At 45.5% G+C, this 63,126-nt stretch overlaps 2 long non-coding RNA genes across 2 annotated transcripts; both read left to right on the top strand.

Moving 5' to 3' along the window:
• The first annotated feature begins 11,800 nt into the window (after positions 1-11,800).
• LOC122376305 lies at positions 11,801-18,997 on the top strand. Its single transcript, XR_006255592.1, has 3 exons — positions 11,801-11,898; positions 14,898-15,051; positions 18,511-18,997. It is a non-coding gene; the product is annotated as an uncharacterized LOC122376305 (long non-coding RNA).
• A 5,737-nt stretch (positions 18,998-24,734) lies between these two features.
• LOC122376304 lies at positions 24,735-33,378 on the top strand. Its single transcript, XR_006255591.1, has 3 exons — positions 24,735-25,025; positions 32,581-32,773; positions 33,141-33,378. It is a non-coding gene; the product is annotated as an uncharacterized LOC122376304 (long non-coding RNA).
• Positions 33,379-63,126: the final 29,748 nt, after the last annotated feature.

Below are 63,126 nucleotides of genomic sequence, written 5' to 3'. Positions count from 1 at the left end.
GAGAGAGAGAGAGAGAGAGAGAGAGAGAGAGAGAGAGAGAGAGAGAGAGAGAGAGAGAGTGTGTGTGTGTGTGGGGGTGTGGGTGTGTGTGTAACGATAAATAGGGTATGGATGCGTCAGAAAGACATTTAACATAGTTAGTTCCTATGCTCCTCAGCCCCTCAGCTTATTTCTTGCATTACTTTCAGTAGAGGTACCGCATGGAAATATGTACTCTTCACATCGACCTGACCTGAATCGTCCTAAAATGTCACGTCTTGTTCATGTGATCATCCAATAAGTAAACAGACGTCCCATTTAACAAAACCCTTCGCTGCATGGTTGAATATCAAATATCGTTGGCTGACTTAATTGACACATTGACAGTCCCCAGACACCTCGCTACATTATATGCAGTATGCATAACATGCATCATTCTGGGTCGGCGTCCTCGCGTGGCGCCCTCTCACCAACTACGTCGCAAAAGCCTGCTCCGGCCCGGTGGCCAGCGTTCGGCCGCACCCGGCGGCGTCCAGTTCTGGGTAGCCGTTGAGGCAGTGAGGAGTGAACGCCGACCCAATGGACGGCGCTGACTGCCGAAAAAGCGCTCACGAAACGAAAATGACGGATTCTAACATATGGAGGATATGAAGAAAAATGGACGGCGCACTGCGGAGCGGTGAGAAAACAAAATGGACCAAATTGAATGGTGACGGGGAAGGTGATATGAATACAAACAAACGGAAAAAACTTTTCTAGGGTGCAAAAATATGCCAATTTGTAGAACATTACCTAATAAAAACAATCCTGGGTAGACACTTGTTCTGCTGGTGATAACTGATCAGGCGTTATTATTATCATGTCACTTGCTGAGCCTTTTAACAACTTGCTCTATATCTTGCTGGTCAATCATATATTACATGAAAAGGATGGATTTTAATTTTTGACACGAAAAATGTTCAAGTATTTTTTTTTCCAGTCGGCGGATATGACTGATTTTGAACACTACCGTCATGATGAAATAAGTTAAGTAGTGTTTATATTCGTGCACGTTTTAGTTATGACATATGTTTGGTTTCAATGTTTGTCTTGTTAATTTGCCGTCAGCGGTCACCCCCCAGGGCTGTGTAGTGTGTAGTGTGAAAGTGGTCCCAACGAAAAAAAAAAAACGAGGTGTCACTATGTAATCAATTTACAGCGGAGGTCCTATTGAGTAAGCATGGAAGATAATAAGACTTCTTATGATTTTCTTTTAAAGCAGACAGGAAAGGTTAATCTTTTACATGCCCTTTACACGCTTGGCGTAAGTTAGGCAAATAAAAGTTAACTCAGACTTTTCAATCAAAGATATATGACTTATGCATAACTAAATAGAAATATTTACAAAGGGTTCGAATGGAGGCTACATAATATGCCACGGAGTAGCCCTATTGATTACTTTTGATGAAGGAATGTGAAAGTATTGCTACTCACGTCAACGCAATGGTGTTCAGGTCATGCATATGGAACTCGGTAGCTCTGTATTTTTCCACCTCCCTTATCTGTTTACGGTTACTTAAAACTTCGTCAACTGAGTGAGACGTTATTCGCGCCTTGTGAAATGCTACCCATGGCGACCCAGGGAGGGGTTTGAGGCAAATACCTCCTGCTGCGCCAAAATCGATGAATTTAACTTTTTCTAAAAAAGAAAGAAAAATTCACAACTGTGGATAAAGGTTTTCCCAACGCTGAGCAGCAGTGGGAATCAAAGTCCTAAAGTTTTTTTTTCAATTTGGATAAACTTTTTTGTGTGTATTCCACGCCGTCCAAGACCACCTTTCAGGATCTCAAGACTGTTGACTGCCATCTGCGACCGTTTTCATAAAATGGCGCAAATTACGACTGGTGCGGCTTTCCACCCAATTGGTAGCATTTTACGCCCAAACCGTTTCAAAGAGGAATTATGGATGTAATCTGATGATGTTATTGATGAATCAAATAGCAGATGAAGTAAAATGGAGTCTAAAACAAACGAAAACATATAGGTGGCGCATAATATGCCCTCCCATACTCATAAAACCACCTATACCTAGAGGATGTAGTTTCTTAGGACGTAAAATCCACCTAGACGTAAAATAATACCAAGCTTTAGGAAATCGGCCGTTGGAAGCGGGAGCGTGTTTGAAAGATACCATATCACCATAATGCGGAGGCCGCAGCCAAACTTTTTGATGACATGCAATTTCCTCTACATATTATTGCGAGCCTTATAATTACGAGCATTTTGAAAGCGAAATCGAAATTAAGTATTTTTATTTTTCTATAATTGTGAGTATTTCGAAATCACGAGCAAATGTTGGTTTCCACATTAGCCTAAGTTATAGGCTGTTCTTCTTGAAACTGCGCATAGAAAACAACCTTGTAGCCTGGAACTGATAATTACAAAAATGTCGTTTTTTACGCTTATAAAGTTGGCTTTCATCCTAATCCTTCCACGAGAGCCTCCAGTCAAGAACCCACAGCGAGCTTGAGGCTGTTAGTTTGAGTAAGCGGGACCATTTATGCTTCTGTGCCATGTCGCGTGCCTCCATGATATTTAACACCCCTCGCCCTCGGAGCAGAGTAGAATACCTACTTGGCAGTCAGGAGCAGCGACACACCTATGACGACCGATGGCCTACCTACACACTAGTCTTCCCCGCAGACATCAGAAGCTGCCCATCGCTTCCACTGCTGTGCTGCCAAATGTCACCAGGTGCTACCAAATAATGGAGTACGAAGGGAAATATATACACGAACAAAGCACATCCTATAGGTTGGAATGATCGATGATTCGACGATTAGCCCGAGCTGGTACGCTGCAAAAGGATCAAACAACATCAGGTTGGTGATGTTAAACGCTGCCCGACCACCGCCTGATCCTGCGGAAGAGGTTATCATAGACCAAGAGCTGTGATCACCTGCGCGAAGGCGGCGCTTCAATCCGGGCGTGGGCGAGGATGCTAGGCCCGGGTGGCTTCCAGACCATGGTTCTCTCAGTCGGGGCAGGGCTGAATAATCCAACGAGCTAGCAGATGGCCAGACGGTAAGACGGGAAGACGGGCAGACGGGCAGACGGGCAGGCGGGCAGGCGGGCAGGCGGGCAGACGGGTTGACGAGCAGACGGAGACGCACCCGTGTTGCAGACCGAGGCTGTGACCTTCCCCGGCCGGGCTCCAGTCAAAGACTGACCCGTAGCGCACGGCACCGCGACACCTCGGTCCCCTCCCCCTCCCCCAGCCACCCCTCTCTCCAGCAGGCCTCCGGTGCCGTGTGGCGGCCAGAGAGGGGGGGGAGGGAGGAGTCATAGTGCACCCGACCTGCGCTGCGCAGTGCAGTTGGTACCCTGGTGACTGCAGGCCCGCCCAGCCGGCCGGGGAAACCCCCGAGCACCAGGCGATGTTGAGCACCGAGCACCAGATATGTTGAACGAGATGCGCTCGAAAACGTTACTTCATATAGAGAGGTAGGTGTTGGCTTATTACCCTCTTGGTTTTCCTCGTGGTTTCATTGTGATTGTCTTTGTTTCCATTGTTCTTGTTGCGCCGTGATTCCTTTACGTTTGCGAGCGCGCGTGTTTGCGTCCCTCCGGCGGCGGCGGCGGCAATCGGGACCTGCCCATCCCTCTCGCGGTTCTCGACAGGGATCCCTCTTAAAGGTTGAGGCCCACTCGAGACACCGAAGCTATCTGGCCGGACACCCCGGGCGTGGCCTAGGTGGCTTGCATCCATGGCCCCCGGGAGTGGATGAAGGCGATAGCTCCACAAATTCACTTACACATTAGCGATATAACGTAACGTAATATCAAAGCAAAGGGATTTTTCCTGTGCAATTTGGCAAAAGCGCACAGGTTTTGCCCTCTAAGATAGGCACCAGGTTTTTCTAGTTAGGACTTTCCTGGTGGAACTCACAACACAACAACAGCACACATTACAACACTACCACATTTCAGCATCAAGATTCAGCAGCAAGAAATGTAAGTACTCAAAATCCCTCTCGGCACTGCCACTCTGGCACCCTTTCTGGCTTTCCCTTGCACTTGCTTCCACCGGACGTCACATGAGCCGGGCTAACGTAAACTTTGTTCTTGATATTGCCTTGGGCCGGAATAACATAGCCGGCATTAAAGTAAAGTAAAACGGAAGATCTGGCTAATTGCCAGCTAGTAACTTCCCCCTACCCCGACCAGGGCCTCGGCCTGTCGGGAGCAAAATTCAAAAAAAAAAAAAAAATTCCCTGGCGTGGCCCACCGACCGGGAAACAAACGCTGTGCTCCATGGAATGAAGGTCGGCACGGGAGTTGTCTATTGTTTGTTTGAAAAACTTTTACCGTCCAATATGATAAGCTGAACATTGAAATACTATCACAGCAGTCCCGACTATTGAGAGCATAAGCTATCGTCAGTCCTTCTTCCGCACATAAACCGTTGAGCCATTTATTATCTATCCGTCAAGGCTCAGACAACACAAGTTTGTTGAGTTTGACTTAAAGTCCACAAACACCACACCCTGTGACCTGTGCTCCAATCAACGCCTTACATCGATTTTACGCAGTGTTTGGTACCACATGAACCCAGCATAATTTAGCTGAAATAAATTATTGAGTTGAAACACCTCATCCACCAGACACTTCACTTTTTGCGCAGCACCGGTGTATGTACATGAGATCACAATTTATGTAAACACAAAGTGTGAGACCTCGCACAAAATATAGCTCGTGTATTGCGTCGCAGATGCTGTTCATAGGGTGGTGATGCAATTCATGCTAAAAAGCTTCTCCGTTATGCAGCAATGCATATATTGTCGGCTTGATGCATGCATATTACAGAAGGTGTTTCACCTCTTCCATTCTACGGTCACCCTTACGTAAAAAGAAAAGAAACCGAAAATGGATAAAGCGATGAGTTGGACTAAGGAAATCAACGCCAAGGTGTCTGATTTTTTTTTGTCATTGATTTACCAACCGCAGCTGCCATTGAATGGAAACACTCCAGAGCTCAAGAGATATATCTTGGCTACATCACGGTGACTCAGCTGTCAATGATCCTGACCGTTAGAATCATGGCCCAGTGTGGTCGCCCTAGTTAAAAACCGCAATATAACGGAAAATCGAACAGTCACACGCTGGAATAACCAGCGGTAACGTAACGGTTTGTGCCAGAAATCAAACACTCCTTAGCGGTTTGCGGTGTAAGGGGGCCTCATGTGGGCGTTCTGGTGTGCTTTTCATAACAACAATTGAAGCGATCCGCTAGCTTTAGATAAACAAGCATCATAAGTCATCCACGTAACCAGGCTCTAGACACGAGTATACTAGCCTAGCTTTACCCTTTTCCTCACTAGTGATAATTATTTCACAATTCTGCATATTCCCTTCCCGCTCTTCCATGCAGTTATAGTATCATATCTTATTCCATTCTCACTTCTGCTATTTCCCTATCAAACTTTATTCTTACTTATCTCTATATCTCCTTCATCCGCTCTTCCTTCCTGTTTCCTCAAACCTCATCCAACTTCTTCACTTTTATACTACCATTTCAATTTTCACCTTTTGAGCTATGATGCTGCTCATCCCGGACTGAAATCATTCTCACCCCAGAGGGCACGAATTGTATGCACGCCTGCGCACGAAAAGCCACCGGTCCCCTGTCGGATCACAACACCGACTGGTGCTCGTACCCGCACACTGTTCGCTAGCAGGATGTCAAGACTCCACCACAGACCAGTAGCGGTCACTGAAATCACGCTACACACCGGAAAAGAGATTGTATGTTATCGTCCAGCCCCACGCCAAACGAGCATTCACTGACAGAGCTATCGCCGGATCGGTGAGCTATATGAGCTCGCCTGTGAGCTATCTAAGCTCGCCTGTGAGCTATCTGAGCTCACCTGTGAGCTATCGTTCTATCCTGTGATCTACCACTGCTTGTCGTTGCCCAAACTATTCAGGACGTGCCAATTTGGCACGTAAGTGAACATTTGGCACGGGGCAGGAGTATGTCAGGAGCGCAGCAGACTAAACAAATGTAAAAATCGACGGCGATGCATCGTAAATTTTAGTGTTGTGAGAAGTTACAAGACTGGACAGGTGGCGAATGGCCGACACGTGATGGAAAAACGATACGGTTTCAACATTCCGGCAGCAGTACAAGACTGAACATGTTGGTCGTTGGCAGGGACCTAGATAGAATATTGGCAGCATGCCATTTCCCATATTTGTGGCATGTTTTCAAAGCCTATAATCGTGGCTTGGGATGTTATCTGAGCTATCGCTCAATATTGCCGGCCCGGCCCGGCAGATAATCCTATCATAATGTGGTCAACAATCAACACTATCTTGCCGGATATTGGAACGATTGGGTCCTCACTCTCGAAACTATACACGCAAAGGAAAAATACTTGAACATTAAAATTATCTTATTGGGGGCAAACAGCTAGTTCGCATTGTAGCTGGTACCTAAAACGATCTTATTTCATGACCTGCATAAAATCATCGGAATCATGGATATGAACGAATTCGTCCAAGCTTCAAACCCCAAACAAACAAAGCTTATCTGCCTTTGAGCTTGCGATACAGCCCCGGAAATGCCATCCTCTTGCCAAAGATGATCAATATCTTCACTTTTACGAACAGCAGCTCATCTGTTTCCATTCGGTCGGGGCCAGCGATCCATGTTTATAGTCTCATGGGGAGCTGCGGCGAGGCCCGGAAGGCATGGAATTTACTCTCTGCAGGCCACCTGCCGACTTTTTGGCCGGGAGATGACGGGCTGAGCCGGAACCGACGCCAAAGTAAACCTCTGTCGGGGCCGATAGAGCGATAGACGCCGCTAGAATCGAGTACCATGAACGATAAACGGACTCACCATCATCTCCTCCCAAACTCTTACTCCTACTCTCTCTCATTCTCCCTCTCTCTTTCTCGCTCTCTCTCTCTCTCTCTCTCTCTCTGTCTCTGTCTCTGTCTCTGTCTCTGTCTCTGTTTCTCTCTCTCTCTCTCTCTCTCTCTCTCTCTCTCTCTCAATCTGTGTCTCTCTCCGTCTCTGTGGGTCTTTCTCCCTCCCTCTCTCCTCTCCACCTGCTCTCCGACGCTGACATAACACTCTGCACTCTGCTACCGACGTTGCCGACAACTTGCAGCGTCGAAAACGACGACCCTGCTCTAGTTAACCCGAGTCCGAGACCTTAGCCCGAATCTGTCTGGTGAGTAAGACATCGCACCTGTTGGATACAATTCGGCTTCTTTCCACTGACCTTGGAATGGTTACCGGTGGCCGTTAATTTTGGAATTTGAGCTTCCGATGATGATTCAGTATGGTGATTTTATATAAATGATTTTAAGGTGAGGTGATTGGCCTTTCTCAATGTAGGTATGATGTGTTGGTTTCACTATTGATATAGTAATGAAAATGTTTACTTTGTTCATTCTCAGTTCTTATGGTTGTGACTTGAAACATCTGAATTATTTTGGTTTATTTGGATATGTTTGAATGAATCCCGTATTTAATTCTGCATTTAGAGTGCAAGGGGCCAGCGCAACCACACAAAATGGTCTGAGCATAACAGCAGCAGCAGCAGCAGCAGCAACAACAAAATGGGGCGCGCTCTGTCGGAGCTTTGCTTTATAAAAGTGACACCCGTCCCTGATATAGTTGTCTATCGCACTTGTTTCTATTGAACACAAGTGAAAAGTGAAAAAGCTTGCTTCACATAAAACATCAAACTGATTTCTAACGAACAGGAGCCCGGCTTGTTCCCAGAAATAAATTACAAATATGTTTCTTTCTAGGTCGCACGTCGTTGCTAACCCAATGGTCCATAACATCTAGGAAGAAGGCTGGTCTCCGGCGAAGTTGTGTATTTTGGCAATGGGGCCGCCATAAAACGACCAAGATAGAGTACCGAGACAGGCCTAAACTAAGTGATGCAGCAAGCTTCCCTCCGTTTTCAGAGTCTGAAGTGCTGCCCTGACAAGTGCAGTGCATCGTTCTACTCTGGCCTTGTTGTTGACAAATTACCAGATGAGTTTAGACCATGTTTGATCCAAATTATTACTGGAATGAGTTAACTCACATTAGTTTGAAAATATATTAACTTTATTTGATGCTAGGCAAAACGTGAAGGTTTTATTATCATGAGAAACACTGCCCAAATATCAATATTCAGCGGCATGTTATCCACCCAAACTAAGAAGTTTCGCAAAAAAAAAAACAGAATTATCATAACGCATATCAACGCAAGCAATGCTCACTCTAATGTAATGCACCCTTTCCACAACCCAAACTCCTCCCTTAAAGCCCACTCACTGTTGGTTGGGTAGAGTTTCGGGTCACATCCGAGCCCCGTCCTCGATCTCCACCACTGCTCGTATCACTCTCTCCCAAACTCTGAGACACATGAGTCACCCTACTCTCGTCTGGGATAAGGTGTCCGTGTACTCGTTAAAAAGTGAGCTGGAAGCTCCGAGTCACCGCTGGTTGTACCTCAACGCTGCACAGTGCGCACACATCTAAACGGAACTGACCCGCAGATAGTCTGCCTGGATGTGTCGAAAGGGGGGGGGGGACTGGGGAGAGCTGAGGTCGGTTTTTCCTCTCAGGAAACTGAATAGTCGAGCAGTGACCACACATCCGTGCATTTACTGCGTGATATTTCCACTGGTTAGACGGGAGATTGACGTGCAGTCCGTGACTGGAAAAGGAAGTTTGTTTCTCGGAATTATTTCGAAGAGTCATCATTTTCTTAAATATGGGTTTTTAGGTTGCATGGAAATTTGTGATTGTGACTGTTTACGAGTTACATAACAGAACACAACAACACAGGTTGGACCTCACTGAAGCAAAATTGGCAAAACTCCAACGATGCACACGATCCGATCATCAAAATAAACGACCTGAAAGTGGCAGCTTGTCATCCAAAATAACGACACAGTAAAAGAGCATCCCTACCGCTTTGTTCAATCTCAACCATAACCTCTAACTTTTTCCCATACCTCGCCAAACATCACTAACCTTTTTCAGTCACCATGACGACAGAACTCATCTCCCCTTCCTCCCCTCGTTCACCTCTCTGTCTCCCTTTTCACCTCTCTCTGTCTCCCTTTTCACTCTTCCCCAGCCTGCCCTGCCACGGGCGCGGCCGAAGCACAAGTAAAACCGCCCGGGGGCACGGTGCCTAACCGGCCGGCCGGCTAGCGACGCCGGGTCACGTGATCTTGGCGGGGGTCGTCTTCGCTTTGTGGAGCGACAATACGGCGATAGAATTCAGCAGACAGCGCGCTGCAGCGCCGAAAGGTTAGCCAAGCGAGTATTCAATGACGTTACCCGTGCAAACGGTGTTGTTTGAATAGTCTGTTGTTGATCAGGCTGGTGTAGAGGCACACCCCAGACTGGTGTCTTTTTGGACACGCGTCATCTGCTATTCAACAGTTAAATATCTTCATCATAAGTCATAGACTGAAATGGTTTGTTAACTTGCTAAGGTATCATTGGAAGTTATGTTACTAACCCCGCTCGGATTAGGTGTGTCAGCATGTGTGTTTAGGGTGCAGGTATGAGGGTAATAATTTACCATTCGTCATGAGGCCTAATACAAATAGAACAAGTCATCTAACCTGACTAAACCAGTCATTATATACCTTACCTAATGATTGACCTGACCTGCTGGTTGAAATTATTTATTATGAGAGAGATTGCCAGAGGCAGAGACTTCATCAGACTTCATCAAATTTCAACTCTGGAGAGACGATTGCCACAGCCTCGCTCTGGCAATCGTCTCTCAATATTGCCATTGTTGCCTAAGCCCTTCATTGGTTGTTGTAGGGCCTTCTCCCTACAGTTGGCATTATTTGAGAACAAAACTGATATTCCATATTCAGCTGACCGCTACTCGACTCACCGCGCCGGTCACTGCATACATCACAGATAAAGAGGATCAAGTAGCGCGACTTTGACGACTCGCAGACTAATGAAGTCACCAAATCAATGCAGCCAGTATAGGGTTACACATCACAAAGAATGTTGGGAAAATTCGGATTGAGCAGTCACATGTCCTCTATGTAGGTCACAGGAATATATTTGGAGTTGCATCATGGAAAATTTGCCGCATCGTGTTAGGGCGACGGCCGGCGTCCCCTGTAATTTTCCAAAGAGACAACAGGCGTCAACATTGGCCGCCTTGACATTGGCTGCCCGCTCGATGACACCGATACGGGGCCTCCCGATTCGTCATCGGGGCTTCGTTGCCAGCGTGGTCACTAATGAGTGCAATCCCTGAGAGCTTTACATGCTACAAGGTGACAGCTAACTACCCTGCACCTTCCTCGTCACTCTAACTCACTCTCATTTCCCTTTCCTCTTTCTTTTCTACCTTGTTCTCTCTCTCTCTCTCCTCTCTCTCTTTCTCTCTCTCTGTCTCTCTGTCTCTGCCTTTGTCTCTGTCTCTGTCTCTGTCTCTGTCTCTGTCTCTGTCTCTGTCTCTGTCTCTGTCTGTCTCTGTCTCTGTCTCTGTCTCTGTCTCTGTCTCTGTCTCTGTCTCTGTCTCTGTCTCTGTCTCTGTCTCTGTCTCTGTCTCTGTCTCTGTCTCTGTCTCTCTCTCTCTCTCTCTCTCTCTCTCTCTCTCTCTCTCTCTCTCTCTCTCTCTCTCTCTCTCTCTCGGATTTCTCAAACTCCCTGTAACATATATATGTTACAGGCAATGTGTGGAATCAGGCATTCTATAGAATGCCTAACACTGAGATTTATATATTTTACCCCCGAAAAAGTGTATTTTTGAAACCATACAAAACTCCCTTTACAGAGTCCATTAACTTTCGCATCATGGGCGGGGCATTTCTCATAACACGGAGAGTTGGGTTGATACGACCCCCCAGTACGTATACCTAGGATTCAGTTAAGGGGGCAGAGGAATCCCGGGCCCCCTCCACAGAGGACCCCCTCCAAAGAGTCCCCTCCACAGAGGGCCCCACCCATGACAGAAGGCCCTCACCTATAATAGAGGGCCCCCTCCACTGAGGAGTCAGAGGGGCCGCGGTCAGACACAGACACCAGCGGCCATCCACAGGCGGCCCCAGGCAGCAAGAAGGACCCTGCAGCTGTCAGTCCGGTCAGAGGGCCCCAGGGCAGGGGCGCGGGAACTACTTTCAGACTGGGGGGGGGGGGGGCACACCATAATAGAGATCAGCCTGGGGTACCCCCAACTCTAGTTTTCTCACCGGTTTAAGGCCACTGATTTTTCGTCCCTTGGCTTTGTCAACAAAAAAGGAAACATTTGCAAAAAAAGTGCAGTATTTCGTCTCAAAGTTGTGGGCGCACCGCCCCTGCACGGCCCCAGAGTTGGGGGGGGGGGGGGAAGCTGCTATGGAGGACCCCGACCGTCCCAACGTGACCCCAGGGACTCCCGCGAATTTCCCTAGACTCTGACGCGACTCCGGCCAACGTGGGGCCCCCGGCCCGCGGGGCCCCGACTCCATCCCGGGCCCCGAAAACACTGTGGGGGCTCCGGTCCACCCCCCCTTTAGTACGTCCCTGTTTTCGCTTGCTTTTTTTACCAGCATCTGTCGTCTCAGTTGTATTGGCCACATGATGGTTGCATGTGACAAGCGCTGAACTATTTGCTGGCCAATTCCCCCCGATATTATTGGCTAATTTTTAGCTCTACCTATTTGAATTTACATTAAAATTTTAAATGAACTTTTCATTTATATTTATTTCAAAAATATTTTATTATTTTAAGTGAGATATATGGTAAAAGCGATAATTTATTTTAAAAACATTTGTTATATCAGGCGGCGCTGCGTGACGCTAGTTTCCGAATTGTTGTGGTGGATTGTGTCGCGACACGTGTTTGTTGTGGCGGGTTGATCGAAGAATGAGATCTATAAGATTGAACCGCTGAAGAAAGGTACGTATTTCACTTGTCATGCTATTTGTCCTGTTTTTTTTTCGCATTAGATCAAGATCATTCAATTCGCCTGTCAAATGATTGTTAGGTACGCCGCCTCTCAGTGCTGGTGCCAGTGCCCAGACTGGAAAACATCCATACACTACGCCGGACGCCCGTGAGACCCTCATGTGCCGAAATTCGATGCAAGCAATTTTGCGGTGAAATTTCTGCATCATTTGCCCTGAAAGTTGGGTGCCTACTCAGTGGTGGATCCAGGGGGGGGGGGGGGCAAAATGGGCATTTGCCCCCCCCAAACGGCATGATTTTAACATTACGCCTATGGACGATGCATGGAAAGAATCGATAAATTTTTTATGGTTTGCCCCCCCCAAACCTCTGAGCTGGATCCGCCTCTGTGCCTACTTGTGCCGAAGTAAGCCACTTCTACATAACAATAAAGCATGTGCACATCTACCTACCGACGAAGGCTATATCAACCAGGAATGTTCTGGGGCCTCGGACGCTCTCCCCTGTTTGAGAATCTGAATCAGTTGATGTTCCCATGAAGACCCAATACCACAATGCGCGTGTCACACTAGCGTCATGCTGTGGCAAGTTCAGACCCTCTTCAGACCAGCTCGCAGGGCGAGTCTGCTGCTAGATTGACCAGCGTGCTGAAATATCTGGTGACCACCATTCGCAGTAAAATTTGGTAAATGTCAAGATAAAGTCCTGAGTAGATTTCAAGGATAATTTTTTCATATTCTTACATTATTTGACATCCTAAATCCAAAGATGATCTTATATGCCTAGCAAATACTAAAGAAAAAATCAAACCTGACCTAACCTTACCTACTTACCTATAAACTACCAACCCACACCCTACAAACCTACAACCTAACAACCTACAACCTACCAACCTACAACCTTAAACCTACAAACCTACAACCTAACCTAACCTAAAACCTAAAATTTCTGTTGTTGCATGTTTGTATCAACAGTGTCACAATTGTAGTTAGGAGCTCAGCTTGAAAAATACCTAAAGTTCTGCTGCAGCCCTGCGCCAAAAAAATTCAGCGGCCACCATGCACTGAATTTGGTGCATGTGAAATTATGCCAGACATGCGCTCAATTTTTCGGCGCAATCCCACCACTACGCCGGAGATATTTGGCATAATGTGTTTTTTCCCAGTCTGGCTCAGTGCCAGAATGTGACATGGTTCTTATTTAGTTTAGAGCCTAGGGTGCAAAATGGCTATTTGGTATTGTAGTTTTTTTTCTTCAAAGTTCGACCCTCATTGTAAGCGTCTTTTGAACACAGCATGAAAATTGCTGACTGATTTAACTGAGAAAACTGGTGAGTGCACTTTGTATCAGTATTGGAGCTATGAATAATAATTTCAAAATAAGATTTTAACAATGATAAAATGCTGTTATGTTAATCAAAGTGTGGCTTACCAGTTACCAATAAGTATCCCTGCAAGGTTGTAAATGTAAATACGAGATGCGATTCTGGGAAAATAGGAACCAAACAGTGACTCAAAATTACATTTTTACTTGGGTGTCAGAGGGGAAAATTATTCAGTGGACAGGGGAAGAGGGTGGAAAATTTTGGGTCCGGCAAACCTAAAAAAAAAACAAATGGTGGTAAAAATGGAAGGAAAATGAATTGATAGCATGCATTTCCTCACAAATGCAGTAGGGTGTACCTTTTAATGTGTGAATCAATATGTTTAGACCATCTATGGAAATGCTCTTTTTTATTGAAGTTGAGAGTGGAAAATTGTCTTCTTTTGAATGTCATTTCCCACAGAAATCAACTAATTCTAGGACACTGGAGTCTGGAACCAGGTAGAAATAATTTTGATTAAAGTTGATCGTCTGTGAAATAAATGTGCGCCATCCAGTTTTCTCAGTAATTCAGCCAGCAATTCTAGTGCTGTGTTCAAAGAGACGATTACAGTGATGGTTGAACTTAGTACATATACAAAAGGTCTGCATAGGTTTAAGCATGGATGAAGTATCCATCCATGGCTTAAGGTTGTGAGGTTGTAGGTTGGTGGGTTGTTGGTATGTAGGTTGGGTATTACTATAGCAGGCATCTTACATGCTGCCAACTGTTTGAAGAAAGTTGCTTGGCTTCAGTTCTTGAGATACTTATATGAAATTGATCATAAAAGTCTCCTAATTATTCATTTTTTAGAATTAGGTAAACAATCAAACTTCACCTAAGCTTACCTTCTAACATACAACCTAACAAACTACAAACTTAACATCTACAATGCGTAGGTAACTTAAAATGATATTCATGTAAATGTCTCAAGAACTGGATCATAGAGACTTTTCACAAAGTGTAGTTTAGTTTTCAAATGACCTTTTCCTCGATAATTAATTGAAAATGCAATAAAAAACAAATATTATATTGTTTGGCAAATTTTCGAACGCAGTTCATTCTCAAGCCACATGAAACAATTGACAATTGTTTCATGTGGCTTGATAATGAACTGTTGTTCGAAAATTTGCCAAACAATTTAATATTTGCTTTTTATTGCATTTTCAATTAATATTATCGAGGAAAAGGTCATTTGAAAACCAAACTACATATATCAAGATGTTCCTCACTAGAGCACTGCATACTATTTCTTCATACTTTTCACAAAGCATTGACTACATGTAAGATGCCTGCTACACATATACGTTAGTTTATGCTTGGGTAAATGTATGAAGGTTGTGACTGACAAAATATGTAGACTATGATGATGTCACTGGACATATGCTCCTAGTCCTCCAGTTTCCTTTGACTAGACTCAGTTTTATGCTCATTTATGTCAGTCTAGTGTCTACACCTTTCTAGGCGCAAGTTCAAAAAGGTAAAGACCAAATTCAAAAAGTTTATGTTCGAAATGCACGTGAACATTTTGAATTTGGTCTTTAACTTTTTGAAATTGTGCATAAAAAGGTGTAGATGTATTCTTTTCTTTTTTTTTACTTATTTGTATTTGTTTCAACATTCCCAGATCTGGAGTATGCTGTCAAGATTGGCAGGAAATCAGCGCAATGCGAGTGGGCACCTCCCCATTCTGAGTGTGCTGAGTGGCTGGAAATCCCAGCTGTGACTGCTGCGGGAGCATGACTGCTGTCGGCTTGAACTGCACACCGTGGATGCCTGGGGTATGTATGTATACGTGTTGGTACAATTTCTCACTGCCTTATCCGGATTAACCCGCGACCGCCTGGGGGGGGGGGGGGGGTTGGATCCGACCCCCCCTCCGTTTTTCTTGAATAACTCAAGAACCGCTTACGCTATCAACTTGAAACTTGGCATACCTTCTTCCCCATCAATTTGACGTCTTCTGTGTAATTTTTAAGAAAAAAATTTCAATTTTTTTTAGATATATCGATTTTAGTGATGTAACTACATGGCGTTTTTAGTCAAAAAGTGGTAAATGTTTAAAAAATCGCCAAAAATCAGGGTTTAAAGCAATTTGCAAATTAAGGACATGAATAAACGCAGCTTAACGAGTTCTTTAAAATGGCTATCTCGGATTTTCCATAAAATGCGTTTTTCACCCCTAAAAATTCAAAAAACTACATTTTTTGGAAAACAGCTAATAAAATCCAAAATTTTGAGAATTTCCAAAAAACCGGAATATATGTTATAGAGCTCTGTTAGAACATTAGATGTCCCAAATTTCAACTTTCTATCTTGATTTTTGACCCCCAAATTGTAAAAAATAGCTCCAACATGCATAGGGCATGGTGACGTCATAAGCATTTTCGTGAATTAGAGGCACTTCTGAACATCGCATGTGAAAACAAATGGCACCACTAGATTCCTGGGACAAAGCTCGTCTAGAAAAGTGCATTTTTATGTCAAAAATAAAAAGTTGAAAAATTGACCTTTTTTCTCAGCCCTCGTTTAGTTATGTATGGTATAAACGATTTTTTATGCTTTCAATGCACACTTATCACCAGCACAGTGACTTGGGGTCACATATAACCATTACCATCGGATTCAGCGTGAAAAATAAGCCATAAAACATGTGTCGCACGCCCATGTAGCAGAAAGTGAAAACCGTGACCTTTCGTGACCTGACCTGACCTTGACCCGTACTTAGTATGACCCCTACACGCACATGGTACCTTCACTAGGCCTTTGAGGTCATTTTTGGTGAGTTTCGAGCAGCAGCTATCGATTCCGCTGTCCGTAAGCCTAATCATGCAAAACCCCAGAATTTGACCTTTGACCTGACCTTGACCCGAAAGTTGACCTCAATCTTAAAATCTTAAGAGTCCTTTGGGAAGGTCTCGTAGAGACCTTTCGAACGCCGCCTCGCGGGGCTCGATGCGACCATTGGTTCTCGAGATAACAGGGGGGGTCGGATCCGACCCCCCCCCCCAGGCTGTCGTGGGTACGGAAATAGCCCAGGCGGTGCCGGGTTAATGTAATAGGGACAAACTGCTCTTCCCCCAGCATCGATTAGTTGCTTCAGAATAGGAAGTCAAATCAACAATTTTTATTTGAGAAAACTGCTTTTAAATTGAACTTTCAACCATCAAAACTGTTAATGAGTTGGCATAAAAATGATGTCCCATCAGGGGGTGTGGAGCTGGAGCTGCCGGAGCGGGCACAATTTGTCCGGAGCCGGAGCCTTGAAACAATATAGTCCGAAGCCGGAGCCGTCAAAGAAGGGGCAACTCCGGCTCTTTTTTTTAAGAGGAAAAAAATAATTGACCTAGTTCGGTTTGGCAGTACAAGGCAGTAAAACATGTGGTACGTCACGGGCCATCACGTGAAAAAAAAAACTGAATACGTATCCCCAGTGTTCCACAGTACGCAATCAACCTCCCAGTCCTGTCTGCTCTTCCATCCCCACGTCTACTGCATGCCCAGAACTTGAGGACCGGTCATCAGGTGACGGCCATTGTTTCGCATAAGGGATGTACTGAGTCGGAGCGGCGGAGCCGGCCCATTTTACTCTAAACCGGAACCGCCATGACATTTCACCCGGAGTCGGAGCCGATTGTTTTCTCCGAAGCCGAAGCCGTCTCAAATTTCCACGGCTCCGCATCCCTATGTCCCATGGTTCAGAGTGAGCAAAATGAATATCTACCAAATTAAATTGAAAAATATTCACCGGGTTTTAAGATATTAGACAATTACTTTTCTTTATTATTCGGAGGTACACTGTTCCTACGACGTCATTTGGACGCAATAATTTGGTATCTTCGAAGTGCGGCAGTTGTTGCGCGCGCAGCAGCATATACCACCACTGCTTTACAAAGAAGTTTATATGATATTTTGAAATCACCAGATCTGCGCTGACGTCACACATTCAGAGGGGGTATTCAAATGCATTAGCTCCTCTTAATCCAAAGACTGCAACTTTGAAATTAAATATTCTTGATTTAAGGCGTTTCTCGATGTTGCGAGCGCCGAAACCGGTGATTGTGAGCCAGGGATCATAATTTGGCTATCCCAAATTAAAAACTAATAAACCTCGGTCGAGGGGAGGGGGGTGTTGCCCCCCCCCTCCCCCATAGGGTTTTATTTTGCGATAGCTCCAAACACGCTGGTGATAAGAGCTGAAACTTGGCATACCTGACCTTTGATTCAAGCCGAATCTTTTGACACCAACCGCATCTTCAGGTCAGGTCAGGTCACTGACCTATGACGTCATACGTGAACCTCTGCACGGTCTTCAGATGTCGCAACTTCGCAACGCCCTCAGTGCCAGAGGAGCTTTCACAGGGAGATGTAGCTTTTAGGACCTAATATCCATCAGAGGTCTCACAACTTGTATATCTCGGATTTTTCCTAAAGTTCACATGAGGTCAGGTCGGTCACGGACCTCACCATTACAAGTCAATGGGGAAAAATGAAAACTGCTATTTTGGCGCCGGGAACGATCTCAAACTAGCTCAACCACACAGAATCGTGGTTCCATGCACTCCTTGCAAGTTGCGATGCTTCACTTTTGCATTGTTGACCTTGCGTGACGTCATTTATGACGACACTAGGGTCATTTCATTATAGCTATTATTTAATAAATATTGGCGTGAAAATTCCTAGAGTTAATCGTCGGCATGTGTTTTCTAAAGCAGTTTGATGGCCACCTGTATTCCTAATCCTCTCATTCAAAGAAATCGGATCTACCTTAATTTTATCTTCAAGGTTAACCCTAACCAGAATTCCCATTTGACGTCGCGCTGGTTATCGGCGTTTACCATGTCAGTGTTCAGGACATTTTCTTGTCATTTCCCTTTGTTCGGTTATATCCTTGCCCCTTGTTGTCACGTTCACTTCAGTGCTGAAGGCCTGGCTTTACTATGCGTTTTCTGCGTGCGTTTTTTGCGGGTTTGCGTTTGTTATAAATAATATAACTTTTACATTAGTTATATACAAAAGTTATTATAACTCTTACAATAACTAAAATTTGATATAAAAAACATCACAAAAACGTAATATCGTTGTTTTTTCCAGAACGATATTACGTAAAATACGCAAACCCGCAAAAAACGCACGCAGAAAACGCATAGTGTAGCCAGGCCTTTACTTGATTATTTCTCCCGGGCGACACAGGATGCATGGTGTACTCTAAAACGACTGTGATATTCCCCTCCTTTCAGATTTGGAGCTATGCCAGTATTTGGCTGAGGCTTCGAAGTGTTGGGGCCTTGGAAGATGTGACGCAGCCGTGTGAGGGACGGCCGGCCATCCTTGAAATCGACGAGATCTTTCAGCTGGATATAGAAGACGCTAACATACATAGTAGGTGAAGGCACGAGAAATACGCTTCTCCTATGACAGAGGCGCCTTTTCCCTTTCTGTTTTTCATTAGCGCTTTCACACGAAAGTGAAATAGTTTTGTGCTATTTGTTAAAAATGGCCAAAAACTGAACGCAAGGTCATGTAGGTCATAGTAGTCTTCTAGCCCAGTGAGAGTGCGTGCGAGACTGAGGGCTGTTGCCAAATCATAATCAAGACAGAGCGCGGAGCGACTGTCCGCGTCTATCGAGTGCGTCTCTTGCAAATGGGCTATAGGTCTGTGCATGTACATGTGAAGCTGCTCTGCGGTCGGCGCGATTGGTTATAAATAAATTGACTTGCATTCAATTGAACTCTTTACATTTTGAACTCAGCTGAGGGACATATATTTTGGATAGGTGTAATGTATATATATATATGGATGTATATATATATATATATATATATATATATATATATATATATATATTTATATATATGGGTGATTTTCTGCCTTTTGAAAATGGGGTGTACAAAAATTAACTTACTCCTTTAAGGGAGTACTTTTTACTCTTTTGAGGGAGTATTTTTTACACCCTCTGACGATCCGGCAGAAAACCACTCCCAAAAAAATCACTCCCTAAATGGGGTCAAATGACTCCTCGGTAAACTCCTATTAAAACTCCCTCAAACGAGTAAAAAATATCCCCTAAATAGGATAAAAAATATTCCCTAAAAGGAGTCACCTCTCCTAGGGAGTATTTTTTACTCTTTTTAAGGGTCGTTTTTACTCTTTTTATAGAGTATTTTTACTCCTTCTTTGGAGTTTTGATAGGAGTTTATCGTGGGAGTCATTTTGACCCCATTTAGGGCGTGATTTTTTTTGGAGTGGTTTTCTGCCGGATCAAAAAGGGTGTCATTTTTTTTCTCAGTGTAGGCATTCTATAGAATGCCTGACCGACCAGGCATTCTATAGAATCCCTAGGTATTCTATAGAATGCCTGACCCACCAGGGATTCTATAGAATGCCTGACCCACCAGGGATTCTATAGAATCCCTAGGCATTCTAAAGAATGCCTGATTTTCAGGCATTCTATAGAATGCCTAGGAAATACACGAATCTTTCCAACATATAAGTGTATGTTGTATAAGATTATGAGCACAGACCGACATGTAACATTATTATTTTCTGCCAGGCTACCTTGCGTTCAGCTATTTATGTTCATTCAGTCAAATGTTCATTCAGTCAAATTTTCCGGTCAGGTATTCAATCTGACCTTATTAGGTCAAATTGTATCAGGATTTCATTCTGAGAGTACAGAGTATTTATCTTAACTCTAGAAAGACGATGGTGGTAATGTCAATATCGGAAACGCCTTTGGTAAAAAAAAAATACACAGAAAAAAATTGACAAATCGTCCATTTTTGGAGGTGTTTGCCTTCTAAGGAATTGATTTAAGGTCAAACTGAAGAAAACGGCTACGAGCCAAAAATGGACAAAAATTGGGCTGACCTAAAAATGGCTTAGCTATTTGTTTTAGAAATGGCACCCTTTCGAACATTGCCAAAGAAGAACTGAAGTAAAATTTCATAATTTTGAGTCTTTGACGACCCTTCGAATACCGCATGGCCCAGAAGTCAAGCTGGAAGGGGAGATCGAACAACACCTAATCCGGCTCTTGTTACGGCCGGGCCACCGCCCAGACGTGGAATAATGAACCATTTATTCAGGTTATTTCCTGACATTACGGTGTAGGTTGAGCTGTCCATGTATGTATATTGAGAGTCGTTACACGAAGTGCTTATGACGACATAAAATGTGACCTTTGGTGTATTTTTCACCTTCATTTCTAACATCAGAACAAAACCATCGTCATTCGCAATCACTTTCGATTCAAGCCTACGGTTCACCCTCCCAGCCAACACTCTTCTAATGCAGCGTCGTATCTGTAGCAGCATAATCCTCCGAGGGTAACCGTTTAAGCGACTGGTTGGCCTGTGACTCTCCCGCGTGCCTTGCGCCGTGGCTCTCCCGTGCCAACGGAATTGGATCAGCTGCTGCTTGCGGCGCACCATTTGGTGGTCGGCATAGCCCAATACCTCCCTCGCTTCCTCTCAGCTCATTGCCCTGAAATGGTGTGAGGTGACGACCGGCCTAGGCCAACAATGAAAATTAGGTAAACAAATAGCATTACTGCCACTGACCCCTAATTTTCGAAGTGTGTTTCGGACAATCAAAATACTTAGGCATTCTATAGAATGCCTGGGAGCTTAAGCCAGGCATTCTATAGAATGCCTAAGCAGTCAGGGATTCTATAGAATACCTAGGGATTCTATAGAATGCCTGGTCGGTCAGGCATTCTATAGAATGCCTAGGCATTCTATAGAATGCCTGATTCCACACATTGCCTGTAACATATATGTTACAGGGAGTTTGATAAATCCTCTGTTTCTTCTCTCCATCGTGTTTCTCTTGTAACGCAACAGTCTAATGATCCATTCGGCAACGATCTTCGACCGGAACCCCTAAGTCCACATGACCTGTACGGTGTCGAGCTCGACTGCAAAGTTACCCTCTCACCGATGAATCACTGCCGTTGGGAGGCTCAGTAGAAACCAGCAACATCTGTTGCCATCGGATACGCCCCACTCGATCGGAACAAAGCTCACCCCTCCCCACTCCTCACTCCGGGGGGGGGGGGGGTCCTATGTTCCTATGCCTGCAGCCAGTGGGCGAAACCTTGACACCGGAACGATCACATGTGAACCCTGCTGGCCCCGCCACTGTGAGGTGCCGCTGTATAAACGGGACTCCTCGCGTCGGTAAAGCGCGGTTCACAGGTGCACCGTGTGGCCTTGAGTGCCGTCTGGCGGGAGGCCCGATACTGCAGGGGGAGAGAGAGGGGGAGGGAGAGAGAGAGAGAGGGAGGGAGAGAGAGAGAGAGAGAGAGAGAGAGAGAGAGGGGGAGGGAAGGTGGAGGAACGAACGTCCGGTTCCGCTTCTCAGGTGCTCGGGGTTGAATTGATTTTAACAGCAAAGGTAATGCCTCTAAACACACACAGAAATATTGAGCGATGTCAAGTTCAATATACTCGTAAATAGTTCAAATAGCTTCAAAGTTCTGCTTCACTTAGTAAAATATCTTTAGTTTAAGTATTTTCGTGATAAATAAGCAAGGTATCCGTCGCACAACGCCATAATAAGTAAAGGCATCAAGATTTAGTTTTTTTTTATACGACGTTTATTGGTTAACTAATAAACATCGGCAGTTTTATTACACCACACAAGCATCTTTACGCAAAACAGGATAATGTAACAGCATAACAGATGTTCAAATACCTAACTGATATGTTTCCATGCAAAGCAAGTGTATCCATACGCAAGTGAGTGTTGTATCGCACTGGTAATTGCGGTACACATCCGGAGCACCGTTCGTTTACATCAACCAGTGTAAATTTAGCGAAATTTTGAGCTATATGCTGACGGTGGCGGCACCATTTTCGCAATCTGTCAGTTGTGCCAAGATTACTAGAACATAAGGTTGGACAAATTGTGACGTCACTGGTGCTTGGAATATTTTTTCTAGTATCCCACTAGACAGGCCTAGTTGAAACTAAATTTGAAGGGAGGGCAATTCATTGCCAAGTATCTGATTTTGTGAAAATAATTGTTGGAAATGTAAAGTAAGACACCATGGATTTGTTTTCAATTGGGAACAGATGATATAAAAAGAAAAATAAATGTTTTACGATACTACTAAATTATATAATTTGGTACAAATTCATAGACGTATAAATAAACTGGACTGGCAATTCGAAGGGACCTCCCATGGAAGATAGTGGTGACGACAAAGCGGCGCCAAAAATCTGTGCTGTGAAACGTTGTAAAGCAAAAAAATTTGTAATTATTTTTAAATGGATGTTCGGATCGAGGTGATGGTGGTGCCGTTTGACGTGCCATTTCTGGAGGCAGGTGATGGTATAGGTCCCGGGTAACTCGCTGTCACGTGGCGCGTATGACTTGCCGACAAACACATTGAGAACAAAAACCTTTTATCTACGCTTTAAGCCAATCCAAGGGAGGTCTGGTGCCAAATTTGTAGGTCACTGTCCCGGTACCAAACCACTGACATATGGAATAATCGGCACCGAGAGATACATATTGCACATGCTCGGGACGAAAAACATGTTTTGATGAGGCATTCTCCGACGTCCGAAAACTTTGACCCAAGCACCTAAAACTCGGCACAATGGCACAACATGGACAAACGCTTGAAGGCATTGTACGAATAGGTGTGCTGAGGTGCACGGTCCACATGCTTCGCACGTGAAAACCTTTTGATATTACACTTCATGCTACGCATACGTGCGGAACGATATATTTATATTTCCGAAGCTAAGCATCGTAGCGACACGTGCCAGGTGGCGTTGGAAAAGTTTCACCGAGGCGCATCAGAAGTATGCCCTAAAATTCCGAATTTGAGGCAACGTGGTGAAGGTCAGATGAAATTGACCGGAAAAGGTCAATTAAACCCTCGCCGTTTGGCCACTGATTGAGCTAGAGCTTCGCATAAAAAAGAGCGTGTTGCCCGTGACGAGAGCAAGCCGATGATACCCAATTTTAAGGTCCTAGCTCATCGGTTGACATGTCAGGACAGGTCAATGACCCAAAAGTCGGGAAAATCGGGACCTGTTAGAACGTCGTAAGTGTGGTTGCTAAGAGGTTTTTCGCGGTGCTGATCACGAATATCATGTTAGTTTTGATCACAGATGATGTCTTCATGCATTTAGGCCAGGTCAGGTCAGGTCAGGTGAAGGTCACCCAGCAGGGGTCCAGCCGGGTATTCATTGTAGGTGTCAACCGCCACTGACAGCTTCGTAACATGTTACGAAGGCACCAAAACTACTTCGAAGCTGTTGAAAGAACTGCTAAATTCGAAATCAGCTCCAAAAACTAGCCTAGAAACATGTAAAACTCGAAAAAGTGAACCGAGGTCATCAAAAGTCAATAACCTGACCTGACCTTCAGGCGACCTTGACACCCACAATAATGCATGGGACCAATATCATTTCACATGTTTAAATGTTTGAAACCACAAAAACACTGCAATCGCGCGGATACTAGCTGACATACGCAGAATCGCGATTCCGGCCAAACATGGTCTCGAGGAATAGGTTACAGGTCAAATGTCAATTTGGCCAGGGTCATGAATTTCAGGATAGATTTAAAATTAATTACCTCGAGGGTACTGAAAGTTTTGTCGCGATCGGCGACTTTTTACTTGAGTTAGGTATTCGCGGGTCCGGTCGACCCCCCCCCCCCCTATGAGCGCGTGGGTTAAGAATTTGACCTCGGGTCAAGGTCACAGAAAAGGTCATGTTGGATGCCATTCGATTTGTATTGCTGAGCTGAACACAATAATGGTCATTTCAGCTCTCTAGCATATTTCTATCTTAAGTTATGTATTGTCAAAAAATGTTGGAGACATATCATGACCTGAAATGACCTCAGGGGCGTAAACGGGTCATAGGAAGCATTTTTGGTTCAGTGTCTTCATGTTCACCTGTGTTCCTTGATGTTTGAGGGTGTTTTAAGCCAAAAGAAAAGCATTTCAATTTGTTCCCTTTGATTTACGTATAATGGAGAGGTCACAAAATTGACCTGACCTTTAGTCACCGATATCCAAATTCTGAGTGAAACAAATTGTTGGTACTGATTCCCCCATGCAATACCTACCCTGAGTTTCAAGCTACTGGAATGTTAAATGTAGGAATGACTGAATCACAGTTTTTAGATTCATGGTCACTTCACTTTGCCTGGTGGCTGGTGACCTGACCATAAGTGACCTGAGGTCAGACATTTTTGCACACGTTACGAATTTGATGTATCGTAAGCTTTAATAAGTATGGATTTTATCAGGATTTAATTAATATCACAAGTTATTTTCACAACATAACATTCATAAATTTCATTTCTTTGTTGCTGACGAAGTTAGCTGACGATCGTTTGTTGAAGGTGCAACGTCTTCACTTTCGGTTGCTAGGGACGCTCGGTTGCTAGGAATGGCGTCATCAGTAGCAAAATGCCGATGCCAGATGAAGATTTGGTGGGGGCTGAGTTGTGCGCCGGGGACCGCGGGGGGCGGCGGGGGAGTGTTGTGGCTGCAGTGCGCAGAGTGGGTTTGCCCATTCTTGTGCGATCAGTGAGATAAAACAGTGCTGTGGTGTTTATCTAGTTCGATAATAAGCTGAGTAATGAGTGAATAAGTGAATAACAAGTGAAATACTGCATTGTGGTCATCGTCTGATAACTGCAATCAAGACCGAGTCTGAAATCTGAAGCGGAGCGACATTGGAGGAGCTGCTGGAAATTATCCAGCTTTGTCGGAGTGCTAAGGTGGGCTTGTAATTTTTCAACTGAACTGCTGTCGTGTTATGAAAATAATGGATGCACTTTCATGCTTTTCTAGGGTTAATTAGGTATAGGTATGCTAATATTTTGCCAGATAGGCAACAGAGAGCCGATGGCTAATTAAATGAACGATAATTTTGGCACAGTGAAGTAGTGCGTACAGATGACATATTTTTTTATTTATTAATTACGGGCAGTTGACGGGAGACGGGCGGTGGCTGCGACCTGTAGCGGCGCCCATGCGTTGTGAAATATCAGCTTATCTACATGATAAGGTATATAATGTCCGTCAAGATAGCCCATATTCAGCCCAGATTCAGCCCGGATTCAGCCCAGATTCGGGACACCTCCGAACAAGCTGAAACTCGCACACAATGTAGGCCATGACATGCCCAATCCACAGTCCACGTCATTCGGTGGCACTCCCAGCCGTTTGACCTACAGAGGTCAGCAAAGGTCACGTGGCCCAAATTTGCACAGCAGATTGTGGCCCACCCAGTAGAGCTAGAGCGCTAAAAATGGCACCAATCGACTCGTCAGCATCTAATCTTACTTTTCCAACACTCATTTGACCTCTCAAGGTCATGCGATGACCTAAGGTCATTTGTGGGCTATGTCGAAAATACACTTGCACAGCAGTTTTCGAGTAGAGGGATTGACCGAATTCCAACTCAAAGCACATCATCGGGTAGCCCATAGGCCGTAGTAACTTTCCTTAAAAACCGCTTTTCGATATGTGACCCCGTTTGACCTCGGTAGGTCAAAATGTGCAAATAAACGACACTCAATACGTCGCAGCCCGGATTCAGCCCAGATTCGGGACACCTCCGATCAAGCTGAAACTCGCACACAATGTAGGCCATGACATGTCCAATCCACAGTCCAAGTCATTCGGTGGCACTCCTAGCCGTGTGACCTACAGAGGTCAGCAAAGGTCACGTGGCCCAAATTTGCACAGCAGATTGTGGCCCACCCAGTAGAGCTAGAGCGCTAAAAATGGCACCAATCGACTCGCCAGCATCTAATCTTACTTTCCCAAAACTCATTTGACCTCTCAAGGTCATGCGATGACCTAAGGTCATTTGTGGGCTATGTCGAAAATACACTTGCACAGCAGTTTTCGAGTAGAGGGATTGACCGAATTCCAAATCAAAGCACATCATCGGGTAGCCCATAGGCCGTAGTAACTTTCCTTAAAAACCGCTTTTCGATATGTGACCCCATTTGACCTCGGTAGGTCAAAATGTGCAAATAAACGACACTCAATACGTCGCAGCCCGGATTCAGCCCAGATTCGGGACACCTCCGATCAAGCTGAAACTCGCACACAATGTAGGTAATGACATGTCCAATCCACAGTCCAAGTCATTCGGAGGCACTCCTAGCCGTTTGACCTACAGAGGTCAGCAAAGGTCACGTGGCCCAAATTTGCACAGCAGATTGTGGCCCACCCAGTAGAGCTAGAGCGCTAAAAATGTCACCAATCGACTCGCCAGCATCTAATCTTACTTTCCCAACACTCATTTGACCTCTCAAGGTCATGCGATGACCTAAGGTCATTTGTGGGCTATGTCGAAAATACACTTGCACAGCAGTTTTCGAGTAGAGGGATTGACCGAATTCCAAATCAAAGCACATCATCTAGCCCATAGACCGTAGCAACTTTCCTTAAAAACTGCTTTTCGATATGTGACCCCGTTTGACCTCGGTAGGTCAAAATGTGCAAATAAACGACACTCAATACGTCGCAGCCCGGATTCAGCCCAGATTCGGGACACCTCCGAACAAGCTGAAACTCGCACACAATGTAGGCCATGACATGCCCAATCCACAGTCCAAGTCATTCGGTGGCACTCCTAGCCGTTTGACCTACAGAGGTCAGCAAAGGTCACGTGGCCCAAATTTGCACAGCAGATTGTGGCCCACCCAGTAGAGCTAGAGCGCTAAAAATGGCACCAATCGACTCGCCAGCATCTAATCTTACTTTCCCAATACTCATTTGACCTCTCAAGGTCATGCGATGACCTAAGGTCATTTGTGGGCTATGTCGAAAATACACTTGCACAGCAGTTTTCGAGTAGAGGGATTGACCGAATTCCAAATCAAAGCACATCATCGGGTAGCCCATAGGCCGTAGTAACTTTCCTTTAAAACCGCTTTTCGATATGTGACCCCGTTTGACCTCGGTAGGTCAAAATGTGCAAATTAACGACACTCAATACGTCGCAGCCCGGATTCAGCCCAGATTCGGGACACCTCTGATCAAGCTGAAACTCGCACACAATGTAGGCCATGACCTATCCAATCCACAGTCCTAGTCATTCGGTGGCACTCCTAGCCGTTTGACCTACAGAGGTCAGCAAAGGTCACGTAGCCCAAATTTGCACAGCAGATTGTGGCCCACCCAGTAGAGCTAGAGCGCTAAAATGGCACCAATCGACTCGTCAGCATCTAATCTTACTTTCCCAACACTCATTTGACCTCTCAAGGTCATGCGATGACCTAAGGTCATTTGTGGGCTATAACGAAAATACAGTTGCACAGCAGTTTTCGAGTAGATGGATTAACCGAATTCCAAATCAAAGCACATCATCGGGTAGCACATAGGCCGTAGTAACTTTCCTTAAAAACCGCAGTTCGATATGTGACCCCGTTTGACCTCAGTAGGTCAAAATGTGCAAATAAACGACACTCAATACGTCGCAGCCCGGATTCAGCCCAGATTCGGGACACCTCCGATCAAGCTGAAACTCGCACATAATGTAGGCCATGACATGTACAATCCACAGTCTAAGTCATTCGGTGGCACCCCTAGCCGTTTGACCTACAGAGGTCAGCAAAGGTCACGTGGCCCAAATTTGCACAGCAGATTGTGGCCCACCCAGTAGAGCTAGAGCGCTAAAAATGGCACCAATCGACTCGCCAGCATCTAATCTTACTTTCCCAACACTCATTTTACCTCTCAAGGTCATGCGATGACCAAAGGTCATTTGTGGGCTATGTCGAAAATACACTTGCACAGCAGTTTTCCAGTAGAGGGATTGACCGAATTCCAAATCAAAGCACACCATTGGGTAGCCCATAGGCCGTAGTAACTTTCCTTAAAAACCGCTTTTCGATATGTGACCCCGTTTGACCTCGGTAGGTCAAAATGTGCAAATAAACGACACTCAATACGTCGCAGCCCGGATTCAGCCCAGATTCGGGACACCTCCGAACAAGCTGAAACTCGCACACCATGTAGGCCATGACAAGCCCAATCCACAGTCCAAGTCATTCGGTGGCACTCCTAGCCGTTTGACCTACAGAGGTCAGCAAAGGTCACGTGGCCCAAATTTGCACAGCATATTGTGGCCCACCCAGTAGAGCTAGAGCGCTAAAAATGCAACCAATCGACTCGTCAGCATCTAATCTTACTTTCCCAACACTCATTTGACCTCTCAAGGTTATGCGATGACCTAAGGTCATTTGTGGGCTATGTCGAAAATACACTTGCACAGCAGTTTTCGAGTAGAGGGATTGACCGAATTCCAAATCAAAGCACATCATCGGGTAGCCCATAGGCCGTAGTAACTTTCCTTAAAAACCGCTCTTCGATATGTGACCCCGTTTGACCTCGGTAGGTCAAAATGTGCAAATAAAAGACACTCGGGCTGCGACGTATGGAGTGTCGTTTATTTGCATATTTTGACCTGCCGACGTCAAACGGGGTCACATATCGAAAAGCGGTTTTTAAGGAAAGTTACTACGGCCTATGGGCTACCCGATGATGTGCTTTGATTTGGAATTCGGTCAATTCCTCTACTCGAAAACTGCTGTGCAAGTGTATTTTCGACATAGCCCACAAATGACCTTAGGTCATCGCATGACCTTGAGAGGTCAAATGAGTGTTGGGAAAGTAAGATTAGATGCTGGCGAGTCGATTGGTGCCATTTTTAGCGCTCTAGCTCTACTGGGTGGGCCACAATCTGCTGTGCAAATTTGGGCCACGTGACCTTTGCTGACCTCTCTAGGTCAAACGGCTGAAAGTGCCGTCGAATGACTTGGACTGTGGATTGGGCACGTCATGTCCTACATTGTGTGCGAGTTTCAGCTTGATCGGAGGTGTCCCGAATCTGGTCTGAATCCGGGCTGCGACGTATGGAGTGTCGTTTATTTGCGCATTTTGACCTGCCGAGGTCAAACGGGGTCACATATCGAAAAGCGGTTTTTAAGGAAAGTTACTCCGGCCTATGGGATACCCGATGACGTGCTTTGATTTGGAATTCGGTCAATCCCTCTACTCGAAAACTGCTGTGCAAGTGTATTTTCGACATAGCCCACAAATGACCTTAGGTCATCGCATGACCTTGAGAGGTCAAATGAGTGTTGGGAAAGTAAGATTAGATGCTGGCGAGTCGATTGGTGCCATTTTTAGCGCTTTAACTCTACTGGGTGGGCCACAATCTGCTGTGCAAATTTGGGCCATGTGACCTTTGCTGACCTCTGTAGGTCAAACGGCTGGGAGTGCCACCGAATGACTTGGACTGTGGATTGGGCATGTCATGGCCTACATTATGTGCGAGTTTCAGCTTGATCGGAGGTGTCCCGAATCTGGGCTGAATCCGGGCTGCGACGTATGGAGTGTCGTTTATTTGCGCATTTTGACCTGCCGAGGTCAAACAGGGTCACATATCGAAAAGCGGTTTTTAAGGAAAGTTACTACGGCCTATGGGCTACCCGATGATGTGCTTTGATTTGGAATTCGGTCAATCCCTCTACTCGAAAACTGCTGTGCAAGTGTATTTTCGACATAGCCCACAAATGACCTTAGGTCATCGCATGACCTTGAGAGGTCAAATGAGTGTTGGGAAAGTAAGATTAGATGCTGGCAAGTCGATTGGTGCCATTTTTAGCGCTCTAACTCTACTGGGTGGGCCACAATCTGCTGTGCAAATTTGGGCCACGTGACCTTTGCTGACCTCTGTAGGTCAAACGGCTGGGAGTGCCACCGAATGACTTGGACTGTGGATATGGCATGTCATGTCCTACATTGTGTGCGAGTTTCAGCTTGATCGGAGGTGTCCCGAATCTGGGCTGAATCCGGGCTGAATCTGGGCTGAATATGGGCTGTCTTGACGGACATAGGTATATACGGTAATCTAACTTTTATTTCCGTCAGATGTGATGTCGATTCTTAACAATAAACGACAAACAAACAAACGTGTTTGCAGCATGGGGTAGGCATTGAGCATCACAATGTTTCGTTGCATTTAGCTAGGCTCGCAGCTGGCGACAACGTCCCGCCGCGTGTCGCTTGCGTTACAAATTTTGCGGGCCCAACAATAGCTTTACCAGAAAAAATCGTTATAATAACCGTCATATTTGTGTAAATTTACCGCCATGAATTTGAGTACGATTACCACGCGAGTGTTCCTTTTGGTACTTTTTACCAAAAACACATAACCGCAGGTTGTTTGAAAAGACAAACACTATTCATTAGAATTGTGTTTTTCTATTGAAAAACAACCGGAGCAGTCGTTCATGGGGCTATGTTTTCCATACTTGGCAGTATTTGTGCGTAAATGTAACGCGAGATCCGCGGTAAAGTTACACTGAAAGCGGTTCTCCTACACAATAGTGAAGCACTCCGAAGCTAGCAAAACACACATATAAGTGTTCTTTTACCCAGAAAACAGAGTAATTTTACACCAAAAAAATGTTCCTTTTGGTACTTTCAATTACACCGTTTTTCCGCTCAATATTTCTGTGTGTGAAGGTGCTTTCCAAATTCCATCTATCTAGTAATGAATTGAATTGTGCACTGATCCTGAATTAAAAGCAATCAATTCAAAATCACTCAACATTTCAGCATTACGTCCAATTGCATTAAAAAAATTGGTCAAGCAAGCGTAGGAGATTTAGAACTACCTAAAACATTTGGCTATACGGTATCCTGTTTATTCCGCAAGAGTCTATCCCGAACGTCCCCACGTTACACCGGTTGTATAATCGATAATTACTACCGCTGTCCGCTGTGCGTGTTGAAGGAGCGTCGTCGTAAAATTACTTCATCACGGCGCTCATTCTAATCAGAGAGCTCATAAAAGAGATGATTACCTGTAACATTTTCTCTCGACATTTCTAGGGATGGGGGTCTGCGAGGCTAGTAAATGTCTACATATGTGGACGATGTGTAAAATGAAATACAGAAAATGATTACATTGGAGACAGCTCGTTTTTGGTTTAGAGGTGCACTTGTCCGACAGTCGAAACAATGCGAAGTAATTGCATTTGCATGATAATCCATACTATACCTATTTTCAGTTTGCCGTTATTGCTCTTACAGTCGTGCTACCAAAGCGCGTAATGCAAATGCTTCAGCTAAAATGCTAGCGCAAGATCCTCCAATAAATTATGAAAATTAACACCTGCGCCACACATGATCATATCAGATTTCGAAGCTGTATCAATTACAGCCGGGCCTGTGTCGCATCACTTCGGCCACTGCCACATTGTTCTCAGAAGTCAACTCTGGATGACTATCTGATGCAATCTGACACATTTGTGGCCACTGGCCAGTACCCCCCCCCCCCCCCCCACCACCACGGAGAAATGCCATTGGAGGGGGAGGTGCTTGGTATTTGTACTGTAAAAACATTCGCTGACTTTCGTGCTATCATGGCAAATCTCGCTAGCCCAAAGCGTGTTGAATCGACATCTCGCTAGCAGCTCGTGTGTCGATGTCAGTTCAGCACGCCCCGGGATAGTGGGATTCGCCAGGCTAACGCGGAAGCTTGCAACTATTTCTTACAATGTGTTCTGAGGGAAGACCGTAATACATAATCTGTACTCACTCGTGACTGGTGGAAGTACACCTTAAAGATGGGATTGCTGTTTGCAACTTAAAGATGCTGTGTGTTGATTGCTGTTTGGCGTGAAAGTGAATGCATGCTAGCTCAGCACTTCTGATGCATGGCTCACATGAAACAAAGACTCCTATACCTGAAAAAATAGCTCATTGAAACTCATGTCAATACCTGTTTTAGCAAGATGTTTCATCTGCGTGGTAAAATGTACCACCACAGGGTAAGATAGACCACAGTGGTCTGTCTTGCCCCTCTAATTTTTGTCATTATCATGACTTGTATGTTGAGTAGCCCAATACTGTGAAACCTTACCTGTCCCTATGTGTGAATATAACATTGTTCTTCATAGTCAAGAACAAATAAAAATTATTCAGATAAAAAACGCTTAAATTAAATAATCCTTAGGGCTTAGACACCTTACATTAGAACAATTTAACAAAAATAATATTTTCTCAATAATTCAAAATCCATGCGTCCTGGCCCAATTAGCTCAAGATGGCCATTAGCGTGGAGGAAAAGAAAGGTAGCATAAAGCAGCAGATAACAGCAGCGGTTCAGCCGAAAAGGCTTGTGGCCTTTCTTGCCCCGCTGGTCCGTCTTACCCCACCCTCCCCTACATCCTGATGACAACCACGATGTCCTCCCTAATGTTCTCGCTGACGCTGTTGAAGACCTTGCCGCACACCTTCCAGCGAGTTGACGGCGGTGCCGCCCTGCTCCGTCGTGGCCCAGCTGTGAAATCGATGCCCAGCCGGCTCGGCCTGCCGCGCGTGCTCCTCCACGAGCTTCACAGCCCGATCGATGCGTTACGAGATCGCCAGCTACTGATCAGCAGCAACTGCTTTCCATCGTGACACTGCTGGAAACTCAGTAAATCCACCGAGGGTGAGTTTGTTAGGAAAGTGCGTATCAAACTCACCTTTGCATGATTGCAGTTCAGCGTGAACGAAGTGGATGATCTATGTTGACGCGGTGATGCTTCTTGCTGACCAGAGCTCTTCTGATGTATCACAAACTCACAAAATATCTTTAACAGACAGCACAACACTTTAAATTATGACTGATACTAAAACAAAACCGAATCCTCTCCAAATTAACAGTAATTTCAATCACAACCAGAGTAAAACCTCAAACAATCTCTGGCGACAAGTTGAACCCGTCTTCGACCTCCAGCGCCGCCCCAGTCGAGCACACCCCGACTCCTCGACCCCAACTGACCCTTTCCTCTGTCCGACCCGGGGCCCGGCGGCAGCTCTCCTCAGGTCACGGGCGGATCGACTGTCGTCGGTCTCGACTACCTGAGACCGTCGGCGGCGTCGGCGGTCAGCGCGCGCAGCTGTGGCGGCCGACGCGCCGGCGCCGGCGGGCCGGCGAGGTCGACCCGATGCGACAGTGTGACCTTGTACGAGTCACCGAAGACGGCGAGAGTTCGTAGCAAGAACATGGGCTGAAGTAAAAACTTTATCGAAATAGATATTTTTGTATACCTACACCGGTCGACTCAGATGGACGAGCTCTCTCTCTCTCTCTCTCTCTCTCTCTCTCTCTCTCTCTCTCTCTCTCTCTCTCTCTCTCTCTCTCTCTCTCTCTCTCTCTCTCTCTCTCCTCTCTCTCTTTCTCTCTCTCTCTCTCTCTCTCTCTCTCTCTCTCTCTCTCTCTCTCTCTCTCTCTCTCTCTCTCCCGTTTTCGTGTAGGAGGCAATAACGCCCATACTGCCTGCTACTTCCAGTCCTGAGTTATCAAGCGCAGTAACATCCTAACAGCTACTATCCGTTTTCACGACGGGTTTTCTGGCAAAGTGCACACAACTTGACCAAACTTAACCAAATTTCTTTTACAACAAAGTATTTCCCATGACAAATTTCCTTCACTACTTTAATTGAAAATGAGTTGTTACATATTGATAAATCAGGCATGCAAGCATGAAGCAACCAATACAACACAGGCTAAAAACGTCGTTACTACAATGTAATTTGGAACCACTTTTGCCCAAATTGCACGAAATGTGACCAAATGTGTGCCACATAACAGTCGTAAAGCTACTTTTATTTGTCACCTCCGCTTCAGAGGCTTTCGGCTTCTCCTGCAAAATTGTAAAACAGCACTAAAGATGATCTTGATGGGACCCCGGCCAGCAGTGCGGAGAGCATTGGTGGGGAGGAGGCAGGCAAGGCAGCAGTGGGTTTGAAACTTTGGTGCATATCAATGTCGAATGTCGTTCAGTCGCTGCCAAGTCTGTTAACCCTCGCCCGTAAACGGTGTTTTGCCACCTTCGCCCATGCAGGGGGGGGGGGTTGGTGCGACCCCCCCTGGCGTTTGAAAACGGAGCGTCGTAGAGCTTAGCGGAAAAGACCAACGGATTGCTCTCAACGAGATTTCGCGATTGGTGGTATATTGTTTGGTCCTAGGTCAACATTTGACCTACTTATGACCGGTCAAATGTCAAATTTTCGGAAAAATCTAGCTTTTTCAGATTTCCGCGCCGATTGCGGCAAAACGGTAAGAGATATCGACTTGAAACCTTCACTATCGTGATCCTTGATCAATTCTTTATCGTTTGGTGTGTATTTCGATGTCATAACTCTAAAAATGATGCGTTGGGAGCATCGGAAGTCTGCAAGGTCATTTGTGCATTGGGTCACGTCAGGCGTGTGACGTCACTGACCTGACCCTTACCCAAAATGAACTACAAGAAACAACCGGCGATGCCTGAAATGGATAGCAAATTCGAATTCAGGGCATTAAAATACCCCGAAAAGGCATACAAGTGCAAGAAGTCATTACAGGTCAACCGAGGTCACTGACCTTACCTTGACCTTAAGTGACCTTCAAAATGTCAACAAACATTGTGCCAATGTCAAATCAGCCAGTTATGGTTCTAAAACAATCCATCAGTGTGTCAGGTCAGTCGGCATTTATACCAATGTGAAGCAATCTCCAATTTAGCGTAAATCTGGCCGGAGGTTGTTCCCTTTATGACGTCATAACTACGTGACCTGACATGACCTTGACAAAAAAATACCAAAAGTTGCGCAAAGGATGCCCCATAGGGTACTGAAAATTTGAGCAGGCTACCTGAAACGGTTCGGCGTGTAGCTAAGAAAAACCTCAGGGGGGGGGGAGGGTTGCACCCCCCCTACATGGGCGAGGGTTAAAAAGCTCCTGCTGATGACACGAAAGCCGAGTGAGGGGCTGCCTATTTGAACCCGCAAGTTGCTTGGGGAGGACGCCCCCATTTTATTTGCTGCGCTATAGGTTAAAAAACGGCGCGCAGCAGTCGCGCTCCATTTTTTGGTACCCGTGGCGAATAAGTTAAAGTTCATTATGTTATGCCTATGTTAGAAAATCAATTCGAAAAATTTTGAGATATTGAGGTTTTACCCTCGCATGTGTACGGCGTTTGCCAGCTTCTAATGTGTGTGTGAGTGGGGGGGGGGGGGGTGTCGGTTGGACCCCCCTTGCCGTTTGGCCCCTGATTGAGCTAGAGCTTCGCGGAAAAACGAGCGTGTTCCCAATTTTAAGGTCCTAGGTCATTGGTTGACCTTCCAGGTCAGGTCAATCCTTTGACCTTCCAGGTCAGGGCTAAAAACCCGAAAAGCTCGAAAAAGTGAACCGAGGTCACCAAAGGTCAATGACCTGACCTGACCTTCAGGTGACCTTGACATCCACCCAAATGCATGGGAGCAATATCAAGTCACATGTTTGAACGTTTGAAACCACGAGAAGCTTGCAAACGCGCGGCTTATGTGAGCCGACATACGCCGAATCGCGATTCCGGCCAAACATGGGTTCGAGAAATAGGTCACAGGTCAGCGGTCACTTGGGTCAGGGTGATGAAATTTTCAGAGTAGATGTAAAATTGATCAGGTCGAGGGTACTGAAAGTTTCGTCGTGATCGGCCGCTTTTTACGCGAGTTATTCGCGAAAAACCATGGGGGGTCCATCCGACCCTTCTCCTACACATGCGAGGGTTTAGTGACATCATGATTTCGGAGTTTTCGACCAAAAATGATATACCTTAAAAAAAATCGCATAAAACCAAAGAACAGACGCACATGCTATCAACTATGTACAAATACGTACACAATCAATCGACTGATGTGTTATTATGGATGCCTAATTAACCCGCGCCCCGCTGGGGGGGGGCAGAATCTGCCCCCCCTCCCGTTTTTCGCCAATAACTTCTAAACGCGTTACGCCAGCGACGTCAAACTTTCAGTACCTTATCATACATCAATTTGACACGTTCCCTGAAAATTTGAACGAAATCCGTCGGAAAATTTTTGAGAAATTGACGTTTTAGTGACGTCATGTTCGCCATTTTCGCCTCAAAAACGGCAAAATTTCAAACGCCGCTAACATCTTCATTTTTAAAGGAATCAAGACGTAACAAAAAAGGTTATACGTGATTTCACGTTGTCTATCAAATGGCTATCTCGGTTTTTTGAAAATTTTGGATTTTGGCCCAAAATTTTTCAAAAAACTGATTTTGTTGGGAAAATAGTTATAAAATCCAAAATTTTGAGTGTATCGAAAAAACCGGAATATATGTCAGAGAAGTGGTCAATGTGCATCTACATACCAATTTTCAGAAGAATCGGTTCAAAAATGTGGGAGTTATTCAAAATTTTATGACGTCACGACACACGAAATTTTTGAAAAATGATTTTTTTGGAAGTCCTAGACCTCGTACGGAAACAAAAATAGCACCACTCGATTCGCCGTGAAAAACTGCATCAGATAGACACCTTTTTGGGCCTTAACAACCAACTTCAAAATTTGACCTCACTTGACCTGACCTTGACCTGACCTCGACCTGAAATTCATCCAGAGGTGGTCTATATCACTTATTGAGTGTGCCTATTGAATTCTATGAGTAAAATGAACCATAAAACATGTGTCGCACATGCCCTTTTCTATATTTTGTTTTTGGTGACCTGACCTGACCTAACCTGACCTTGACCTTGACCTTTGAATGACATTGTATGCAACGAATATTGTCTTGGTAGTCTAAGAACACGTTTTGGGCAATCAGTCTCAGTCCATTCTTCGGCAACTACGGTGCAAGGCTGATACTGTAGAAACTTGCATTTTGTACCCTTGACCTGACCTTGACCTGACCTCTGACCTACTTAAGCAAAAAATTTTGGGCTCTTAAGATCCGCCTTGTTGAGAGCTTTCGATTGCCGTTTTCCCCGTCTTTCTACGACCATCGGTTCGGAAGTTAGACAGGGGGGGCAGAATCTGCCCCCCCCCAGCAGGGCGCGTATGGCTGAATAGCCCAGCGGGGCGCGGGTTAACGCTAGTGGCACTACAGGACGTGATGAACTCATTCTTAATGCAACACAAGAGGTCGCCGCTGCGCTGGGGCTGCATGACCAACACAAATACGCATTTGAAGGGCATTCACGAGGATCAATATGTCACGCGCCAACACGTCATTTGTATCTGGATTCTGGAGGGTGTGATCACCCACCCCGTGACTGTTGCCCGGCGAGAAATTTGCACCGCCCGTGTTCCGGTCACACATCTGCGCAGCATCAACATCCTTCAGCGCTGGCCGGGGGATGCCAAGGGGCCCGTTTCCGCTCCTTCAGAGTGCTTCTAGCGCACTGCGCAGAGGCTATGTGTACTCTTTGACCCCCTCGTCCTCCCGTCGTCCCCTCCCCTAGGTAGTTTCCGAAGAGGCCGTATCGGCACGGCCGGGCGGGCGCTAGGGGCCTCTTGTTCGAGGTTCGAGGTGATCGAATATTCCTAGAAAGGGCGGCCCATCGCGTCTCTGCGGCCTGGGACAAACCATGGATTAGGTATTCCTGGATCGGACACTCCGCCAATTTTCCGACCACCCGGCGGCGGCGGCGGATTTCCCGACGGCGAGGGCGCTGGCGCCATTTTAGCATTGCGGGCTATGGGCGGAGCGTGTGTTTTTGTATACTTTTGTCATTTATTACTTACCTGTAACCGATTTTGATGAAAATTGTGTGAACCTGGTAGAACAGGAATTGAGGAATGTCATGAAAATATTATTTTCACAGTTTTGATTTAAGAAGCTGCTTAAATTCTGCTGACAAGTGAGGGTTCGTGATTACAGCCGAAGAGCCAATGTTAGAATAAAGTGAAGTTTTATGCGATAACATGAAAATAAGTTGATATTTGTATCAAATCATCAATAGGAACTTGTTTGACCGCCGAGGAACGATGATATTTGATGATAAATTGCATCGGCAAGTCAAGAATACCGGCTCAGTTTATGGGCATCAGGTAATGATTCCGTATGTGATAGTGACTAAATGGAGCCATAATAATTATAAGAAAGAACTTGAAATATGTGCGAAGTCTCTGAAATCGTGTCTTATGAGCTAAAGTTCGCTAATTTCGCCCTCCATTACCGCGTTTTTAGCACGCAAGCCGGTGCGGCGGCCGCCGGCGCACTCGCCGCCGATGTTTCGGAGCTCCGCCACCAGGGCGGCCGCTTGGTCGCCGGCGCTAGTGTTGGGGAATAGGGAGTGTCCTATCCAGGTATACATACTTCATCCATGGCCAAACAAAGTAGTCAGTCTGCTGAGTAATGGTGATGGGACAACATGGAGAAACTGTAACGGAAAACAAGATGCCAATAAGCATTAGAAGTGTTTGCCGTAAAGCAGCCTTCACGATGATCATCAGATAATCGTCGTTTTCGAGATGGTGAAGGTCATCTGGCAAGCATTTAGTCACGTCTGGTGCAGTTTGGTCAAATCAGATCCATAGTGTTTCTTACTAGGTTTTCATCTTTGGTAGCCATTGTTGCTAGCTTGCTTATGTAATCAAACGTTATTATCGGTGAAAATAATGAAACAAATCTATGATATGAAGATATTTGTTGCAAAATAGATTATGATACCTTTAATCAAGTTTGGTGCATTCGCCAGCATAACCATCGTAAAACGACTTCCTGTAACTAGAATGTCCTTAACCGGTATTTTGTTTACTAAACCTTCTTCATTTCTGTAGACACTTAAAACGCATTGGTTTCTAGGCAAGCCTAGTGATGTGATTGCTTAAAGACATCTTTTCCTAAAAAAAAAACAGATCTATTTTATGACCAATATTGTGGCAACAGAAAGACAGGATATGGCCCTCACATGAGTAGCTTTTATGTTACAAATACCACTCACTGACACTTTCCGTAACGAGAGAAAATTACACCAACGACGGCAACGACAAATACCAATAGCATTGCCATTCATTGCATCATTAGACATGCTACGTTTGCCTGCAGACACTCTCAGATTTCAGGGCGCCATATAAACACCGCTGTCATATCATTCGTCAAGCTACAGAGTGTGAAGTGCGATTGTATCCTGTTCAGTGTTCAGTGTCAAGTGTCCAGTATCCTGTCCAGTGTCCTGTCCAGTATCCAATGTCCAGTGTCCTGTCCAGTATCCAATGTCCAGTGTCCTGTCCAGTATCCAATGTCCAGTGTCCTGTCCAGTATCCAATGTCCAGTGTCCTGTCCAGTGTCCAGTATACTGTCCAGTATCCAATCCACCCACCCGACTCCGGCGGCTTGGTTGACCTGTTTGCCAAGGAGGGGCCGCCTTATCAGCTGAGCTGCTACGAGCTGCCCCGATCAATGGACAGGGGCGACGCCAGCGAGCGACCAGCGGGGGCGCGGGACAGGATGCGTTTGTGGGAGGCTGTTATGGGGAGTGGAGGATTACAAGAGCGATGAGTGAATGTGTGATGAAAAGTCAGCCGTGGGGATCACAGTTACTGAGCTCGATTCAACGTGCTAAATGGATAATAAAAGCATGTTGATGCGAGCTCAGTAGTGTTATGTGACGTATTCTTATGTTACACTACTGTTCTTGAAGTTCCAAAGATGTGTTCATCAATGTTTGCTTTTCCTGTTGAGTTCGTTTCCTGAATCAGCCTCCTATATTATTTATAAATTTCTACCTCACTACGGTCGTTTCCTCTTTCTTCTTTCCTGAATCCGCCTTTGATTCTTACCAATACCCACCCAACCACAGTCACCCCCCCCCCCCCACTTGGCTCCCTGCATCCGCCTCTGCGCGCCATGATACCCCGCGGCGGCAGACTTCACCCTGGCCGGCCTCCCCTCCCCCCTCCCCTCCCCAGTCAGTCGGTGGTCCCCCCCCCCGCCCTGCGCAGGCGCCGACCCAGCCCATCGACCCGGGTGTGTGATCGTGACCCAAATTCTGCGTCGGTATGCGTGCGACGGGCGACGGTTCTGGCCAGGGGGGAGGGGGAGGGGGAGGAGGACACGGCTGCTCCTCCCGCACAGGTGCTGTGACATGTCAGGCGAGGCAAAGAGCCGCTGAATAATCACACGAACATAGCACCAGTGGCTCTGAATGCGGTAGTTCAACTATGAACCATTCCGTTCTTACAATTTGGTGACTTTGGAGACGATTCAGCGCTGCGTTAGCTCCCAGTACCTAGATGTACCCGGCAGTTGTTGTTGGCAGTGGCCGGGAAACATTGGCAGGATGACAAAGTCGCGCACGACGCTGGAACGTCGGCGTCGACACCGGTGGTGATAGGAAGTCAGTCAGGACAAGGTCGAGTGCGTCGGTGTAGCCTGCAGGCCTGCTCGCACCTGCAGCAAATTGACGTGCGACCCTGAGCACCCGTCTCGGCGGAACCTTGCTCTCAATTTCCAGAGTGCGAGTGCGACAGAGATCAAACAGAAAGGAAAAGCGCTGCGTGGATGAGGTGTTGCATCACCTGCTGCGCTTGTCCTCGACCCGTTTACCGAGTTCTCAGGTTTTTTTTACCGAGTTCTCAGGTGGGCCCAGCTCACACTGCGTGGCCGTGAACATTTGGCACGCGCTGGTCGCACTTCCTGGTGTGGATAGATGGGGTGGGGTGGAGACAGACAGACGAATCATAACGTAGATTGGGCAGAAGTCTGCAGATGCACGGAGTTTGCTGCCGCTTATAGACGATAGGCAAGCCTGTCATGTTTAGAGAATGCGGCGTTTGGAGAATCAGTACCACTTATGCATAACGTGCATTTTGCAGTTTGAGAATGACGTTCATAGCTAGACTTTGCTTGAAATATTTGAATAAAATGCGAAAAATTAACACCATGATATTGAGTGTTGTTTCGTGCAGCATTTCAAAGTATCTCTTTGAAATCAACTCGATGTCAAACGGCCGAAAAACGCCATAGCGAAAAAAAAACGTCGGACAAGTTTTCTCATAACCTCACAAATGCACCTGACAGCATGTATAAAATGTCCGAGATTCGGCTATGAACCTGACCAATAAGCACACGCATTCTTTTATCATTTTCTGTGAAAACAACTATTTCGTTACATGATTCAAATCGTATTCGCTCAAAGCGAAGTAGACTTGTATTCTATTTTGCTCATTTGGTATTCCACACAATTTGATGTAAGCAGGTCACTTGAAGACATGTTTTTGTCTTGACATGACATTACACCAAGCCACAAATTGACCATAATCGAAAAAATCATCCATTCTGCGTGAATCATATTCCTTCTTTCGCTAAGATTCCTATCGCGCTGCAGTGTAGGCCCTGCTTCGGCCAGCCGCCTGGCAGGGTAGACTGTGCCGCCTAGCTCTGCTGTCGTGCGGGACAGCCTATACAACAGGCGCTGACGGAGCGGAGCGGCAGGCGTCAGGCCGTCTGAACGGCCGGGGGATGGGGGGGGGGGGCGGGGGGGGGGGGGGGGCTGAAGTCACTAGCCGGGAGGGCAGGGGGAGCAGAGGGAGGGAGGGAAGGGGGAAGAGGGGAGGGGAGAGGAGGGGATTCCAGACCGTCAGACTGCAACAGCGGGGTGCGACCAAGAGGTATGATGGCATGGTTTTGGCGAAAAAAAGACGGATGAAGATAGAAAGCCGTTTAACCCGCGCCCTGCTGGGGGGGGGGGGGGTGTTTGAACACCCCCCCTTGTGGTTTTTCGCGAATATCTCAAAAACGGCGGCGCTCCGTACACCTTATCATACATCAATTCTACACATGTTGTGAAAATTTCAGACCAAGGTCATTTAAGGTCAGGTCACCAGGTCACTTGAAGTGACCTCACCTCATAAAAAGTTTCAATGTCTGTCATAGCTACACCGAGTGACCGATCGCTTTGAAACTTTCAGCGAGTGCTCAGAGCAATAGCATGTACAAAATGTATATCTCAGAATTTTGAGATCGATGACCTAAGGTCAGGTCAATTTTGCGACCTCCCCATTATAAGTCAATGGGAGAAAATTGAAATGCGCCTCTTTTCGACGAAAGACATTATAAACACTCCCAAACACTGAACTACAAGTGGTTTAGACACACTGAACATGGAAATGGTGTCCGTGACCCCTGTTTATGCCCTGAGGTCATCTTAGGTCACGAATGGTATCTAACAGTTTTTCGCAAATAACTTTTGATAGAGGCATGCTAGAGCGATGAAAACGCCTTAGATGTGTTCAGCTCGACGATACGGATCGACTGATATGCAAAATGACCCTTTCCGGTCAGGTCATGACCTTGACCGGAGGTCAAATTTTCAAGTTGACCTTTCAAGGTCAAGTTATAGTTCATTCGATGCGTCTTGACGAGAGGAACACGATGCCGGTAAAAGTAAGCTCGTACAAGGCTTGGATCAAAAGTTATTGCAGAAAAACTGTTTCCGAAAAAATCGGCTATTTTTGCAGTTTTTGCCCCCTGCAGGCAAAACCGTTGACGTTAGGTCAAATCTGAGAGGATTACTCAGAAAGGGCGTTAATGGGGCTATCGAATGCGCTTTTCCGCGGCGCTGTAGCTCTATTGGTTCCCGAGTTATGCGTTGGCTTCTTGGAAATTGTCGACATTCTACCTGGAAATCGGCGAAATTTTGCCTTCAATGACCTCTGGTGACCTGACCTTTGACCTGACTAAAAAATTGACCGAAGTGATTTCATCATTATTTTTGACGATCTTTCGAACGCCGCCTTCCGCGTATCGCTACGTGGCCCAGGAGCTGAGTTAGAAGGGGGGTGTTCAAACACCCCCCCCCCCAGCAGGGCGTGGAAATCCAGGACCCCCAGCTGGGCGCGGGTTAATGATATTCGTGTTGCAGCGTTGACAAAAGGACATTGAATTAAATACAAAGGCCATAGTGAGGAGGAGGATATCGAACCTTAACCCGGTCTACATAGCATGTTTGACGAGGCTCTAGCTCGTTAATTTGGCGATAATTTCGATGCAGTGGTCTTCAAATATTTAGAGGGGAGGGGATCATTTTGTAAATTGTTAAGCACCATTAGCATCTTTTGCAACATCACGGACGGAGATATAAGCTTGCAACAAACCCTATGTAAACGCGTCTCCTGACTTTTTGTAAAAAAAATCCTGTAAGACAGTTTTTAACCCTCGCCGGCACAGGGGGGGGGGGGTTGATGCAACCCCCCCTAAGGTTTTTCGTGAATAACTCGCGTAAAAAGCGGCCGATCGCGACGAAACTTTCAGTACCCTCGCATTGATCAATTCTACACCTACCCTGAAAATTTCATGACCCTGACCCCAATGACCTTTGACCTGTGACCTCTTTTCCGAGACCATGTTTGGCCGGAATCGCGATTCGGCGTATGTCGGCTCGCATTAGCCGCGCGTTTGCAAGCTTTTCGTGGTTTCAAACGTTCAAACATGTGATTTGATGTTGCTCCCATACATTAGGGTGGGTGTCAAGGTCACCTGAAGGTCAGGTCAGGTCATTGACCTTTGGTGACCTCGGGTGACCTCGGTTCACTTTTTCGAGTTTCACATGTTTCTAGGCTAGTTTTTGGAGCTGAATTCGAATTTAGCAACCATTTGAACATTTACGAAGTAGTTTTGGTGCCTTCGTAACATGTTACGAAGCTGTCAGAGGCAGTTGACACGTATTACGAATACCCGTCACAACCCCTACCGGTTTACCTGACCTGACCTGACCTGGTCTAAATGCTTGAAGCCATCATCTATGATCAAAACTAACACGATATTCGTAATCAGCACCCCGGAAAACCACATAGCAGCCACACTTTGCGACTTTCTAACAGGTCCCGATTTTCCCGGTTTTCGGGTCATTGACCTGACCTGGAAGGTCACCCGATGACCTAGGACCTTAAAATTGGGTATCATCGGCTTCCTCTCGTGACGGGCAACACGCTCGTTTTTTCCGCGAAGCTCTAGCTCGATCAGGGGCCAAACGCGAGGGGGGTCGTACCAACCCCCCCCCCCCCTTGTGCCGTCGAAGGACGCAAAATGGCCTGTGCCGGCGAGGGTTAAAGCTTATCGGTACGGGTACCGTACCTATTATGTGTAAGAAAAAACTCAGCCGGCCTTTGGTGAACAATATTTTGAAGAAAATGCGAATAATCAAATTTCTACCTCTCTCTACCCCGATCTTTACGTCTGTGGGGTACGTTCATTGCAGCGCCATTAGTACTTGACTTATCCCTCGCCCAGATGGGGTCTGCCGAGCAACGCGGTCTGATGGGGGGGGCCATTTTGGCCCCCCCTCAGATCTCGAGAACCACGCAACATAGCGACAAGCGGTAAACGGTGTTGGATAGCCCCAACGGGGAACTACCTTGTGACCCAATTTCATTGACCTCGGTCAAACCGATGACGTCACAGGTCAGGTCAAAGGTCGAATTTTCACCGTTTACAGGCATTTCAAGAAATGCGTTGTAAAATCGTGTAAAATGCATTTCATTGAAAATCATCGATGGGGAAATGTTCTTCAAACACATATTTTGCTATTTGAGGTCACTGATACCAGGTCAGGTCACAGAGGTCAGGTCACTGGGGGGTCACAATATGAAAGTGTCGTGTGATACATGTTTTATGGTCCATTTTACATGACAAATGCGATTATGTGGGTCAGACAGACTTTAGGGCCAGCTTAGGTCACGTTTTGGTCAAGGTCAGGTCAAGGTCAGGTCAAGGTCAGGTCAAATTAGGTCAAATTTCAAAGTTGATATTTTTCCATAAAATGGGTATCGAATCGATGCAGCTCGTCACGGGGAGTTCAATGGTGGTCTCCGTTTTGCGCTACGAGGTCTAGAATTGCTAAAAATTGAGTTCAAAAATTTGACGTCAACAATTTTTAACAGTTTTTTTCGCTATAACTTGGCCAAAAAAAGAGGTATCGATCTAAAATTTGGTATGTATATCGAAGAGCGCAAGGACTATCACATATATTCCGGTTTTTTCGAAATTCGAAAATTTTTTGGAAATTTTTTGAGTTTTTTTTCTAAAAAAATCAATTTTTTTGATTTTTGGGGGTCAAAATCCCTAAATTTCGAAAATCCGAGATAGCAGTTTTGTAGCGCCGTTTTTTGTCTACACAACCACATAAAGAACTTTAAAATTGCTTGTTAACTGTAGAATTGGTGAGCGTTTCAAGATGTCATGTTTTTTGCTCATTTTTACTCGAACATGACCTCAGTTTGACCTCAATAACTCCTGACCTGAGGTGACCTGTGACTTGAAATTTTGTGTGAAGGTGTCAAATTGATGTCCGGTAAGGTACCCAAAATTTGGCGGCGCTGCGCGCCGCCGTTTTCTCGCTATTTAAGAAAAACCACAGGGGGGGCCAAAATGGCCCCCCCCATCAGGGCGCGGGTTATAAGTCAAGTACTTTTTTGTCAAGTACTTTACAGTCAGGGGTGGACAAATGTGCCAAGTTGGGGTAGCACGAGTCTTCCCAATGCCACGCCGGCTGCGCCGGCTTGGCTTTGGAGCCGCACCAGGCAGCGGAGGTCAAGGTCACCGCTAGGGCGGCGGGGGATTTGCTGCGCCCGTGCAACCCCAACTCGGCATATTTCTCCACCCCTGTTTACAGTTGGTATACCTATAGGTATACCAACTGTGCCTCGCTTATCATGCCTGTGGCCAAAATCGCTGGGCCGGCTCCATGTCGATGGTCGCGACATCTATCTTACTGAAAGTTGTTTACGCCAGCGCCGTCTAGTGAGAAGCTATAGGATTGGAAGGAGCGACCAGTAGGTATTCAGTGATCACCCATCAGAGCTTGCGTGTGGTGTCTAAGATAATTAAGTATGCGATATCGGTCTCTCCCTATTTTTTTCGGAGCTTCACCTCAATCAAGCGGGCCTACGAAGAGCTTTGAATATTATGTACTAACCTCCGTTCAAATCCTTGTCCTCCACGCCTCTTTCCCCTGCTCCGGGCTGGACGGGCAACTTTATCCCATGCGGGATGGCCCGTAAGAAGCACGTCCGTAGCCGGGTGTGGTGACTAGTGAGTGCTTGGGGGGGGGGGCTGGTCGACCTGTCCTCTGGACGGGCTCAGCCCCGGTGACTCACTAGGATGCCTGCCCAGACCAAATGTCTCCCCCTACTTCCTATCATCCTCCCGGCTCTGAAATGGTCTCGTCAGACCGAAAGGCCCTAACCCAACAAACCAAAATGTATAATAATTCAAAGCATGTACAGGGTCTTTCATAATGAATGTTACTTTTGAAAGAGCTATTTCTCAGGACATATATGTTCCTCATGTAATATGTACCACCACATGAAACAGAAACACATTAGCGTTTTTGCACACACAACTTTCATTATAATGCTCCTCAGGAATTTTCCACTGTATCGCCCTTAATTAAGGCACACGTTTCGGCCCTCTGACGAAGGTGTCGCACCCCGCGCCTCACAACGTCTGGGTCCAGGCTTCCAGCAAACCTCTCCACTGTGGTTCGCAGTGGATGGCTGCAGGAGGGTTTTGTCTCAGATCTGCCAATGCGACTCCCCAAAACCAGTAGTCCAGCGTGGAGAGGTCAGGACTCCGTGATGGCCATGGTCGCTCGGTGAGGCGGCTGATAACGCGCTCTTCAAAATTCTCGATCAGCCACTGGCGCAACAGCTGCCGTGGTGTGCACTGTGGCACCATCCTGCTGGAACCACAGGCCGTCTCTTTGAACCTTGTCCCTGACCTGTGGCAGAAGCATTCCTTGAGCAGCCTGAGGTAAGCCACCCCGTTCAGTGTTGACCCAGGGGAGAGCCAATGGATGAAGACTTGTCCGTCGACCGTAATCCGTAATGCGTTTTAGTGGTGTCGACATACTCTGCTTTTCCGTGAAGGAAAATTGGCGTTGCGAATTTTTTATTTTTTGGGACAAAACCCTAATCAATTTGCAACAATACGCATATAAAATTCACGCGGAAGTGATAAATTAAGAGCTCCTAACTAAATGTTCAGAAGTAACATTCATTATGAAAGACCCTGTAGTTGTCATCCAGATCGGATGTAAAGCATCCAAGAAAGATGGTTTATATACAGGGTGTCCACATAAATTTGATACTCAGGTTTTCTGACATAAAATCTAAAATAAACATGTCATGTCAAAAATTCAAACAACGTTGTATTCCAAATCGAATGGCAAAACGAACGATATCCAACATAAACGTTTACACTCAATCGTTCATTCGTTGCAGCCCCTCAAAGTAGGCGCACGATATATGGTTGTAGGCGCCATCCTGACGGACCACCTGTGACACTTGGGCATGGACAGCAGTCGCACATGGTTAATGGTTTGCATGGTTTATTGACTGTCTCTTTCGTTTCTGGCGAATGTAAATCCTAAATGGATGATGTAAGAAGGCAGGCTTCAGTGGCAGACCTCGCTCAGCCCGCTCCGTGCAGGTTATCGGACAGGTGGAGCGGTCCATCACGGATAGCCCGGAGAGGTCTGGCCGTCTGGGTGGCACCGGGCTCAGTCTCGGACTGAGACGGATCCCTTTGCCGAACACAATCTTGCCAAAAACCTGCGTTTTCTTCCATTTAGGATTCAAGTTTGACAGAAACGGACGAAAGAAACAGTCGATTAACCGCAAACTGTGCGACTGCTGTCCATGCCAAAGTGTCCCAGGTGATCCTTCAGGGTGGCGCCTACCACATATCGTGCGCCCTACTTCGAGGGGCTGCTACGACTGAACGGTTGAGTGTAAATGTTTATATTAGGTATCGTGTGTTTTGCCATTCGATTTGGAATACAACGGTATTTGAATTTTTGAAATGACATGTTTATTTTAGATTTTATCGCAGAAAACCTGAGTATCAAATTTATGTGGACACCCTGTACCTAATCGGTTTCTCACATTGTTCATCCATTTCCCCATATGTTCATCCACAGACCGACTCGAAGTGATCAGCGCCGTAAGATCAGCTTCCCTATCAGCCGCCAGCGGTTATCCAGTGCATAAACCAACCGAACAGAGTGCCAACCATCTCTAATCACCTGAACGGCTGACATTACTGATACACCCAGCATGACACCGGTAAAACCTCCGATCCCTCCAAGCACCGCTGACATCTCGTATGCCCAGACTTCTTCTTCAGAAACCAGCTGTAGGCTTCGAAAGACGAGACAAATTCGAATCTTGGCTGCGAGTTTATCCAAATAGATGTCTGAATGCGTTTGGTACAAGGCGGTTCATGCATTTTAATTTGTATTTGTATTTGTATTGAACAATCATGAGCGATCCACAGTTTGAAGGGCGACCTGATGGCAGGCACGAGGGCAGGTGAGGTGGCATACCGCCTGTATACAAAGGCGGATGGAGCAGACACTTTGTTATACAGGTCGAGGAGGCCGGAGGGCTTCCGCTGTGTCGCAGAGGGGGGCTGGGGTAATAATGTTGATTATTTTCTGATTATTTTCAAAAGCTATCGATGCAACCAACATGTTTGAATATTAGTAAAAGCAGTTTTTGTATCATATGACCCTTCCTCGTAAAATATAAATTAGCAAAAAGGATGCTTAAATTAGCTAATTTATATTTTACGAGGAAAGGTCATATGATACTAAAACTGCTTTTACTTATGTTCCTCGCACAAGCGCTCAACAACACTAAACATGTTTGAATATTCAGTGAAGACGGCAGCAGCGCTCATCCACCACGCAGCGTTAGGTGTCAATGCCGCCGGGCAGCCGCCAACACAGAAAGCCACTTCATTATCACCAAACGTTTATTAATCAGCTAAAAGCATGACCTGTTTCTGTCCATGCCATTACCATAGAGCGAGGAAGACATGCAGCACTAGCGTTGGAGGCAAAACTGATAGGCTCAGTAGTGGAACGTTGTCGACCTGTGTGCGTCTTGAACACCTAAAGCATCTAAATATGTGCCGACTGCTGACACTAGACCATCTTTTAACCCGCGCCCGGCTGGGGGTCCTGGATTTCCACGCCCTGCTGGGGGGGGGGGGGTGTTTGAACACCCCCCCTTCTAACTCGGCTCCTGGGCCACGTAGCGATACGCGGAAGGCGGCGTTCGAAAGAGCGTCAAAAATAATGACGAAATCACTTCGGTCAATTTTTTGGTCAGGTCAAAGGTCAGGTCACCAGAGGTCATTAAAGGCAAATTTTCGCCGATTTCCAGGTCGAATGTCGAAAATTTCCAAGAAGCCAACGCATAACTCGGGAACCAATAGAGCTACAGCGCCGCGGAAAAGCGCATTCGATAGCCCTATTAACGCCCTTTCTGAGTAATTTTCTCAGAATTGACCTAACGTCAACGGTTTTGCCTGCAGGGGGCAAAAACTGCAAAAATAGCCGATTTTTTCGGAAACAGTTTTTCTGCAATAACTTTTGACCCAAGCATTGTACGAGCTTCCTTTTACCGGCATCGTGTTCCTCTCGTCAAGACGCATCGAACGAACTATAATTTGACCTTGAAAGGTCAACTTGAAAATTTGACCTCAGGTCAAGGTCATGACCTGACCGGAAAGGGTCATGTTGCATATCAGTCGATCCGTATCGTCGAGCTGAACACATCTAAGGCGTTTTCATCGCTCTAGCATGCCTCTATCAAAAGTTATTTGCGAAAAACTGTTAGATACCATTCGTGACCTAAGATGACCTCAGGGCATAAACAGGGGTCACAGACACCATTTTCATGTTCAGTGTGTCTAAACCACTTGTAATTCAGTGTTTGGGAGTGTTTATAATGTCTTTCGTCCAAAACAGGCGCATTTCAATTTTCTCCCATTGACGTATAATGGTGAGGTCGCAAAATTGACCTGACCTTAGGTCATCGATATCAAAATTCTGAGATATACATTTTGTACATGCTAATGCTCTTAGCAATCGCTGAAAGTTTCAAAGCGATCGGTCACTCGGTGTAGCTATGACAGACATTGAAACTTTTTATGAGGTGAGGTCACTTCGAGTGACCTCGTGACCTGACCTTGAATGACCTTGGTCTGAAATTTTCACAACATGTGTAGAATTGATGTATGATAAGGTGTACCAAAAACGGCGGCGCTCCGCGCCGCCGTTTTTGAGATATTCGCGAAAAACCACAGGGGGGGGGGTGTTCAAACACCCCCCCCAGCAGGGCGCGGGTTAATCTTTATCTGAGCCAATAGAAGCAAGAGAGGGGAAAGAATTTCTTTACGGTATTGCTGTAGATAAAATGAATGAGAGTTATTGCTAAGGGTGCTAAGTATAAACATTGGTTATGAATATAACACTCTGCCGTTTGGCAAAAGTTCCAACACTTTCCAAACATACATGCGGCTCAACTTGTATACACCAGTATTCCCTGACGATGAAGTTTTTCCAGAACCCACCTCAACACACGCCTCACCTTGTCGATTAAAGTCAGCCGCCCTCCATTACATTCTGCGGCCGATTCTCTCTCCAGCTCTCACAAGTGCATCTGTGGTGCCGGCAGCAGCAATGACGTGCCGTCTATATGTGGCTCTGTGGTGCCGTCAATAGCGATGACGTGCTGACTTTACACCACTGAAGGCGACCATTGATGCCGCTGACAGCACAACAATCGGGCTGGAGCGGGTGGAGTTGAGAGGCATGGGGTTGCAGGGTGGGGGGGAAGGTCTAAGAAGACATTCCTGGGACGAAGAAGATGGTCTAGCTTCGTGCAATAAACTCTCTTTCTCTCCTTTTTGAACACCCCCCCTTCTAACTCGGCTCCTGGGCCACGTAGCGATACGCGGAAGGCGGCGTTCGAAAGAGCGTCAAAAATAATGACGAAATCACTTCGGTCAATTTTTTGGTCAGGTCAAAGGTCAGGTCACCAGAGGTCATTAAAGGCAAATTTTCGCCGATTTCCAGGTCGAATGTCGAAAATTTCCAAGAAGCCAACGCATAACTCGGGAACCAATAGAGCTACAGCGCCGCGGAAAAGCGCATTCGATAGCCCTATTAACGCCCTTTCTGAGTAATTTTCTCAGAATTGACCTAACGTCAACGGTTTTGCCTGCAGGGGGCAAAAACTGCAAAAATAGCCGATTTTTTCGGAAACAGTTTTTCTGCAATAACTTTTGACCCAAGCATTGTACGAGCTTCCTTTTACCGGCATCGTGTTCCTCTCGTCAAGACGCATCGAACGAACTATAATTTGACCTTGAAAGGTCAACTTGAAAATTTGACCTCAGGTCAAGGTCATGACCTGACCGGAAAGGGTCATGTTGCATATCAGTCGATCCGTATCGTCGAGCTGAACACATCTAAGGCGTTTTCATCGCTCTAGCATGCCTCTATCAAAAGTTATTTGCGAAAAACTGTTAGATACCATTCGTGACCTAAGATGACCTCAGGGCATAAACAGGGGTCACAGACACCATTTTCATGTTCAGTGTGTCTAAACCACTTGTAATTCAGTGTTTGGGAGTGTTTATAATGTCTTTCGTCCAAAACAGGCGCATTTCAATTTTCTCCCATTGACGTATAATGGTGAGGTCGCAAAATTGACCTGACCTTAGGTCATCGATATCAAAATTCTGAGATATACATTTTGTACATGCTAATGCTCTTAGCAATCGCTGAAAGTTTCAAAGCGATCGGTCACTCGGTGTAGCTATGACAGACATTGAAACTTTTTATGAGGTGAGGTCACTTCGAGTGACCTCGTGACCTGACCTTGAATGACCTTGGTCTGAAATTTTCACAACATGTGTAGAATTGATGTATGATAAGGTGTACCAAAAACGGCGGCGCTCCGCGCCGCCGTTTTTGAGATATTCGCGAAAAACCACAGGGGGGGGGGTGTTCAAACACCCCCCCCCCAGCAGGGCGCGGGTTAATCTTTATCTGAGCCAATAGAAGCAAGAGAGGGGAAAGAATTTCTTTACGGTATTGCTGTAGATAAAATGAATGAGAGTTATTGCTAAGGGTGCTAAGTATAAACATTGGTTATGAATATAACACTCTGCCGTTTGGCAAAAGTTCCAACACTTTCCAAACATACATGCGGCTCAACTTGTATACACCAGTATTCCCTGACGATGAAGTTTTTCCAGAACCCACCTCAACACACGCCTCACCTTGTCGATTAAAGTCAGCCGCCCTCCATTACATTCTGCGGCCGATTCTCTCTCCAGCTCTCACAAGTGCATCTGTGGTGCCGGCAGCAGCAATGACGTGCCGTCTATATGTGGCTCTGTGGTGCCGTCAATAGCGATGACGTGCTGACTTTACACCACTGAAGGCGACCATTGATGCCGCTGACAGCACAACAATCGGGCTGGAGCGGGTGGAGTTGAGAGGCATGGGGTTGCAGGGTGGGGGGGAAGGTCTAAGAAGACATTCCTGGGACGAAGAAGATGGTCTAGCTTCGTGCAATAAACTCTCTTTCTCTCCTTTTTCTATCTCGAATTTCCGCAATTTTTTTTTGGGGCACGAACTGGAAGGTCTCCGCACCGTTTACGACTATAGTTCGTTTTTTTTTCTTTTTTCAAAAGGACGCTGGCTCCAAGTTCATTATCGAAGCTCTCACGTGAGTTTCGGCAGCTTCAGCGTCTGGATAAGAAATTTTGACCGAAAAAATACTCCATTTCAAATTTTGCACGGTAAATACCCGGAAATGGTGTCTTGAAAAATTAACATACTATGATGACGTTACTGGCGGCAGCAGGCACCCAACGTCCGTACGATGGGACAAAGTGTCGACGTATTTGGAGGAAGCTTTGTTTTTTCACTGTTGCAGAGGTTATAATCGAGTAAGCGGTTTTGTCCATGGTATTTATGCGTTACATTGCGATTGCAATACAAGTTCGACAGCATGACGTCACCACTGTTCTGATATATAGTCCCAAAACGCACGTATGGAAATTATCGGGAAGAAATCACGTTAAAATTAGTCGACGTTCGATTTTCTCAGGTTCAGTTTTTGCCCGTTTTGCTCGCTAAAACACGTGCTTATTCGAAAAACATACTTGGAGCCAGAGTCCTTTTGAAAAAAAACGAACTATAGTTCTCGTATAGTTTACGCCTAGTTTACGAATAGTTAATGCATAGTTCACGCATAGTGCACGTGTAGTTTGCTCATAGCTCACGTATAGTTCACACATAGTTCACGAATAGTTTACGCATAGTTCACGCGAAATTCACGCATAGTTCACGCGTAGTGCACGCATAATTCACGAATATTTGTCGAATATGTAGTTTTTGAATGAGAATTCATCGGTGTCCCACTTCCCAAAATGCATCGGCATCCCAGAATGTCCCGCTCACAACGTCAATCGTCAGAGACCACAAGTATTGACTTGTCTTCCGCGGCGGCAGGCAGTGCACTGTGTCTCAGTTGAATTACCTGACGAGCGCTGTTCCGAATAAATTAGATTTTCTAGCGATCGGTATCGCTGCTCGAAATGAGTTCCATTGAAGCCGACTGATACCCAGTGATATACCGGCCCCGGAAGCAAAGTATGAGGTCAAACTCGACCGGAGGTCTTATCTATCGCCGGAAGTAGAAGCGCGCTGCACGGGAGTGTTTGAAGTGTTAGCGGGAGCTACTTATTGATGCAAAAAATTGATTACATTTATGCAATAGGTACTATGGAAGTGAATCAATGACATGTTACGAGAACAATGTTGCAAAAATGAACTCGTTACCAAAACCGAAAACTTTTAAGTGTAATGCATGTAGTTTAGATGATTGTGATATAGGTGAAACTCTGATCACTGATGAACAATTAATCAGAGGGCCAAAAACATGCACACACATATAAAATGGTCGGACTATCATCGTATTTTCATGCAACGTTTGAGGATCATTTCTCTTTCTCCTCGTCAGCACGCTCAAATAAGTGACTAATTTATAGCCGTAGAACATCGTCCACTCACGCCATAATTTCATCTTTATGTCGTTTGTTCACAAACTGCAATTCCCATCTCCCGCACAGCATGAGCTCGTGCTTCTCAAAATTCACCGACCTTCGGCGGAAGACCCAGGCACCGACGATGCCTCGGGGGCACGTCTGGTTCTCCGCGCTCACCAGTCAGTCTTCCCGCCGGCACCGACGAGAGAGGACCCGTCGACAAGTGTCACGTGACCCGCCACCCGTGGTCGTCAGCCGCCTATGCATCAGCACACTGACCTGTCTCGTGAATCAGGGAGTGAAAACTGACTTGGTTTATAAGCTCTGTGGCCAGCCGCCGCTTCAGTCAAGGTAAGCAGAGGTCGAAAAAACAGTAATACTTTCTCCAACCGACCTAAAATTTGCTCCACAAGAATAATGATTTATTGCACAGCCTAAAGCACGGGTCAAGAACTTGAATCCCTCTCGCGTTTCCATGGACACTGAGCACCAATACAGTTAGCGTCAGACAGCTTCAATGCGCTGAAACAAAGGCGTGCAAGAGTTCATGACGTGCCCGTGCTTCTAAGTTCTTACTGTTCGGCGCGTAGATGTCGCTGGATATCGCGGCCGGACCGCAGCGACATCTATTCCACGGACCGCACGCTCTAAAAAACTGCCACCTTCTACAACTGCTGTAAGGGCGAAATTCCGTTCGCGATAACGGGAAAAGCAGCCTTTTTGACACCGACTTGCTTCAGGAAGATGGAAGCAACTGGGAGCAATTCAGCCAGGCCGTGGGTAGGTTAGAAGAAACTCACAGTGGATCATTGGCTGAAGCTTGAAATTGCACATGGATGCAAGGAATGGCCATGAAGGTAAAATATTCTGTGTTTGATCATTGGTGATCGATTATTTTCCGTTTGCATTGATATTCGGTCAATTATTTGCTCCAACATCGGTTGGAGGGATGGGCAGTTTTTCGACCTCTGAAGGTAAGGGATGTGGGTTTTGTTGAATGATCTAGACATGCAAACGAATGTGCAGTAATAAGGATGTCTGATGCGAATGATGGTGGCTTATTTAGACATGGGGCAAGAAAGGGGCAGATGTACGTACAATTTCTGAAAAGAAAGGTGCTAAACCCGCGCATGACTGGGGCACACAAAGTCGCAATGCAATAGCATCGTCGGATAGAGAGTTTGAAAGAAAGAAAAGAAATAACTTAGAAATTAGCGTAAATAAATAAAAGAAATGCCCGCACGCCCACCGCCAACAATTACAACGCAAGCACCGCGAAAAAAAAAACAAAAATATACAATGAAAAACGCCTACCTTGTCTCCGCACGCCCGCAGTCAACCGCAAACAACGCCACCCCAAAGTCCGCAACAAAAGAAAAAACGGAACACCCGCCGCCGGAAAAAGAAAAATAGCAAGCACCACGAAAATAAAGATGAACAAAAACGAAATGAAAAAAGAGCCGCCGCCTGGCTCCCCGTGCACGCCCACTCCCAATCGCAAAAAAACGCCACCACAAGTGCTCCGAAATGGTCCTAAGTCCAAATTCCACAAAGCGGGTTTTACACCAATTCATAAGTAAAAATCAGCATGGTGATCTAACACACAACTGGTTAATCGACTCGTGGACACCAGAAGATTCTACTTCATTTGTTCCTTAGAAGGTGTATGTGTAAGTAAAGTACCTGAATAAAGTGTAGGTACTTCATACATCTAAACAAACTAATGCTTAACTTTAATCACAAAACCATTGTGTTGAGCATTGGCAGTGGCCCAATTGCACGTGCATTGCCTACCTCGCGTTTGAATGCTGTACTCCAATCATAATATCCATTTGAACTAAATATGTGAAGCCGAACCGCTGCAGTGATCGCCTGTCATTGCAATACTATTTGTGGAAAGCTAACGATGCCAATATAGTACAATGCAATCCAATAGGCGATACAATAGCGATTACCACTTACGATGAAACGTCTCAACCATTGGCTTATGTTTCGTTGATTATTTCTTTACTAGGAGAAGATAAAAGCTGGAGCTGATGACCGCTCAATCAACTGAAGAGCTTAACATTCACTCAGATTTATGCTTCCGCCCCTTAAGTAGTTTCGCACAGGCTCGTACTACCCGCTCAGTAGTTCAGGCCAAGCGCTCTGGCCTTCACCGCTACGCACAAACTCCTTTACGATTGGAATATTTGTTGTTACCAAATTACATTCTGTAGTCGCTAGAGATGTGGCAATTGCCCAGCCCTTTGTCATGCGGTTGAAAGTAATGCCATCGGTTCCATTTAACCTTCCAGGCGGTGGGGGGGGGGGGGGGCATTTTTTGCCCCCCCTTTAGTTTTTTCAATATATCTCGAGAACCGCTGCGCCGATCGTCACCAAACTTTCAGTACCCTCCCGGGAGCACCTAGCGCACATGGTGACAAAACATTTTTCCAAAGGCTATGATAGGTTGGCCGCTAATGACGTCAGAGTGACGTCATTTTTGCCATTTTCGACCCAAAAAAAGGTTTTGCGGGAAGAGCTGTCAGGCCTACAGCTTTAGAGATACAGAAAAATGTTTCGGACATAAAAGGTGTGGAATCAAAAGGGCTACAAAACTGCTGTTTCGGTTTTTCGAATTTTTGGATTTTGACCCCCAAAAATAAAAAAATAGATTTTTTTGAATATAATAGCCAAAAAATCCAAAAAGTTTTTTGAATTTCGAAAAAAACCGGAATATATGTGATAGTCCCTACCGCCTTCTATCTACATACCAAATTTGAGATCGATACCTCTTTTTTGGCCAAGTTATAGCGAAAAAAACTGTTCAAAATTGATGACGTCAAATTTTCAAACTCAATTTTTAGCAATTCCAGACCTCGTAGCGCAAAACAAAGACCACCATTAGACTCCCCATGACAAGCTGCATCGAATCGATACCCATTTTATGCAAAAATATCAACTTTGAAATTTGACCTTTTTTTACCTGACCTTGACCTGACCTCCGCCAGAAAGTGACCTAAACCGTGCCTGATGGTCTTATAACCAACACCATTGAGTTGGAAATGAAAAACTGGTCATAAAGCATGCATCGCATAACCTTAGTAAAGTTGGGCTCATGTGGTGACCTTTGGTGACCTTTGGTGACCTGACCTGTGACCTGACCTGGTATGACCAGTGACCTCTAATAGCAACATATGTACTAGACAACTGACGCCTTATCGCTGATTTTCGACAAAATGCGTTTTACTCGGTGTTATAGCGCTTTCCCTAGAAGCCCCGTGAACGGTGAAACATTTTATCTTTGACCTGACCTGTGACGTCATCGGTGACCCCGAGGTCAATGAAATTTGGTTTCCTACGACAAATTTGACAGGCCTATCGAACGCCGTTTGAATTTTGCGGATCCGTCCAGTAGTTTCGGAGATACGGGGGGGGGGGGCAAAAAAAATGCCCCCCCCCCACCGCGCGGAAGGTGGCTGGTAGGCCCACCGCCTGCCGGGTTAAAGAGTTTATGACGCCGCAGTCATGCTCGCTTCATTGCTGATTTCATGTGCATATTCATGATCAATTTACTCATTTGCAAGTTCAATGCCATTTATGCAAGCGGTGAAAGCAAACTGATGAATGGGATGCATCGGCAATATGCCTTAGGGACAAATATGAACACATTTATTCATGTTTATGTACAAAATCACAACTTTTTTATGATCTGACAAAAAAATCAATACCATGTGACGTTCCAACAACACAAAAAACAACAATTTACATACAGATCAGGCCTCGTGTGTTATGCGCCATTATCACGACGTTTCCATGTGACTTGCAAACATCGCAATGTCCCCATGTGACGTTTTTATAAGTGCGGTTTCCACGCACCGCCCAAAAGTACACCCGCTCCGCCCTTGCATATCCACCCCGCACGGCGTCAGCAGGTCAATGAATCAGTCCATTGACCGATGTTTTTATGGAGCCCCTCTCATCAATTTTCATCGCCATCAGCAGTCACTGCGGCCTGACACGCTCGCGATGGATCGCCAATCGGTTGAAGGCGGTGACACAGCGCCTGATGCCGGCAAACGTCGCCCCTTGGAGTGTGGACTATCGGCTGCCGGGGCTAGAGGCGATATAAACAGTTTTCAATGGGAGTTATGGAGATAAAGTGTGGCTCCATAGAATCGAGCTCGGCTAATGGGACGATAGGCTGGGTGTAGAAGTTGTGAGCTGAAAGAATCGCGGATATTGTATGTTAGTTTACCAGCAAAATTCTATAGATTTCTCCTAGCTGAAGAAATAAAGATTTCATAATAGCTCACACGTAACTCCTGTGATTGGCATTGAATTGGAAAGTTTGTGAGGCTGATTAATAATTCGGCACATGTGTTACTCTGCTCCAGAAATACGATGCCTTATGCACCAGCATTTTCATTAAAGTTAGCACCAAAGTTAGCCAGAATAAGTAAAATGAAATAATAAATTGCTGCGCTTGAGGCGTAATTAAATTCTTGTTGAACTTTTGTTACAGAAAAGATGCGATTTCTCAACGACCACAGGAAATGTATCGTCAGCTGAAAACATGGAATCTGTTTATTCTTTAGTGCTACCCTCGCTTGTATTTAGAAATTAAGCTTTTGAAATGCTAAGCCCTGAACATCAGACAAGCTCCTTTGCTCCAAGTATATCAGGGGATAAAAAGTTCCTATAATTCAGTCGAAACAAAGTACCAAAGGAAATCATTTGAAAATACTGAATTCCGAACCGACTTGACAAATAAAAGGATACATTAATTTCGATTTAAGTTACATCACTTGCTACATCCTTGAGGAGTCATGAAGCCGGCAAAGTGCCACAATTGTAGGTTTGATATAGGATTGATACCTTATACAGTTGAGTTGTTGCAGGTAGAGCATAAAGTCGGAATTAAATTCACATCTCTGTACTTCTGGGGTGATGCTCATCATCATGCATCTACTTTAAAATAAATTGTAATGCTTTTCCCGTGTTTAAACACTGCTAAATCATCAGCATCATGTTCTCGGCATAGCGACACTCATCTGATAGCGAGGTCGATAAGGTTACAGATATTTCCGGAGAGGCTGATAATTACAGTTTCCATCTGGTATCTGTCTCCGGGTCAGCGCTAGCGGAAGACGCTATCTGACATCTATCGTAATAAGAAATGCCAGCTGTGAGCGTTATTGGTTGAACTAGAGCTGGGAAAGTCACACTTGAAAGGTGGATTGGTTAGGTACGGGAATATTATAGTGGATTACGGGTAGTTGCTGTTATCTGGAAAGGTGAATATCGTTTAAAGTCTTTCAGGGCAAATAAAGCTGTCACATGAGCTGGTGATTTGAAGACCTCATGTATCCTTCAATCATTTTTGTAAACTCTTTCATTTTTTGATGTTCATCAACTAGCGGGCGTTGCTCTTTATCGCCCCTCTCTGCTCCCCGTTGCCTGTTGTCTGGACTGTGACAGTGACCACAGGAGCTGACAGACTAAACAATGCACCGTTCCTGCGCCTCAGAAACTCCCTGTGAGAGATGCGACATCCCATTCCGGTCTGTCGTGTGTGTGGAATTGTTTGTTGGCGGAGCTTCAGTCCCGCATTTCGCCTGGAATGAGTGGCAGTCATTTGAAGTAGAGTTGCAAAATTTCCCTACCGCACTACCGGCATGCCGGTAATTTTTCACTACCGCAGGTTTATTCGTGGTATCTGGCATGTCTTGCCGGTAGCATGCCGGTATTGTTGATTTTGTGCAAAAAAAAATTATCAGCAAATGATTCAAACTTTGGACAGTAAGAGGCTCTCAAATTGTAGTAATAGCAATATCAGCCACTGCAAGATACATTTTGTGGTAGAAGTTCCATTGCTAAGTGTAGTGGTAACACAACACATGGACCTCAGCATTTCACAGGCTTGGTTATAATTAGAATTGTCAAGAATCTATTGTGGTCTATAAAAGGATGAATACTCATTCATGTTGCAAAAGCACGATAAACTAGTAAGTCTAATGGTAGGTAATACGTATAGCTCACAATAAAATAAATAAAAGTTCATGACAACATTCCCTAGGGGAAAAAGGCAGAATCAAAACACCAAAAAACACAATGTTTGGAAACTGCCCTTGAGTCCTGAGATCACGAGATGTGGTCTGAGAAACTCTTCAAAGAATTTGACACTGAAAATCCAGCTGAAAAGGCAGGTGTTAGGTAGCCCTGAGCCTGACTTTGGTCCCATAATTAAATGAAAATGGATTTGAACTGGCATTTTGTCTTATCTTTACAAGAAAACACATCATGCAGGCAAAATTGACACAAAGTGGCGCACATTATTAGACAACCAAGGATTTACTTTTAAGCTTCTCTCTCCCCTAATGAATGGATGTAATCTGATGACGTAATATTTATTCATATACACTTTTGGTTGAATAACTGAAGAGAAATGAATTTTTTTGTAGTGAATTACACTCACAATGTTGAATTCATTATAATTTGATATTGTGTAGAATAATTTTTATCAATATAATCATTCACGAGGCAGTGGCTTGCAGTCAACTTTTTTGCAGCGTTTTAATCAGCTGGTTAAAAGCCTCTGTTATGGCGCATCTGTTTCGAAATCCTCTTGTGTTTGTTCCCGCTTGAGGTTGGAGAGCGTGGAAGATATCGTTTTTGTACATATTATTTGGTGACTATTCTCAGGACCAGTGAGTTATTAACACATTTTTTTACATGATTCATATATTATTCACGAACCAGCAAGCCATAGTGGATAGGAAAAAGTAGATGTTGATCTCGCTTCCTCAGTTAGGAAGATGGCCGAATCTGTACTTGTTTACCTATGTTTTGACCATCTAGATTTTAAACATTTGGCTGGTGCCTGCAACATGTTAGGAGAATGTGGAAAAGTAGAACACCTGTGAAATGTAAATGTGATTACTGCCCACTGTCCAGTCTTCAAAAACACATTTCAGTAATTCAAGTCCTTTTTGTCCTCACCTTTTTGATGAATGTGCAAGTTTTTTTTTTGTAGGCAATACTTCTTTGATTACAGGTGAATTTAACAGTTATAGACTGCAATTGAGTTTCAAAATTGTGGGTATTTGTGGGGCCAACTCAGCCAAAATCAGCCTGCTGGTATTTGTGGTTGGACAATGAATGGCTGCTGGGTGGGACGGGTACTGAAACTGCCAAAATGTGGCATCTTTTGCAGGGATAAGCTAGAATCAAGAATGCAGTTTTTTTTAGTATGCCGGTAATTTGGCGATTTTTTTGCTTGGGGCGTGGTAGCATGCCGGTATCCCAAAAAAATTTTTGTGGGGCGGGGCGGTGCCGGTAGCAGCCTTTGGGGGAAACTTTGCAACTCTAATTTGAAGGTGTTTTCGTTGAGGCGTCGCGGCTTCGTTTGCATGTGAAGGCGACGAAAGACGAGCGCCTCTAATCGGTATCGATGCTTTTTGATTACTTTCGGTGCAGTGGTAAGGAAGTGAAAAATGTGGTTGTTGCCACAGTGTATATAAATATAAATAGTTGTTGCCATTTTTGCGTGGTGAAATAGCTGACTGCTCCCAAGTACTTTTTTAATTTTTCTTTTGCGTGTGTGTGTTTTTTTTGTTACCACGCTCATGAAATATGTGCTTATTTCGTTCGTTCCTCCCCATTAGAAAGCTTGAATTAACATAGGCTCTGCACTTACAACGCCAACAGTTCCCATGTGATGCACCTATATCCCTTTCTTTTGTACTGTAAACATAACGCACGATTACCTTTGTGTCTAATCTGCCACGACCTACACCACCGAGCAAATGTGGGTCTGGCTGCTCTTCTTCACCTCCCTATCCCTCTCCTCTCCCTTTCCTCTCCCCCTCTTCCCTGTCTGCCATAGACAGGCCAGATGCAGGCTCGTGCAGCCATTTCCTTCTCCTGTAATTGGCTGCGGCCCACCATTCTCATTCCTTTTCTGCGTCCAATCTCTATTCGCGTTTCTCCGCTGCGCTGACGGCTTGGTCCCGGGTTCGGAATGCTTTGCGGTCTGCCCAGTGAAATGTTGCATGGTAAATTCTCGAGTTGGTAAAATAAGGAAAAGAGGAAGATGTTACTGTTAACCCTATTAGTGGCAGGGGGGGTTGTTTTTATCCACCCCTCAGGTTTTTCGGGAATATCTCCGAAACCGCTGAAGCTACGATGCTGAAATTTTCTGACTTTTCCTAAAACTAAATTGGGCACATTCCCTGAAAATTTCAAGTTCATAACTTTACCAGGGGCGGCTCCAGAGCACTGGGAATTGGGGGGTCCTATTCGTGAAGCGAGTCATTTGGGCGAAGATCACGATGCTGCACCAGTTTTACGAACAGTGAATGAAAGGTATCATGTGATAACATATACAAAGTTATTGTGCATCCTCTTTTGACACGTTTTTGCTATAATAGGCGGATCCAGGCGTCCAAAAAGGGGGGTTATTTTTTTCCTCCCAACATAGGTGCCCTGACACCGCCTATGCATAACCAATACAATTTTAGTCGTTCTCTCATAAGAAAATTGTAACATAACAAGACCATTGCCACCCTTTTTAGAAACAGTACCAACAAAAATCTTATTTACTATACTTTTTGTGTACCCCCAATCTCAATGATCTGTATCCGCCTATGATTTTTGAAAATGCATATTTTTAGGATCCATGTGAATTCCTGGTTCATTCTCTATCGATCGGCAAAAGTTGCGTTAAGATTGGTTCAGAAACCTGGCCGTGATAAACAGTCTAAAATGTATCTGCAATTTGCCCTTTTTTACCCCCCTCTACCCCCTATTGACATTTTTTAATTTTATTTTTTTTTAGAAATGTAGATCTCGTTGAGCCAAATCGAATGCCGTTTGAATTTTGAAAATCGGCCCGTTAGATCTCGAGATATCAAGGGGGGGGGGTCGTAAACAGCCCCCCCCCCTGCCACTAATATGGGGTAGCCAGGAGCCTGCCACTAATAGGGTTAAAACCGTTAGCTGCATTTTCGTTGAGTGGTTACTTTTTTAGTGATTTCGTGAGGTTTGACATCGCGCCTCATTTTCGTTTCGCCGTCGACACAGAGCTCAAGTGAGGTGGGTACTTTTTTAAGCATTGAAACTGAGAAAGTCATGGATGAAGTACGTTTCAAGATACGATAAGGTTAATTGCTGAAATAGTTGAGCCTCA

This window comes from Amphibalanus amphitrite, unplaced genomic scaffold (assembly GCF_019059575.1).
Source record: "Amphibalanus amphitrite isolate SeventyFive unplaced genomic scaffold, NRLGWU_Aamphi_draft 002093F_arrow, whole genome shotgun sequence".
Classification (NCBI taxonomy): domain Eukaryota; kingdom Metazoa; phylum Arthropoda; class Thecostraca; order Balanomorpha; family Balanidae; genus Amphibalanus; species Amphibalanus amphitrite.
The sequence above is the reverse complement of the archived record's forward strand: the minus strand, read 5'-3'. Positions and strand labels throughout refer to the sequence as shown.